Source organism: Triticum dicoccoides, chromosome 6A (genome assembly GCF_002162155.2).
Source record: "Triticum dicoccoides isolate Atlit2015 ecotype Zavitan chromosome 6A, WEW_v2.0, whole genome shotgun sequence".
Lineage (NCBI taxonomy): Eukaryota > Viridiplantae > Streptophyta > Magnoliopsida > Poales > Poaceae > Triticum > Triticum dicoccoides.
In genome coordinates, this window is record NC_041390.1 from 102,527,190 (window position 1) to 102,599,278 (window position 72,089).

A 72,089-nucleotide genomic window follows, 5' to 3' on the forward strand; every position below is an offset into this window, starting at 1 on the left:
AGGGAAGAACATTTACCCAGAAGCAACAGGAATGTCCATCTTGATTCTAGGCAAGGTCTTCCGAGCCTTCGAAGGATTGATCTTGGGCTGCTTGGTGATCTTCTCAGCCAATTCTGGAGTCGAAGACCGAGCGCTTTTTTGAGATGGAGCACTCGGCACCACAGTTTGGCCGCGCCTGCCCGCGGGATCATGGTGCTGCTTTGATCGATGTTCAGAACGAGGCGGTGAGTCGGCTACCTCCTCATCGCCTGACTCATCGCTCTCATCTTCGTCATCGTCGGTTGGTGACTCCCACTCGCCACTCTCCTCCGCACTGTCCTCGCCTTCTTGGTCTTGCTCCAGAGCTTGTTCACCATTAGGCATTGAGTACATCTCCATGTAAATCTACAAAATAAGGAGCCGAACACAAGTCAGTCGGATCAATAAACAGTCGGAAAACACGTCTAAGAACTCAGTCGTTATGGCCAAACCTTGTCTGGCTGATTGCTATCGCTGAAAGGGTCGACTCTCCTGGCGCCCTAGGGTTGTCCTTGTTCCCGGTGATACCCCTCAGCCACTGGGCCACTGTTTTGGCCGCCACCTCCTCCGGATGAACCCGAGCAGTGTCACCAGCCCCGGAGTACATCCACATGGAGAGATCATGAGCTTGGAGTGGTCGGATGTGCCGACTGAGGAACACCTCTAGCAGATCCATGCCAGTGACACCTTGGTTGATCAATTGAACTACTTGACTAGCATACCTGTCTCCGCCTTCTTCGCGGCAGTCACTTTCAACGAAGTTGGAGTTTGAACACGATCAAAAGAGAAAGGGGGAAGTCCAGTTGACTGGCCTGGCGTCATGATATCCTGGCAGTAGAACCAGGTCGACTGCCAGCCCCTGACCGACTCCGGAACAGTCATCGAAAGAAAAGAACTTCTCTTCCTCTTCTGAATACCTAGACCCCCACACATCTGGATAACATGGGTTTTCTCGTCGTTCAAGTTCACTTTCTTCACTATTTGGGAGCAGATGGTAAAGATGTGCTTGAAAAGACCCTAGTGCGGTCGACACCCCAGGAAATTCTCGCAAATGGATATGAACGCAGCAAGATACGTGATAGTGTTGGGAGTAAAATGATGGAGTTGGGCCCCAAAGAAATTCAGGAAACCTTGAAAGAAGGGAAGCGAGAAGCTGCGGTCGACATGAGTGGTGAGCAGAATGCACTCACCCGCTCGCGGCTGCAGCTCCGTTTCCCCCTCCGGCAGCTGCGCAGACTCATGGACGATCAGCCCTAGCTCAGCCATATCGTCCAAGTCTTCCTGTCGAAGCAAAGATTTGATCCAATCTCCCTGGATCCAACCCGACGGCAGCCCCGAGCGCGATGAAGACCCCCGATTCGTCTTCTAGCTTTTCACCGCCCCTGTCGCCTTCTTCGTGCGTTCTAGCGCCGCTGTTTTCTCCTTCCCCATGGCGATGGAGCAGTGGCGTCGAGAGTGGAGAAGCCGGATGGGGTGAAGGAGCAAGAGGAAGAAGAAGGAGAATGGGCACACACAGTGCGGACGCCTCGGCCTCGCCGCTTTTAAAGGACCACTTCCAAGTGGCTGACGCGTGGGTCCGGGCGATCCTGTCAAATCCCTCAACAATCGCACATGGGATACGTGGCAAAAAAGGTGGCGCGGAAATCGAAATGTCCTGTCTGTCCACTCCGCTTACCACGGCGCGCTCTGTCTCGCGCTTCTACCGAAATTTCGAATCCCGCAAAATCCGGGATCCTCTGTAACTGATCACGCCAAAGAATTTGCATCAAAGATGACACTCGACAGGCGATGTTACAAAAACCAATCAGTAATTTCTGAATCAATCAAGGCGACTAAAACAAGGCCGAAAGTTCCAACACCAGCCTCTATTCAGAGATGAATTCTTGAGAAAGGCAAGAGTCAAGGCAAGATCAACTTCAACCTTCTTTTCACTCGGACCTCAATCCATTCGGGGGCTAATGATGAGGACATAGACCTGGGGTAGGGTAATAGGCTGACCTATACGTCCTACCTATGGTCCTTGTCTTAGAAGCGAAGAAGTTCAAGAGTGAACAGGGAGGACCCAATAAAGGTGTCGAGTGAAATCCACTCGACATACCATTCACTCGGAGATGTCTTCTTCTTCAAGTCACTCGACTAGTCAACCATTCGACCATGTAAAAGACCACTCGACGTACAAAAAGACCTAAAGCCGCTCTGCGCAGCAATGGTCGAGCATTTACTCGTATATTTAATGATCATTTGTAGCACTTTATTACAGGCGTTACCTGTAACACTGTCGATTTATGAGTATTGAACTCAGTGTAACGGAGGGGAGCTGAGGTCTTGGCGCACTCTATATAAGCCACCCCTCCTTTGAGACAAGGGTTCACACTCTTTGTAACACACACGCATATAATCCAGTCGACCACCTCAGGGCTCCGAGACATAGGGCTATTACTTCCTCCGAGAAGGGCCTGAACTCGTAAAACTCGCGTGTACAACTCCTCCATAGCTAGGATCTTGCCTCTACATCCCTACCCCCCATTCTACTGTCAGACTTAGAACCACGACACCGGGCCCCGAGCCGGACATATGCACCGACATCATCAAGACAGCTCACTGTGCGAGACCCGCCCGAGTTCGGCCAGCCATGAGTCATGCCTTCGTGGGATTTATCCATGGAGTGGAATCGGAGGACATGCCAGCATATGGTGATGAGATCGTCGTCAACTCTGATGGCGAGTCATCCACTGGTGAGACCGAGTCACTGTATCAATTGCAAGAGGGCCGACTTGGGGGCTGTTCCGGTGAAGACAGTATTCCGGACCCCTGTGAGCCACCGAATCGAGTTGCAATTTTCATGGCTGGTACCCAGGCCATGCAACACTCAACAACTACGGCGGAGCTGGTTTCCGGGTCAGGGGCGGCAGTGGCTGCCGGGGCAGGAGGCCCTGAGCACCCGTCGGCTCAGGCTTTAACTGATTTACTGGATAAATTGATGACGCTCTTAATAGCAGTGGTTAACCCGGCGGATCAAGATCAACATAACGCGGCAATCACAAGATTGCGTGATGAGATAGCGCATGCTAAGGAGGAGCTAAATGCGGAAGGCGCTAAGATGGCTGAAGAAAGGGCTGTTTGGACGCCCAGTCACAACGGATACAGGCAGAGTCTTACCGGCTCATGTTGGATCAAAATGCTTCAAACGATGTCATGAGGAGGAGGCATCAGACCCATCTGCCGTTGGTCTAAGAACCTCGAAATCTTTTTAACATGCCAGGAGCAGGAACCAGTAACCCGGCAGGGGCAAACCGAGTTGAAGCTCCTAGGACGGGTGCGCCGGTTCAACCGCGTGTAGTGGATCCACCTCGCCAGAACAACAACCCGCCACAGCATGTGCCGATGCCACCGGGTCATTACTCCAACCCTTTGGATAACATGATTGCTGCAGCATCTCGATTAGCAGCTATCCCGGTTGAAGGTGAATCGCAGCGATGGTTGAGACACGGACGGCTGAACAGCTTCCCCGAACGGCATTAACTCAGCAACAGGCTTATTCATACACTCGGGATAGGATTCATTCCACCCCTCGTCCGAGCCGGAGTTATAACAGGCATCTCGATGAGCCAGCTGTGTCGAACAGTGGATGAAACCATAACCCGCCCGTGGGCATGACCCGATGGGTGGTGGTGTAAACGCCCAGGATGTGGTGGATCAGGGTAGAGCTCGTCGAGAGGCCGAGCTGGTGGCTCAGTATGCAGCTCGTCAACCGACTCTGGTTCGTCCGACCACCTCTGTGGAGCTATGTGTAACCTTTCGAAACTTGGGCGTGCCATTCTTAGTGCCGGATCTACGTAATGAGCGTCTGCCCAAAGATTTCAAAGAACCTCGCAAAGTGCCAAATTATACAGCTGATATAAGTCTTGAGGCATGGATCGAGAGTTATGAGATGGCCATAGAGTTGCTGGACGTCAGTGAGGCTGCGTGTGCTAAGTATTTTCCCCTGATGTTGGAAGGAACAACCCGCACCTGGTTGAAGGGGCTTCCTGCCAATTCCATCGGATCGTGGGCTGTAACGCCTCGAGACCGATGTGCCAGGTTTCCTCCAGTTTTTCGCTGTTGTTGCCTTGTCATTGCTTGCGTGTCATGCATTGCATTTCATGTCATCATGTGCATTTCATTTGCATACATGTTCGTCTCATGCATCCGAGCATTTTCCCCGTTGTCCGTTTTGCAATCCGGCGCTCCTATGTCCTCCGGTGTCCCTTTCTACATATTTTCGTGTGCGGGTGTTAAACGTTCTCGGATTGGACCGAGACTTGTCATGCGGCCTTGGTTTACCACCGGTAGACCGCCTTCCCCGACCTTAGGAGCCCCCTGCTTGATCGAGTCGTTGGCGTTGTTGAGTCTAGAAAAATGTTTTGAGTCATTTAGGATTATATATATCGGAGAGTAGGATTCTTTTTACTTCTCAGTCCCTTCGTCGCCCTGGTGAGGCATCCTGACATAGAGTTTTGACTCTTCTCTTCTCAAATTTTCACTATTTTTTTAGGATCACGCGGGTATCTTGGAATCGTTCCGATGGTTTTGTGACGAGAACATGGTTCTTTGTGCCTCCTAACATTTAGGGGTTGTGGCAGTGTCCCGGGGAGTTGAGCTCCGAGGTGTTGTCGTCACAATTGTATCGTTGCAGTTCTGGAATACCTGAGTTCGCCGACATTGAAAATATCTTTTATGCAGTTGTTGGTGAGATAACCTCGACGCCACCCAATACTTGGGCGGGAGTTCGGGAGTATTGCCATAACTCGTATAACGGATGCTTTTTCGAAGGTTGAGGTAAATGATTTCCGAAGGTTTCTTGGTTATGTGTTGAAGGATGGATACAGCTGGATGTAGGATTTGTTAGTTTTGGGTGAGATATTATGCTTCCCCTGTATCCCCAACACTTGATTGCATAACCGGAAAGTTTCGGGAGTTTATAAGTGGGAATTCAAGTAGCTCCTAGGATATCTTTCTCACACATGTATGATATGAAATTGGGGTTCGACGTCTAGTGATCCGCCTATCCACGGTTGGTTTTACAGTGGTCTCATTGTGTCTTAAAGAGTCCTTAGCTATGCCGGGACGCTTCGTATGTCATGTGCACTGCCTTGTACATGATGGTGCTGTACGATCGAGCCCGTGTAGGCCCCACCACGAAAACTTCGGACGAAATCTCTATCATATGTTGTTCTGGCTTATTCTGCAAGCCAATCCTTGTTTGGTTTTGAGTTGTGGTATTCGAGTTGCTTCGAAGTCAAATGTTGATTCCATACCTTTCCTAAGCGGTGTTTTCATACTCCTATGCGAATACTAATCCTTCTTGATAATCAAGATTGTCATGTCAATCCTTTTCACCGGTGTGTTTTTCTTCAAGTGGATCCGATCATCTCAACATCCACTAGATCAATTACCAGTTCCTCTCAATGGTGTTTGTTTCATTCGTCCCAAGCTGCCTTTGTTTTTCCCGCCCGCCCACCCTTTTTCCTCAAGGACTCAGATGTCTTATTCAAGTATCCATTTTATGGATACGAAGTTTCTTCGTTCTTTCCGTCAATGTTCTTATCCGGTGATTCTCATGAAGATTCTAACGGAACCTCAAGTTCATCATTATTCATTCTTTTCTTCTTCGTTGGATTCAATTCTAGCTTTGTCGATCATATCATTTCCTCGTTTCAAATGCTTTCTTATGCCGGTGCACTTCTTAATTATTCACCTCTCATTTTCCATTTATTCCGTTGTGCGGAAGATATCTCGGAGGATTGGTGCTTCTATTCTTGATCAATCCAAGCTATTTTCGAGGTCTTACCTTATTCAAGCCATTTAATTCAACAAGTGCATTCTCTCTTTTAAATCGTTCTACGGTGCTTATTTTGAGTGGGCCCTAACCCACAGGTCTCTTTCCAGGATCTTACCTGACCCTTCTAATTTTTCCGGAGTTACTCCTAATTTTTTTTGAAGTTTGATGTAAGAATGATTATCATGAGTCTTATGTTTTTCTCCAAGCTGTTTCAAATTCTTTTCATCGTTGACTCAACTTTTCCATTCTTCATTCCGGTGTGCCTCAATAATTCATGGTGGTGTTTCTCGTCGTCATTCTCAGATTGGAAGACCGAAGAAGAGTTTCTCTTTAATCTTGCTCCATTCTCTTCAAGATTCGTGATTCTAGCTTGTTGCCATCCTCTCATAATTATTTTCAATTGTGGGAATTCTTTTCTCCTATCCGGAGCAATTCAAGAGTCTTCTCAGTTTGTTATCCGGAGTCCATCAATTCAGGTTTATTCATTCTCAACTATCAGTTATCATTCTCCAATCTTACCGGCGCATCGTCCAAGTGATCTCTAATCAGTCATGATCCCTTCGTTCTCATGTATCTAGATTGTCTCAAGTATCGTCATTCATTTCACAATTCTTACCCGGTGATTCATCCCTTTTACTTCGCTCTTTTTCAATTCTTACGGTGGTTCGTTCAAGACATTCTCAAGTTTATGTTATATCTCTCTTAATCCTTTCTACGAGAATAAGTAGTATGCCAATTCCATTGCTTGTCATCAATTTTAATTGGTAAAGGATAAGCATAATGTAATTCTTATTTTTGTTTCATCAAGTAAATTCAATTCCTTGTTCCGGAGGTTCTTCAAATTCTCTATTTTAATTGTTTCATCTTTTTTTTCCGGAGTTCCGAGGTTTTTCGTTTTATCTCATCGCGAAGACCCATCTAAATCATTACAAGTTTTCACCTTGCGTTTTCAACTAATCTTTCCTTCCATTTGATCATCCTTTTGTTACCGGAGTTCTTCATGGAGGCTCTACATGATGGTTTTCATCAAGGATTTAATTTCCTTCTCGAAGTGTTCATCACCATTCTTTTCAAAGGGCTCAAGCATTCTTTATCTTGCAATCCATAGTGGAATTGTGTCTCCCTTATCTTTTGAGGTGGTAATATACCATTCTTCAAGAATGAGAGATTTAAACCCATCAATCTCTTCGTTGGAGTTGTCTTGTGTCATGTTTCACCTAAAGCCTTCCCTAAGGATTGATGCTATTTGTGGTGCTTATAAATGATCCAAGTTCTTCATCTGTCCTCCCAGCGAAATAAGTTCTTGTCTCCTTGTTCACATCAATCGAATCTATCGTTTCCGTTAGGGCAAGAATTTTACCTCATAGCTTTGAGATGTTTTCTATAAGTCCACTACAACTTTGTTCTTTTCGTTGTTGGTTTTCCAACAACTCCGTTCGACCCTTCTCTTAAGGATGCCTTTTCAAGTTCTTTGTGACAGAAGTTGACATTTTCTTCTCCATTCTTTTATTTCAATTATCTATCTTCTATTTCTTCCTTCCGGAGGCATTGTGATGTTGCTCTCTTCAACCCATCTTTTGGTCTTGTCAGGATCGTGTTTGATTCGTGCTTATCCTTTCAACCGGAGTGTTACCTAAATCGGTTCTTTCTTATTCCTCTTTCTTAACAGAGTGTTTTCAACTCTGTTCATCTCCGTTGCATTCTTTCTTTCAATTTGTTCAAACTCTCAAGGTTCTTTGGTTTCACTCATTGGTCAGAGAAGCAACTTTCTTTTACCTCTTCTCTTTCTCTTCCGTTTTCCCTCCGGTGCCATTCTAGATCTCGGGACGAGATCCTCTCGTAGTGGTGGAGTGTTGTAACGCCCCGAGACCGATGTGCCAGGTGTCCTCCAGTTATTCGCTGTTGTTGCCTTGTCATTGCTTGTGTGTCATGCATTGCATATCATGTCATCATGTGCATTTCATTTGCATACATGTTCGTCTCATGCATCCGAGCATTTTCCCCGTTGTCCGTTTTGTAATCCGGCGCTCCTATGTCCTCCGGTGTCCCTTTCTACCTCTTTTCGTGTGCGGGTGTTAAACATTCTCGGATTGGACCGAGACTTGTTATGTGGCCTTGGTTTACCACCGGTAGACCGCCTGTCAAGTTTCATGCCATTTGGACTTCGTTTGATACTCCAACGGTTAACCGAGTGACCGAAAAGGCCTCATGTGTGTTGCAGCCCAACACCCCTCCAAATTGGCCCAAAACCCATCTAAACCCCCTCCATCATCTCGGTCGTTCGATCACGATCGCGTGGCCGAAAACCGCACCTCATTTGGAGCTTCCTAGCTCCCTCTACCTATAAATATGTGATCCCCTTCCCTAATTTCGCGGATGAAACCCTAGCCATCTTCCTCCTCCCGCAGCCGGACATGTCCGTCCCGCCGCCAGACGTGTCCACCGCCACCGCCACGTTGCCCGGACCAATCAAGGGTCGACACCTCACCACCGCGCCGCCGTCGTCCACTCCCCTCGCGCCACGTGGCCGCCGGCTCCTCCCTGCCGCGCCGCGGCCCGCAGAGCCCACGACCGGGCCGCGCCGGGCCCGACCGCGCCTAGCCGCCGCCCGGCCGAGCTCGCGTCTCGCGCACCTCCCTCTGCCTCCGCCGGATCTCGCATGCCGCCCCGCTGCACCTTCGCCAGCGTGCCTCGCCGCTGCCCCACCTGCCGGAGCTCCGCCCCGCCGCCTCGGCCGCCGTGCGCCGCCTCCACCGCCTGCCGCCTTCGTGCCTCGCCGGGCGCGAGCTCACCGCCGCCGTCCGCCGTTGCCAGGCCGGTCGAGCGTCTCCGGCCTCCTCCCTCGTCGCCGGCGTCCTCCCCGGCCTCCCCCTCGCCTCCCCCTCACCGGAGCGAGCCCCTGCTCGCCGGAGCCGCGTCCTTACGTCGGAGCACCTCGGGAGACGAACCGCTACAGTGCCAGATCTCAGATCCGAAATCTCGGGGTTGACTTTTCGTCCCTAACCCTAATATTTTTTGCATACTTTGACATGCCATAACTTCCTCATCGTAGCTCCGATTCGTGCGTGTAGCATATCAAAATGTTCGCCTCGACGAGTACATCATTTCATCTCATTGCATCATTTTCATTTGAGCTCATCTTGATGCCCGAAATGCTGTTGGAAGGGGGGCTAGTGAGGAAAGTTGCAGATCTGTTTCAGCAAATGGCCTTTTGTCATTTTTGCCATGATTAATGTGTGCATGCTATGATCCTGAGCTCTACATGTATTTTGATGTATGCCATGCCATATTTACAGGGGTGTATGCCATGTATTTTTGTGATCTTTGTGTTGACTAGCACAAGCATGCAAAGTAGCTTACTCAATGATGCTGATTTTAGGGACTTAGAATTTCACTAAGTCCTTGCTCTGTCTTTATTTTTATGCCATATGTTCATGTTGTTTCCTAGTGATCCGTGCCTCTTTTGAGGATGATCCGTAAGGATGTTTTGTTAATATTGTGGTGCTATATCCATCCATGTCTTCGTTTGCAATTATGGAGCACCCTAGCTTGAGTCAATCGAGCTCTACTTTTGCTATAAAATGTTCCTGGCAGATTGTTAACATGTTTAGCAATTTTGCTGAGCTTGTTGTTGTTGATCCGTGCATGCTATGTTGTTGTTCTTGCCATGTCTAACTTCTATGCCATGTCATCTTGATGGGTGTATGTTTAGTTTGTCATGCCATGCTCTGTAGTGAGTGCATCGAGCTCGTAAACATGCCTACTCGTTATGAGTTTTGCCATGCTCTAGTTTATCACTAAGTTTGAATCTGTTTATGTTTTTGCTATGTTCACATGCTTGCAATTGTATTTTCTGATCCCTTTTGGCTTATGGTCAGTAAGGTACTTTTGTTATATGCTTAGAGTAACTTCATGACATGCCTTGCTTTGCCATGTTATGTTCCTGTAGCTTGTAGTTATCGCGCTCTAAACATTGCTTCATGATAATTTATTCCTGACATGCTGTTAATTTCACTAAGTCTGAAACCTGTTATCTTTTGCACTTTTGCCATGCTTGTTTGAACCTGTTATTGAGTGAATTAGCCGTAGCTCAGTGTTCATCTTTTGTCAAGCATCATGAGTGGATCCCTGTCATGTATTTTGTTGTCATGTTGGAGTGCTGTAGCATGTTGTTCTTGATGCATTTAGAAGGCTACTTGCTGATTATTGCACACCGGTGCCATATTTGTTTTGCTTGCCATTTCCAAACCGTGCATCCGATTACAGTGATCTTTATATCGATTTCAACCGAAATCAACTCACCTTTTCAGTGGCACTCTTGGATTTCCAAGTTGAGGGCCAGGTTCAATCATTCCTTTCCAATTGATGCATATGCATCACATACCGCATCCCGCATATCATGCCATGTTCATGTGTTGGTTGTTTACTATGTTGTGTGCTTCTTTCTGGTGTTGCTTCTTCGGGTTGGTTCCGATAACGTCTCGTTTGTGAGGAACCGTTCGACTATGTCCATTTGTCTTCTTCATGGACTCGTTCTTCTTCCTTGCGGGATTTCAGGCAAGATGACCATACCCTCAAAATCACTTCTATCTTTGCTTGCTAGTTGCTCGCTCGTTTGCTATGCCTATGCCACGATACCTACCACTTGCTTATCATGCCTCCCATATTGTTGAGCCAAGCCTCTAACCCACCCTATCCTAGCAAACCGTTGTTTGGCTATGTTACCGCTTTGCTCAGCCCCTCTTATAGCGTTGTTAGTTGCAGGTGAAGATTGGAGTTCGTTCCATCTTGGAACATGGATATTTTGTTGGGATATCACAATATCTCTTATTTAATTAATGCATCTGTATACTTGGTAAAGGGTGGAAGGCTCAGCCTTATGCCTGGTGTTCTGTTCCACTCTTGCCGCCCTAGTTTCCGTCATATCGGTGTTATGTTCCCGGATTTTGCCCTTACACGGTTGGGTTATAATGGGAACCCCTTGACAGTTCGCCTTGAATAAAACTCCTCCAGCAAGGCCCAACATTGGTTTTACCATTTGCACTAACAACCTACCACCTTCCCTTGGGTTCTGCAGACTCAAGGGTCATCTTTATTTTAACCCCCCCGGGCCAGTGCTTCTCTAAGTGTTGGTCCGAAATGGGCAGCCTGCGGGGCCACCTCGGGGAAACTCGAGGGCTGGTTTTACTCATAGCTTGACCTATCCGGTGTGCCTTGAGAACGAGGTATGTGCAGCTCCTATCGGGATTTGTCGGCACATCCGGGTGGCTTTGCTGGACTTGTTTTATCATTGTCGAGGATGTCTTGTAACCGGGATGCCGAGTCTGATCGGAATGTCTTGGGAGAAGGAATATCCTTCATTGACCGTGAGAGCTTGTGATGGGCTAAGTTGGGATGCCCCTGCAGGGTTTGAACTTTCGAAAGCCGTGCCCGTGGTTATGGGCAGATGGGAATTTGTTAATGTCCGGTTGTAGAAATTTTGAAACTTAACTTAATTAAAAATGCATCAACCGCGTGTGTAGCCGTGATGGTCTCTTCTCGGCGGGGTCCGGGAAGTGAACACAGTGTTGGAGTAATACTGGATGTAGGTTGTTCTAGGATCACTTCTTGATCATAGTTGTTCGACCATGCTTTTGCCTTCTCTTCTCGCTCTCATTTGCGTTGTTAGCCACCAAATATGCTAGTCGCTTGCTGCAGCTCCACCTCATACCTTTTACCTTTTTTTTTGAGGAATTGGACAGTGGGAGAGGCTCCCACTGTGTTTGTATTACTCAAAAGCAGGGTACAATGTACATGGCGTTTTTACCTGGCGCCTTACCTCCACCTGTGGAGGCTAGGGCTACTACTACTTTACCTATAAGCTTTTACCTTACCTATAAGCTTAAATAGTCTTGATCGTGAGGGTGTGAGATTGCTGAGTCCCCATGACTCACAGATACTTTCAAAACCAGCTTGCAGGTGCCGAGGATACCGTGCAGATGACGCAACCAAGCTTAAAGAGGAACTCTATGAAGATCTTGTCCTTTGTGTTGTTTCGTTCTAGTCGATCAGTAGTGGAGCCCAGTTGGGGTCGATCAGGGATCTGTGTAGCATTTGGGGTAGTCTTCTTTTATTTTGGTTCCGTAGTCGGACCTTGAGTGTATCTGGATGATGTAATGCTTTATTCATGTAATTGTGTGAAGTGGCGATTGTAAGCCAACTATGTATCTCTTTCCCTTATGTATTACATGGGTTGTGTGAAGATTACCTCACTTGCGACATTGCTTTCAATGCGGTTATGCCTCTAAGTCGTGCTTCGACACGTGGCAGATATAGCCGCATCGAGGGTGTTACATGGGCCGAGTTGAAAACCCGGTTCATCCAGAACTTCAAAGATACGTGTAAGCAGCCCATGTCGATTGTGGATCTGGCCGCTTGTGTTCAGGAAGAAAGTGAATCAACAACCCATTGGGTCCACCGGGTCTCAACAATCTTACACTCATCGGATCACATCAATGCTGACTCAGCGGTGCTGATGTTGGAGAACAACTGCCGTTTCACGCCCTTGAAGCGGAAGTTAGGGCGGCTTAAGCGCCACTGCAATGACATGGGGATGCTCATGGCGACTCTGGTTAAATATGCTTACTCTGATAGTACCAAAGACCCCGAGTATGATGACGGTAAGGCGGGGAAGGGGAAGAGGAGAAGCAACGCTAAGGCGCAACAGTATAACCCAGGAGGCAACGGTAAGCGCAAAGCTGATAATATATTTGACTTTGTGGCTAACACAAATGTGCAGACTTATGGTCAGCGTCATAAGGGTAAGCCGCCCCCACAAGCCGGAGGATCTGGTATCAATCTGGAACGTATGTTGAATCAACCATGCCCACGACATGGTATGAAGGAAAGGCCATCCGAGCATCTATGGACAGATTGTCACATCATGAAGGAGTACAAAAATTCAAATCTTTTCCATGAAGGCCACGGGCCAGGCAGCGTTTCTGGGCCCGGCTCTCACGGTCCGGGTTATGGCGGTCGCGGTTCTAACTCTACTTTTCACGGAAATCAAGGTAATCACAACAACCAGGGTGGTTACAACCAGCAGAGTAATCAAGGGGGTCAGCAACAACAACTGTCTGGTTACCTGAGTAACCCGAAGCAGTTGAATAGTGGGCAATATCATGTGTTTACCACTAGCTTGTGTAAGCGTGACCAGAAGCTTCATAAGAGATTAGTCAATGCTGTTGAGCCGGTAGTTCCTTGTTAACTGCGTTGGTCTAAGAAGCCTAGTGTATGGAGTCGGGAGGATCACCCACCCCGGGTTGATAATACGGGTCATTTGTCTTTGGTGGTTGCGCCGCAGGTCGGAGGGTATAAGTTCACCAAGGTACTCATGGACGGTGGAAGCAGCATCAATATACTTTATTATGAGACTTTTCGGTGCATGGGGTTGACTGATAAAAACCTTAAGCCGTTAAAAACTGTTTTCCATGGCGTGGTGCCTGGTAAGTTGGCATATCCAGTCGGTAAGATAGCTCTGGAAGTTGTTTTTGGAGATGATCATGACTCTAGGTCAGAAACATTGACCTTTGAAGTGGTCAAGATCCGCAGCACATATCATGCTCTGTTTGGACGGCCGGCTTATGCCAAGTTCATGGCGCTTCCGTGTTACGTGTATCTGCAGCTCAAGATGACGGGTCATAAAGGAACCATTACAGTACAGGGAGTCGTAAGATAGCTCTGGAGTGTGAAGAGGGGGATGCGGCTTATGCTGAGTCAGTTTGTGCGACGGAGGAGCTGAAATTCTACAAGGATAATGTTGACCCGACAGATGTGATGTCTTTGAAAAGGCCAACCACAGAGCATGATCCGGTTCTCAAGTTTAAGTCGGCATATGATACCAAGATGGTTGATTTTGTCCCTGGTGACTCATCTAAGTAGTTCAGCATCAGTGCTAATCTGGATCTAAAATAGGAAAGCGCGCTCATCGAGTTCATCCTGAGAACCAGGACATCTTTGCATTGAAGCCTTCAGACATGCCGGGTGTACCTAGAGAACTTGCTGAGAACACTTTTAATATTGATCCAATGATAGACACGAGGGTCCCGATCTTTCAATGAGATGATAACGATCAATTTGGTGGAGACGACTTTGACGATCCGACTACAAACGTGCACGATGTTGCGCCTTAGCAATCTCTAAACCAATCTCTTCAGGCTACTGACAATGCTGGAAGCACGGTCAGCCTGACCACGAAGGTTTATTCCTGCAAGCAATAGAAGAACGAGCAAAAATATGATAAAGCAATCTGAATATTACGAATATATATGAAGTATTGATAATGGTGGGGATCAGTAGGCGGTCTTGCTCTGGTCGTTGGACACAAACGAAGTACACGAAGTTGCAATGGCTAACTTTTAATTAAACAAATCCCCAGGAAAAAGCTACTAGATGGATCTACTTATATAGGAGCAAGGGGTGGCGGCCAAGGAGGTGGAAGGACGTCCCAAGGCAGCCTAAAACTAACCCTAGGTCGTACAAGGCTCATGGGCCCAAGTGGAGGTGGTGCATCAGATTGTTTCGTCGATATCTCAATACCCCGGACGAATTTGAAGGTGATTCCAAATTGGTTGGAAAGATCACGAAATCTACTTTCCAACAAAAAAAGAATCACCCAATTCGGAGTCCGTATAAGAAAGTTGTTGACGTTTTGAGTCAGGTATGTCTGTGCAGTCCGAATCTGAATCCAGAACGTGAGAGACTTGGACTCTATCTTCTCTTGGACCAAAAGTGACATGAGAGGACTTTTTGAACAGAACCTAAACTTCTCCTTTTCCCTTATCTTCATATGTGAATTGTACAAATGTCCCATACACCTGCAATTAGACAAAACACAAAAGTGTGTGAAGTATTTTTGTTCTGGATAACATAAATAGATTATTGAATAGTTTGCACTAGAAATCACCTGACAAATATGCATGCATGCAATATTTTTGGTCGTATCCAAGGTAGTCATGTCCTCTTCATCCTCCCTTTCTTGAAAACAAAGCCGTCCTCGGTGTTGCTTAATTTGAAATGTGGCTAACAAAAGAGACAAGGTGTACATGTTGTATATGTATATGTCATCTATTTTTACTTCCCTTGATTTTTGCATATATGACACATGTATACATGAGTAACTTTCATAGTTCATAAAATCTAAAGCCAAAAAATTATCACAAGAAGTAGAAGGCATGAAAATATTGCAACTTAGTTTGCACATATAAGTGAAGCTCTTATTTATTTCAAAAGATTGACAATGTTCATCATTAAACCATCCCAACATTGATGAATAAACCTTACTTGCATCAAATTTACATGCTACAACATGCTTAAATAAGCAAACATGCAATAAGATTAGAGGTCATATCAAAATGATTAAACATTGGTTTTTTTGCACCAATAGTTACTTCAATGGGTGCACTCAAAATTGTTGGTATTTCAGTTATTTGATCACATGACGCATTCATGACAATAACAACATTCTCTAAAATAGGTGGTGTGCTCAAATCAATAGGTAACTCAACACATGATGCATTCAAGTTAACTAGGCATGAATCATTCTCATGTGAAGTTATATCATCAATACCTTTATTGTTACCTTGTCGCAAAGACGTAGCTGATGTAGGTACGGACATTGACAATGTACTATACTTTTGAGATGATGTCGCGCTCACAATCCGAGGTGGGGCTCCTCTACTAGGTGCAACGGTGGAGGAACCAACCGACAGTGGTGAGCATGAACTGGAATAGTAGTTGTTGTCACCCAATGCATCCTCCTGTATCTGTCTCTCAAAGGTACAAGCACGAACATACATACCAGTAATGCAACGAGGAATATACTAAAATCTTGCACGGATATCATGGTTCAAACCACCAAAAAATCTATTCATTGTATCATCCTCAGATTCTTCCATGTCACAATGATGCATATAAGATTTGAACTCTTGGTAGTAAGCATGAACAGTGTTACTGCCTTGTTTTAATTGTTCCATTTTGCGAAGCAATTCACTACGATAGTAAGGAGGAAAAAATTGTTGTCTCATTACCGCTTTCAAAACTTCTCAAGTTTTGGGTTGGTTATCAATGTTTTTCTTACAATGTACACTCCACCAAATAGAAGCAAAACCAGTAAATGCTCTAGTGGTAGCTCGTACTCTCTCAAGTTCAGAAAAATCATGGTGAGTGAAAACTTGTTCTACTTCAAGCTCCCAAGCTAGATAAATAGCAGGATTAAATCTACCCTCAAATGACGGTAAAGAGATAACCTGACCATGTGCATGTGTGTGTTGTCCCAACTCTCATGATGGTGAAGATATGTCCGTCGTCCAAAAACTTCTATCTCCGGAACCTGTCATGATTGGTAGAAACAAGAAACAAAATTCGAGAATAAAGTTCCTATGAACTACTAGGATGTGGTTGTAAAGTGCTCACAGTAAAGCAAATATCAATATCTTACAAGTTCTTACCATGCGGCAGGTGGTGACAGGCAACCAGCAGTGTCAAATAACTCCGAATATTGTGTAAAGCGATTGCCAGGGGAACATACGTATACACGGTGTAAAAATATGTAGAGCTGGGTTGGCTATATTTGGTAGCAAAAGATTAGCAATAATCAATTCAGAGATGCAATGTTGAATAAGCGCTCAATGATGGTACTGTGCTAGTCCTAGGCTAGACCGGACTAGAGACGCGAGCCTAGAACACTAATGAGGTCACGCCGTAGCACAACTAGCTTCAATAAAGGATATGAAGTAGCTTTGGACAACAAAAAATAAGTGAAGATCACCATAGCCGTAAAGATAATGATGTGAAACAACAGCCAAGCAGGATATATCAACAACTTTCTCTCCAACTTTGCTTTGAAAAAGTTTGTGCCAATTTTTTGATAATTTTTTTCAAGAATGGTATTGACTCAAGCTTTCAAACGCAAAAGGAATCACTCAATTCCAAGTTGATACGAGGAGTCAAAAAATTCTAAAACTGACCTGAAAATTGGAATAAGCTATATTAGTGAACTTCCGAGGGCAAAAAGACCTATTTAGAAGCCGATTTTGAGGTGTCAAATATTGAACTAGCTTCTACAACTATTTAGGTGCAGCTCGTCGCTAGCTTTCATTTGAGTACTCACGGAGCCAAAATGGACTTTGTATGAGGAAGTTATGCCTGTTTTACTGAACAGTGCACAAAACAGATTCCAATCCAAATTCAACTACGAGATTGAGTCTAGATAGATTCGAATTTTGTTTTTTTTCTCCTCTTTTTTCCTCACACTTTTTTCTTTCTTTTTTTCTCTGACTTTTTTTTACTTTTTTCTCTCGTTTTTTTTCTCTGTCTTTTTTTCTCTCTCCCTCTTTCCAAAACAAACAAGATAAGATGTAGATTGGATCAAGCGAAGATGGGAACGATCTCAACTATGATTATGACAATGAATGGTGGGTAGCACGTGGAGGAAATTGATGGATGGGTGGTGGACAGCGGAAGGGATAACAATGCAGCATCGGCGTGACTAATGTGAACAGAACTCGAAACTCCAAACGACCTAGACACTAAGACCAGCAACTCGACATGACGATGCAACCAATAATTCAACTATGCAAGCAATGAAAAGAAAATTGCAAAGGCTCAGACTGGCTTGGACAAAGGATGAATAGATCTAACTTATTTTTGTGGCTTTTTCTTGGACAATAGGTAAGAAAATAAATCTAATCTAGGAAAAACTAGAAATTCTCACCGAGCAACCTGAAAACTGATACCACTTGATAGAGGCGAGGGTCCCGATCTTTCGATGAGATGATAACTATCAATTTGGTGGAGACGACTTTGACGATCCGACTACAAACATGCACGACGTTGCGCCTTAGAAATCGCTAAACCAATCTCTTGAGGTTACTGACGATGCCGAAAGCACGGTCAGCCTGACCACGAAGGTCTATTCCTACAAGCAATCAAAGAACGAGCAAGAATATGATAAAGCAATCTGAATATTGCGAATATATATGAAGTATTGATAATGGTGGGGATCTGTAAGCGGTCTTGGTCTGGTCGTTGGACACAAATGAAGTACACGAAGTTGCAATGGCTAACTTTTAACTAAACAAATCCCAAGGAAAAAGCTACTAGATGGATCTACTTATATAGGAGCAAGGGGTGGTGGCCAAGGAGGTGGAAGGACGTCCCAAGGCAGCCTAAAACTAACCCTAGGTCTTACAAGGCCCATGGGCCCAAGTGAAGGTGGTGCAACACCTTTGGACTTGTTGTTTGACTCGGATTCTGCTGCAGCGTTAGATTCTTTTGTCGATATCTCAATACTCCGGACGAATTTTAAGGTGATTCCAAATGGGTTGGAAAGAGTACGAAATCTACTTTCCAACAAAAAAAGAATCACCCAATTCGGAGTCTGTATAAGAAAGTTGTTGATGTTTTGAGTCAGGTATGTCTGTGCAGTCCGAATCTGAATCCAGAACGTGAGAGACTTGGACTCTATCTTCTCTTGGCCCAAAAGTGACGTGAGATGACTTTTTGAATAGAAGCTAAACTTCTCCTTTTTCCCTTATCTTCATATGTGGATTGTATAAATGTCCCATACACCTGCAATTAGACAAAACACAAAAGTGTGTGAAGTATTTTTGTTCTGGATAACATAAATAGATTATTGAATAGTTTGCACTAGAAATCACCTGACAAATATGCATGTATGCAATATTTTTGGTCGTATCCAAGGTAGTCATGTCCTCATCATCCAAAGTTTAAACCGGCCAAACAGTTTCTTCACCGGTTCAATGAGGAGAGACGAAAGGGCATAGGAGAAGAAGTAGCCCGGCTCTTGGCAGCTGGGTTTATCATTGAAGTTTTTCATCCTGAGTGGTTGGCTAACCCGGTGCTAGTACTTTGATGGGTCCAGGCAATTGGAAGGCTCGGGGTTGGAGTTATTCTTGCTTCCCCTCGAGGTGATAAGTTTTGTTATGTTCTCCATTTGATGTTTCCTTGTACTAACAATGTAGCTGAGTATGAGCCCTTACTCCATGGTCTTTGGATGGCTAAGGAAATGAACTTAAGCCGGGTTAGATGCTTCAGCGACTCAGATTTGGTGGCTCAGCAAGTCTCCGGTACTTGGGATTATAATAATCCACTCATGGCGACTTATCAGCGAGAGGTGGATGTTATCGCTTGTCACTTCAAAGGTTATCAAGTTGAGCATGTTAATCGAAGGAAAAATGAAGCGGCGGATGCTTTAAGCCAGTTGGGCTCTCAACGTAAGCCGGTGCCGCCTAACATCTTTCTTGACGTCTTACATAACCCGTCAGTTAAGATTCCTACAGAGGAGGATTTGGCTATTCCTGACCCAGAGGCTCAGTTGGTGGTGGCTCTTCATGTAATCCTAGATTGGACAATGCCTTACTTGGCTTATATGACCCAGGGGGAGTTACTTGAGGATGAAACCTTAGCCAGGCAGATACCCCGGAGGTCTAAGTCAATGACGATTGTTAATGGAGACTTACATCACCGCAGTGTCACAGGGGCGTTTGAACGTTGTGTTTCTCCAGAAGAGGGTTGTGAGATTTTACAAGAAATTCATGAATGAGATTGTGGTCATCATGCCGGTTCAAAGTTCCTTGTGGCTAAAGCTTTTCGTCATGGGTTCTATTGGCTAACAGCTCATGCTAATGCAGAGGACCGCGTCAGCAGGTGTGATGGATGTCAGAAATTTGCACGTCGAGCTCATGTGTCGGCTCAAGAATTAAGGATGATTCCAATTACTTGGCCGTTCGTAGTTTGGGGGCTTGATATGGTTGGGACTTTCAAAAGATCTAAAGATAAGAAGACCCACCTTTTGGTGGCGGTTGATAAGTTCACTAAGTGGGTAGAGGCAGAGCCGGTCAGCAAGTGTGATGCAGCAACGACGGTTCAATTCATGAAGAAGGTGATTTTCCATTTTGGCTTTTCATACAACATTATAATAGACAACGACACTAATCTCCCTAAGGGTGCTATGGAAGAATTTTGTCAACATGAGCATATCTGGCTTGATGTGTCATCAGTGGTTCACCCCCAATCCAATGGTCAAGCTGAGAGAGCAAATTAAGAAATCTTGAAGGGCAACAAACCCTGGCTTATGGTTCCCCTGCAGAGGACGCCGGGTTGTTGGGTGGAGGAGTTACCTTCTGTATTATGGAGCATTAATACCACCCCAAACAGATCTATGGGTTACACACCTTTTTTCATGGTTTACAGAGCAGAGGCAGTTCTCCCTGGTGACATGCGTCATGATTCGCCGCGCGTGGTGGCTTATGTTGAAGCTGACAATGAAAGAGCATGACAAGAAGCACTTGATCTGTTGGATGAGGAGCATGACATAGCAGCAGCCCGATTAGCGATTTATTAGCAAGATCTGCACCGTTATCATAGCCGCCGGGTCAGAACCAGAACTTTTCAAGAAGGCGACCTGGTGCTCCGGCTTATTCAGGATTAGACGGATATGCACAAGTTGTCCCCACCTTGGTAAGGACCCTTTGTGGTTAGCAAGAATCTAAACAACGGGTCATATTACCTTAGCGATGTTCGAGACCACAAGGACTCACGCACGTCGGAGGAGGAGACCCACGGCCCCTGGAATATTGCTTAGCTTAGGCCATACTACACCTGACCCACCGGCTCATCCAATGTACATATTTTGACGATGTAGATATTATGATTACAATAATAAAGCCGGCATCCCTGCTAAAGCAGGGCCTCTGCTGTTGTTTTTCTCTCAATTGATGAGTTTTGATTACTTGGGGGCTTCTGCTTTATACAGCAAAGTTATAATTACCCGTTGATCCGGCTTATAGGCCAAATACAAAAAATTGGGACCAAAGAGAGTTTGTGGCAAAAGCACGGCTCAAACATAGGTAACTCCTAAGCACAGCTCAAAGTGTCACTTGGGGGCTCTTTTGTTCTAAAGAGCGAAGAGTTCATAACTTTGTGATAGGCTATAAAAGCCAGGCTTGGAAGCCAGTTGTATGCACCAAAAACCCCGGGTTATCCTGCCTGTATGCCAGATGCTCCTCCATCAGGTAATCCTGATTGACCCGTCGAACTCTTAACAGTCAATCTTTTAAATAAGACCCTGATCTCATTAAGGTTAAAACACCGGTTTGTCATGAGAGGGCACAGTTTTACGGATAGCAAGGAGAAGCTCAGGCTGTAAAGCCGCCTTCCTTGAAACTTGGATAAATCGGCCTGTGATGCATGATGCTGCTCTAACCCCTCGTACTCCTGATAAATCTATCTTTAAATAAGAACTGGACTTATCCGGGTTAAAATGTCGATTGGGTCAATGAGGGCCGGCTCACGGAAAGCGCATGACTTCCAGTGGCTAATGCTAGTTTCATTGAAGAATATATTTTGGCTTGGCGGCCTATGAAGGCCTCGGATTTTTTCTGTTGTTTTGATTTGAATGTCTTTTTGAGATTTTTTTCTTTTGTGACATAGTAACACGAGGTTGAGAAACAATAAGGCTTATAATGCCTTCTGAGTCATATATGATATAAACCAGTGTTTAATAACCCGGCCTCGTTTTTGACTACAAGTCGCCAGTATAACATAAAGGTAAATAGCCGGTTTTTATTAACCGATCCGGTTTTTGTTCATAAGCCGGCAATCTCTGATAACTACCAACATCCAAAGTCTTGGGTTATCACCCTTACTACATTGGCTTGGTACAATCAACAAATGTGATCAAATATCACAGGTATGATATATTTTCATATACGATTATTATTTTGACCAGCTCTGGTTATGAATCATGATAAGTTCATGTTGGGGCATTGTAACCCATCCAGCAGTAAACCGCCATGACACTTTTAAATGTTGTATGCAGGAACAAATTCAAACTTGTTGAAGTCATCAAGGGCATATAGCATATCTTCATATTAAGGATAGATAAGTGTTATAAGCAGCACAATATGCACGACGGCATAGCAGAGCAAGAAGTTTTCAGCTAGCCTATTACAAGGCGTTTAGAGCCCAAAATGATATTGTTTTTCAGTCTCACATAAAGCAGATGATAAACCAGAACCGATTCATGATTCTTGGCCCGGCTGACTTGATGGTTGCACCTCATCCCTTGCCGGTTCATCCTCCTTCACCGTCTGGAAGTTGGGTTTGGACCAGTCAAAGCCAGGAAGGGCGATGAATTCAGCCTCATCATTAACCAGACCAGACGGGTCAATCTCAGGGGCGAAAGTGTGCTTACGAATCGGCGAGATTAAGTCCATCACTTTATATGAAGGAGGCGACATCTTCTTATTATCTGCATCAAAACCCGACTGATACTTGGTGAAGTTGGTTTCCTCACCAATGATGCTAGCATGAGGGCGAATTTCCTTGACGCAAGCGGCAAAATCTTCTTGATTGAAAGGTGTTCCATATTCTTTAAAGTTGGGATATCCACTGGCCATGTCTGCCGGGTCTAATTCTGGTACCCAAGCTTTCACACGGCTTAAATCCGTTACAGCTCCGACTCTAGCACATGATCGCTTGATTTCTTGGAACCGAGCGGGCAAGATGGATAGTTTCTTCAAGATATCACTTAATAGAGTCTGCCCTTGGTTCACAGGGGAGATAGTGGCAAGGGTCCGTTGAGCTCCAGTATACAACTGTTCAACCAGCGTGTAAACCACCTTCAGCTTTACCACGGTATCCCGGCTCGGATTGCTGCTCCTGGGACTTGTAAATATTACACAATGAGTTAAGTGGCGGCTTATCAATGAAATACTTACTTTAAGTATGTAACAAGGTGACTCATAGAAGATAGCAGAAACCATCTGAGACACACGGTTCTTTAAACCGGTGAGTTCAGCGGTGACTTCTCTGAGAGCCGCCTCAGCCTTCTCCGCTCGCTGTGTCAAAGCAATTTTCTCATTGGCCCAAGCCTATTTTTCCGTAGTGAAGCTGGTCTTCAGTTTCTCTGCCTCAGATATACTCAACTGGAGTTTAGATTCAGTTGTCTTTGTTTCAGTCTCTTGAGTCGCCAGCCGGGTCTTGGCTTCAGACAATTGTGATTCTAGTTCTGCGGTCGCAGCCTGCATACATCATAAGGTTGGTCAGTTTCCGGGCAGATTATAATAAAACAAAGTCCCAAGTGCTTTGCAAGCAATAACACTTGGCACTTGGGGGCTAATGTCTATCAGCGCAAATTTTTAAACATGAAATGGCTCTTTCTAAAAGTCCCAAGTGTATGCAAGCAATAACACTTGGCACTTGGGGGCTAATGCATATTGCTTGACTTTTTTCTACCAATGAGCCGGATAAGCTGTCAACAATCTCAGCCGGCTCATGAGGGATATACGGTTCAGTTCTATACAATGACTAGTAGGACCGGCTCATTCATACTGATTAAACTGGCCCTTGGGGGCTACACATGCAAAGTGAAGTACTATCAGCATCCAGTTTAGTTATAAACCGGACTTGGAGGGAGTCTAAGGCAGAGGCTTATAAGTCTTGTAAGTCTACAGATCATTTAATTTTATCATAATTCGAAGACTTGGAGGCTGGCAGGGTATTATGACTTATATAAATCGGAAAACGTACCTCATATTTTTGATGCATCTGTTTGACCATCTCAATCTCCGAGTCACGACTGGAGTGCACCTAACTGAGATAACCAGATAGTACTTCACTAATACTCAAATGAGCATAATGGGAGACATCAAACCTCATATTCTGCCTTTCCATAACTTCTTGTTTGTTAGAGTGTCTTGCCAAGACAGTTGGGTTCCCCGGTTCAACAAATCTAGTGCCAGTAATTAAAACATCTTCACTATGCCGCTCTGGCTAGTTAGCTGAGCTTGACGGCACAATACTGGATGGGTCAATAGCAGTTTCGTCTACAAACGGCTCAGTTAAATCCGGTTGAACGTTGAAAGCAGGGTCTTCTGGTTGTTCAGCGCGTTCCCGCACAAAGGTTGACTGCTCTGGTTCTTCAGGATGTTCCGGTATAAGTGTTGGTTGCTCCGGATCAGTGGATTTTGGATCCTCAGCCGACTTTGTCACCCTTGCCTTCTTGGGTTTTGCTTGACCACTAAAAAAGGATTTAGACAAGTCAGTATAATGATGCATATATATAAAGAATATAAGAAGGGCAGTTATCTTTACCCGGGGGCGGTCTTGAAGGCCGGCAATTGAGTTTGTGATGAATAGCCAGAAGAGGAACGAGAAATCTCTTGTCAAGATGGAATCAAAAGTGAGTAATGAAGGTAAATCATTGAATAAATACAAGGGTTGAAAGTCAAAGAGAACCTCATTCTGGCGTTTCCGAGGAGTTCTTGGTAAGCCGGAAGGTAAATCGTCATCTCCAGCGATCTGGGTCTGCCGGCAGCTCTCATTTTGTTGTCATTTCAAAAGAAAATGAGGATCTAAATAAGCCAAGAGGTGTGAATACCTTACTTTCCGGGTTACCCGCCGAAGTTTCTGCCTTGGTAAAGGTTCTGAGTCGGAGGAAATAATATTTACCTCTGCTTCAACTGCCTGGTTGTCCCCCATGTCATCCTGGCAATAGCCAATGTCAATAAGGTGGTTAAAAAGCATACCAAGAGAGTCAAGGGCTACCTCCGACTCAGAGGTGTCATCCATCTTGAGTAACTCAGAGGCGGTTTGCTTCTTCTTCGATTTTCTGAAGGTTTTCTTGGCCGCTATCGCGGCATCTCTAGCTTTTTTGGCAGCCTCATGATCATACTTGACTTTCCAAAAGTCAGATTTAGCCTGTGGAGGGGTAACATGTTGAAATTCATGCAAATATTTAAAACTGCTGAAGAAAAAGGAGTTAAAGGATTTACCTCTGGCACCGGGTTAAGCTTGCAGAAAGGATTCAACCCTAATATGTTGCAGTCTTCATACTTTCTATCGATAAGAGTGGTTGCCATTTCCACAATGGCTTCTTCGGTCAGGCGCAAGGAACTATGATGTAATGGATCATTTGTTCCTCCGGTGTAGTTACACATCAAACCGGATCGGCGGCTCAGAGGGATGACCCGCCATGTGACCCAACAGCAGATCAAATCAACTCCAGTTAAGCCATTTCCAAAAGCTTGGACTTTTCTGATTTTTGGGACAAGTTTCTTGCGTTCGGTGACATTAAGTTTGTCAGGGAGTGGGTGCTTTGCGTCAAGATGATCAACTCGATAACCTGGCATCGAATTTTCATCAGACGGCGAGGTATCTTTGCAATAAAACCATGTTTGGTTCTAGTCTTTGGGATGGCTTGGCAGAACTGCTAGAGGGAAGACGGTGTCTTGTCTGCGTTGAATCGAAATCCCGCCAAGTTCTAAGCTGGGACCATTGGTGTATTCATTCTGGCGGTTCGAGTAGAAATATTCTCTGAAAATCTCCACAGTAGGTTCTTCTTGACGATAAACCTCGCAGAAAACTTGGAAGTTGCAGATATTTGACACGGAATTGGGTCCGGTATCTTATGGATGAAGCTTGAAAAAATGCAGAACATCTCTCAAGAATTTTGAGCCGGGAGGTGAGAAGCCCCGGTTCATGTGGTCAGTGAAAACAATAATTTCACCATCCTTCGGCTTAGGTTTAACTTCAGCCGGGTCAGGAGCACGGTAAGACATGACACTTTTTTCCGGTAAGTATCCAATAATGACAAGTCTTTCAAAGTACTTTCAGTGACTATGGAAGGAACTCAATTGCAAGTTGTCATCGTCTTCGGCGGCATGATGAAAGGACAGTCTAAAAAGTAAATAATTGGCCGGTTCAAGTCAGTTGATGGATTGCAAGTTAAACAATTACAATGTATAATGGCGGCTTAAGCAAGGGCTAATGATATATATAGGAAAGATAAGCCGACAGGGTAAGCCGCCATGACTAAGATATTCAAGAGTTGCCAAAAAACGAAATTTGCTAAGTATTGGGACAAACAGATTCTACAGATTGAGGTTATAAATTTGGATCTACCGCTGTTCCAAAAAGGGGGATAAATTCATCTACAAAAAAGTGACAGAGGAAGAACAAGGGAGCCCTAGAGAAGATCTGTCGCAATGAGGGTATGATCTAGTATCAAAACAAGTACTGAAACTGCTACCGCACAAGACTCCTATAGCTTTTTGGATCTAATCTATGGATATAAACAAAGAAAAAGGAAGCGTATTGATGAACGCTAATGAACACCAAGGAGCACTAACAAACCCTAATGGCGGATCCATGATGAAGAAAGGAAAGCGTACCAATGTTGTTCGGACAGCGGGGTGGTTCTATGGTTTTTTGATCTACTCAGGGCGATGCAGCGGCCAGAGTTGAAAACAATGACAGAGGTCGATGGTGGTAGGGTTCGTGCGGGACGGTGCGTTGTGAGGAAGGAAGGAGAAGGAGAAGAATGGAGGACAGTTTTCGGGTCCTATTTATAAGGAGATAGGAGACAAGCAGGCGCAACAAACGAGGAGGCCAAATGATGCCTTGATTTTTGGGAAGACATTAAGGTAAAGATCCGTTGAAGATGATGTCGTGGCAACTTTCCAAAATTCCTGAAGATGACGTCATGGCGGTTTACAAGGTTTTTTACAACGGAGGTGGAAGGATTTTTCTAAGTCTTGAAGGTTGACATGAACAAAGTCCAAATCAACCTGGGGCCTAATGTTGGGGATATAACTATTAGGTATGACCAGCCTAGGAGGGGCCGGGTCATCCCTATGAAGATTCATCACAATGAAGCCCAAGGTCACGTGGCGATTCATAGATAGGCTCAGTAGAGGGCCCAGACCCGAAGGCGGCTTAAGGCCCATGAGAGTAAACCGCCATGTATGTAAACTTGTATAGTCAGGCATATGTAAAAGGTCACCGAGCTAGATATGTTGTATAAGCCGGCCGGGACTCTGAGGGCCGCAGGGCGTCAACCCGTGTATATAAGGGGACGACCGAGCGGCGGCTTAGGACAAGAAACAAGAGATCGAGAGCCAGGTCAAGCGTATTCGCTCCCCATGCATTGAAACCCTAGCAATACCAACTGGAAACTGGACTAGGCTTTTACTTTCATCGTAAGGGGCCGAACCAGTATAAACTCCCCATGTCCTTTTCCTGATTAACCCCTTTAAGCTAACCTCAACGCGCTGGATCCATGACTAAGTCCTCACACTAGGACATCTGCCGTGACGTTTCCATGACAACATTCGAGCTAGGTCTATGCGTAGATGTTATATGCACGAGTAGAACACAAAGAGTTGTGGGTGATAATAGTCATATTGCTAACCACCAATGTCTTACTTTGATTCGGCGGTATTGTTGGATGAAGCGGACCGGACCAATATTACATGACCGCGTTCATGAGACTGGTTCTACCGGCGTGCTTCGCACACAGGTGGCTAGCGGGTGTCTGTTTCTCCAACTTTAGTTGAATCGAGTATGACTACGACCGGTCCTTGTTGAAGGTTAAAACACCACACTTGATGAAAAATCGTTGTGGTTCTGATGCGTAGGTAAGAGTGGTTCTTGCTAGAAACCCATAGAAGCCACGTAAAACTTGCAACAACAAAGTAGAGGACGTCTATCTTGTTTTTGCAGGGCATGTTGTGATGTGATATGGTCAAAACGTGATGAGATATAAATTGCTGTATGAGATGATCATGTTTTGTAAAAGTTATCGGCAACTAGCAGGAGCCTTATGGTTGTCGCATTACTGTATGAAATGCAATCACCATGTAATTGCTTTACTTTATCACTAAGCGGTAGCGATAGTCATAGAAGCAATAGTTGGCGAGACGACAAGGATGCTACTATGGAGATCAAGGTGTCAAGCCGGTGATGATGGAGATCATGACGGTGCTTTGGAGATGGAGATCAAGGTGTCAAGCCGGTGATGATGGAGATCATGACGGTGCTTTGGAGATGGAGATCAAAGGCACAAGATGATGATGGCCATATCATGTCACATATTTTGATTGCATGTGATGTTTATGCATTGTGCATCTTATTTTGCTTAGTATGACGGTAGCATTATAAGATGATCCCTCACGAAATTTAAAGGTACAAGTGTTCTCCCTAAGTATGCACCGCTATATTTCCTCATGCCGAGACACCACATGATGATCGGGTGTCATAAGCTCGTTCACATACAACGGGTGCAAGCCAGTTTTGCACGTGCAGTATACTCGGGGTTAAACTTGACGAGCCTAGCATATGTAGATATGGCCTCGGAACACTGAGGCCGAAAGGTCGAACGTGAATCATATAGTAGATATGATCAACATAGTGATGTTCACGATTGAAAACTAGTCCATCTCACGTGATGATCGGACATGGTTTAGTTGATATGGATCACGTGATCATTTAGATGACTAGATGGATGTATATCTAAGTGGGAGTTCTTAAGTAATATGATTAATTGAACTTTAATTTATCATGAACTTAGTACCTGATAGTATTTGCATGTCTATGTTATTGTAGATCAATGGCTCGTGCTACTGTTCCCTTGAATTTTAATGCGTTCCTAGAGAAAGCTAAGTTGAAAGATGATGGTAGCAACTACACGGAATGGGTCCATAACTTGAGGATTATCCTCATTGCTGCACAGAAGAATTGCGCCCTGGAAGCACCGCTAGGTGCAAGACCCGCTTGAGGAGCAACTCCGGACGTTATGAACGTCTGGCAGAGCAAAGCTGACGACTACTCGATATTTCTGTGTGCCGTGCTTTACGGCTTAGAATCGGGACTTCAAAGACGTTTTCAATGTCATGGAGCATATGAGATGTTCCAGGAGTTGAAGTTAATATTTCAAGCAAATGCCCGAGTTGAGAGATATGAAGTCCCCAACAAGTTCTATAGCTGCAAAATGGAGGAGCATAGTTCTGTTAGTGAACACATACTCGGAATGTGTGGGTACCACAACCACTTGACTCGACTGGGAGTTAATCTTCCTGATGATAGTGTCATTGACAGAGTTTTTCAATCACTGTCACCAAGCTATAAAGGCTTCATGATGAACTATAATTTGCAAGGGATGGAGAAGACTATTCCCTAGCTCTTCGCGATGCTAAAGGTTGTGGAGGTAGAAATCAAGAAGGAGCATCAAGTGTTGATGGTTAACAAGACCACTAGTTTCAAGAAAAGGGGCAAAGGGAAGAAGGGGAACTTCAAGAAGAACAACAAGCCAGTTGCTGCTCAAGGGAAGAAGCCCAAGTCTGGACCAAAGACTGAGACTGAGTGCTTTTACTGCAAAGGGATTGGTCACTGGAAGCGGAACTGCCCCAAGTATTTGGCGGATAAGAAAGATGGCAAAGTGAAAGGTATATTTGATATACATGTTATTGATGTGTACCTTACTAATGCTTGTAGTAGCGCCTGGGTATTTGATACTGGTTCTGTTTCTGTTATTCGCAACTCGAAACAGGGGCTACGAAATAAAAGAAGATTGGCTAAGGACGAGGTGACGATGTGCGTGGGAAATGGTTCCAAAGTCGATGTGATCGCCGTCGGCACACTACCTCTACATATACCATCGGTATTAGTTTTAGACCTACATAATTGTTATTTGGTGCCAGCGTTGAGCATGAACATTATATCTGGACCTTGTTTAATGCGAGATGCTTATTCATTTAAATTAGAGAATAATGGTTGTTCTGTTTATATGAGTAATATCTTTTATGGTCATGCACCCTTGATGAGTGGTCTATTTTTTTGAATATTGATTGTAGTGATACACATATTCATAATATTGAAGCCAAAAGATGCAAAGTTAATAATGATAGTGCAACTTATTTGTGGCACTGCCATTTAGGTCATATTGGTATAAAGCGCATGAAGAAACTCCATGCTGATGGGCTTTTGGAATCACTTGATGCTTGCGAACCATGCCTCATGGGCAAGATGACTAAGACTCCGTTCTCCGGAACAATGGAGCAAGCAACTGACTTATTGGAAATAATACATACTGATGTATGCAGTCCGATGAGTGTTGAGGCTCGCGGCAGGTATCATTATGTTCTGACCTTCATAGATGATTTGAGAAGATATTGGTATATCTACTTGATGAAACATAATTCTGAAACATTTGAAAAGTTCAAAGAATTTCAGAGTGAAGTTGAAAATCATCGTAACAAGAAAATAAAGTTTCTATGACCTGATCGTGGAGGTGAATATTTGAGTTATGAGTTTGGTCTTCATTTGAAACAATGTGGAATAGTTTCACAACTCACGCCACCTAGAACACCACAGCATAATTCTCATGGAATTGTCACGGCAGATGTCCTAGTGAAAGGACTTAGTCGTGGAGCCATCGCGATGGGTTAGCTTAAAGGGGTTAAAGTGGACAAGGGACGCAAGGAATTATACTGGTTCGGCCCCTTACGATGAAGGTAAAAGCCTACTCCAGTTGTGATGGAATTGCTAGGGTTTCGATGACCAAGGAGCGAATCCTCTTTGCCTGGCTCTCGAATTATTGTTGTCTGTCTCTAAACTGCCGTTGAGTCCTCCCTTTATGTACACAGGTTGACGCCCGACGGTTGAAAGAATCCCGAGGCAGGTTCATAAACGCGCCCGGCTCGGTTTCTACCTTTCCTTGCCTTATGACATAAGTTACATATCATATGGCGGTTTATGTCTATGGGCCCTAATCCGCCTTTGGGCCCTAGGCCTTTATGTTAGATCTCCTCTCTAAAGCGCCATACTTCTTGTCTTCATGGGCTTCAAACATGACTAACTCATTGTGGGCATAACCCGGCCCCTCATGGCCCCTTTATGGTGTTCTTACCCTTGTTCTTCATTAGATCCTATATGATGGACTTCAAACTTGATCTACTTCCATGCAGTAGCAATGACAATCCTTATTTTGCCTATCAAACCAAGCCTTTTGTGTATAAAAACTGATCTAGAACTTCGCGAACTGCTTAAGCACCAACTTTTAGGTCTAAATCCTTTTGTTTTCCTGACATGTGGTAGATCCAAATTTCCAATGTGAAACTGTGAAACTTGTTTTTCCTCACTTAGTCATCTTTTTTGCTTCAGATCTATACTTTCATTGTCTGCGTAGGCGGGTTATCCTTCAGAAAATAATCTGCCATATACCATTAGTCCCCTTGTAAACCGCCGACCGCTTTATCATTTATAATAGCATCAACCTCCAGTTTAACAATCTTGCATGCTTGAATACCTTTTCCTTAACTTTCTACGCTATATGCTTATCCGTCATAAACCTTAAACCGGCATTAATCTTTTTCCAGCTCTTCTTTTGAAATGGCCAAACAATTTTATGCTTGTAACTGGGTCTCTTGCCGGGTTACTGAAGAGCAACTAGATGGATGCGTCAGAATTGGCGCTTTACCAAAACAAAGCGAAATCCACTGACGAGTTCCCGGTCCAGAAAATCCTCCTACCCCCAAGGATGGCGAGGTGGTAGTATTTGTTGATCATATGAGCCGTGGTTTTAAACCGCCTAGATCCAGGTTTTTTCGTGATGTGCTTGCCAGCTTCCAGATCCACCCTCAAGATATTGGACCTAACCTTGTGTCCATTTGCCACTTTCAAGTGTTTTGTGAGGCCTATCTGCAAGAAGAGCCAACCGTTGAATTGTTCAGGGACTTTTTCTACTTGAACCGTCGTACTGAATTTGTAGACGGGCCCAACATTGAACTTGGCGGCGTTTCCATTCAAAAAAGGAAGGACGTCAGCTTTCCTCATGCCAAACTTCATAGTCATCCAAAAGATTGGAACCAGACTTGGTTCTACTGTAAGGATACTTCCCCTGATTATAAGAACCCTCTACCAGATTATCGTGCTCACCGGCTTACCAGCACACATCCTTTTCCACAATGGCTGACTGCCAAGGAACGGCCACATATGCGTGCTACCTCTTGAGCACTGCTTTGGATTTCCCCGAAGAGGAAGGGATGTTGCAGCAAAGTAGCGTAAGTATTTCCCTCAGTTTTTGAGAACCAAGGTATCAATCCAGTAGGAGGCTACGCTCGAGTCCCTCATACCTACACAAAAACAATAGCTCAACGCAACCAACGCGCTTAGGGGTTGTCAATCCCTTCACGGTCACTTACGAAGTGAGATCTGATAGAGATGATAAATAATATTTTTTTTGGTATTTTTGGTATAGAGATGCAAAGTAAATAAAGTAAAAGCAAAGTAAAAGCAAAGCAATAGTAAAGTGATGGAGATTGATATGACGAGAAAGAGACCCGGGGGCCATAGGTTTCACTAGTGGCTTCTCTCAAGAGCATAAGTATTCTATGGTGGGTGAACAAATTACTGTTGAGCAATTGACAGAATTGAGCCTAGTTATGAGAATATCTAGGTATGATCATATATATAGGCATCACGTCCGAGACAAGTAGACCGAAACGATTCTGCATCTACTACTATTACTCCACTCATCGACCGCTATCCAGCATGCATCTAGAGTATTAAGTTAAAAACAAAGTAACGCCTTAAGCAAGATGACATGATGTAGAGGGATAGTTTCATGCAATATGATAAAAAAACCCATCTTGTTATCCTCGATGGCAACAATACAATATGTGCCTTGCTGACCCTTCTGTCACTGGGAAAGGACACCGCAAGATTGAACCCAAAGCTAAGCACTTCTCCCATGGCAAGAACAACCAATCTAGTAGGCCAAACCAAACTGATAATTCGAAGAGACTTGCAAAGATAACCAATCATACATAAAAGAATTCAGAGAAGATTCAAATATTATTCATAGATAGACTTGATCATAAACCCACAATTCATCGATCTCAACAAACACACGCAAAAAGAAGATTACATCGAATAGATCTCCACGAGAGAGGGGGAGAACATTGTATTGAGATCCAAAAAGAGAGAAGAATCCATCTAGCTACTACCTATGGACCCGTAGGTCTGAAGTAAACTACTACACTTCATCGGAGGGGCTTGGATGATGATGTAGAAGCCCTCCGTGATCGATGCCTCCTCCGGCGGAGCTCCGGAATAGGCCCCAAGATGGGATCTCGTGGATATAGAAAGTTGCGTCGATGGAATTAGGTTTTTGGCTCCGTCCCCGATCGTTTGGGGGTACGTGGATATATATAGGAGGAAGAAGTACGTCGGTGGAGCTTCGAGGGGCCCACGAGGCAGGGGGCGCGCCCTGTCCAAGTCTCCTGGATCTTATCTGATGAGAAAATCACGTTTCCGAAGGTTTCATTCCGTTTGGACTCCGTTTGATATTCCTTTTCTTCGAAACCCGAAAACAGGCAAAAACAACAATTCTAGGCTGGGCCTCCGGTTAATAGGTTAGTCCCAAAAATATTATAAAAGTGGAAAATAAAGCCAAATAATGTCTAAAACAGTAGATAATATAGCATGGAGCAATCAAAAATTATAGATACGTTGGAGACGTATCAAGCATCCCCAAGCTTAATTCCTGCTCCTCCTCGAGTAGGTAAATGATAAAAACAGCATTTTTGATGCGGAGTGCTACTTGGCATAATTTCAATATAAATCTTCTTAATTGTGGTATGAATATTCAGATTCGAAAGATTCAAGACAAAAGTTCATATTGATATAAAAATAATAATACTTCAAGCACACTAACAAAGCAATTATGTCTTCTCAAAATATCATGGCCAAAGAAAGCTATCCCTACAAAATCATATAGTCTTGCTATGGTCTCTATCTTCACCACACAAAGTATTTAAATCATGCACAGCCCCGATGACAAGCCAAGCAATTGTTTCATACTTTTGACATTTTCAAAACTTTTTCGATCTTCACGCAATACATGAGCGTGAACCATGGATATAGCACTATAGGTGGAATAGAATGGTGGTTGTGGAGAAGACAAAAAGGGAGAAGATAGTGTCACATCAACTAGGCGTATCAATTGGCTATGGAGATGCCCATCAATTGATATCAACGTGAGTGAGTAGGGATTGCCATGCAACAGATGCACTAGAGCTATAAGTATATGAAAGCTCAAAATAAACTAAGTGGGTGTGCATCCAACTCGCTTGCTCACAAAGACCTAGGGCATTTTGAGGAAGCCCATCATTGGAATATACAAGCCAAGTTCTATAATGAAAATTTCCCACTACTATATGAAAGTGACATAATGAGAGACTCTCTATCATGAAGATCATGGTGCTACTTTGAAGCACAAGTTCTCTCTTTTTCTCTCATTTTTTTATTTGGGCCTTTCTCCTTTTTATGGCCTCTTTTTTTCCGTCCGGAGTCTCATCCCGACTTGTGGGGGAATCATAGTCCCCATCATCCTTTCCTCACTGGGACAATGCTCTAATAATGATGATCATCACACTTTTATTTACTTACAACTCATGAATTACAACTCGATTCTTAGAACAAAATATGACTCTATATGAATGCCTCCAGCGGTGTGCCGGGATGTGCAATGAATCAAGAGTGACATGTATGAAAGAATTATGAATGGTGGCTTTGCCACAAATACGATGTCAACTACATGATCATGCTAGCAATATGACAATGATGGAGCGTGTCATAATGAATGGAACGGTGGAAAGTTGCATGGCAATATATCTCGGAATAGCTATGGAAATTCCATGATAGGTAGGTATGGTGGCTGTTTTGAGGAAGGTATTTGGTGGGTGTATGATACCGGCGAAAAGTGTGTGGTATTAGAGAGGCTAGCAATGGTGGAAGGAGGGAAAGTGCGTATAATCCATGGACTCAACATTAGTCCTAAAGAACTCATATACTTATTGCAAAAATCTAAAAGTTATCAAAGCAAAGTATTACGCGCATTCTCCTAGAGGGATAGATTGGTAGGAAAAGACCATCGCTCGTCCCCGACCGCCACTCATAAGGAAGACAATCAATGAATAAATTATGCTTCGACTTCATCACATAACGGTTCACCATACGTGCATGCTACGGGAATCACAAACTTTAACACAAGCATTTCTCAATTTCACAACTACTCAACACACTCATACGAAAGTTTTATTATTAATCTTGCATACCAAGCAAATTAGGATTTTAAGCAAATTACCATGCTATTAAGACTTTCAAAATAATCTAAGTGAAGCATGAGAGATCAAAAGTTTCTATGAAACAAATCCACCACCATTCTCTAAAAGATATAAGTGAAGCACTAGAGCAAAACTGTAAAGCTCAAAAGATATAAGTGAAGTACATAGAGTATTCTATCAAATTCCAACTCATGTATGGCTCTCTCAAAAGGTGTGTACAGCAAGGATGATTGTGGTAAACTAATAAGCAAATACTCAAATCATAAAAGACGCTTGAATCAAAACACATATCATGTGGTGAATAAAAATATAGCTCCAAGTAAAGTTACCGATAGAAGTAGACGAAAGAGGGGATGCCTTCCGGGGCATCCCCAAGCTTTGGCTTTTAGGTGTCCTTAGATTATATTGGGGGTGCCATGGGCATCCCCAAGCTTAGGCTCTTTCCACTCCTTGTTCTATAATCCATCAAATCTTTACCCAAAACTTGAAAACTTCACAACACAAAACTTAAGGTAGAAAACTCGTGAGCTCCGTTAGTGAAAGAAAACAAAAGACCACTTCAAGGTACTGTAATGAACTCATTCTTTATTTATATGGGTGGTAAACCTACTTTATTCCAACTTCTCTATGGATTATAAACTATTTTACTAGCCATAGATTCATCAAAATAAGCAAACAACACACGAAAAACAGAATCTGTCAAAAACAGAAAAGTCTGTAGTAATATGTAGCTAGCGCAATATATGGAACCCCAAAAATTCTAAAATAAATTGCTGGACGTGAGGAATTTATCTATTAATCATATGCAATAAGAATTAACTAAATATCACTTTCCAAATAAAAATGACAGCAGTTCTCGTGAGTGCTAAAGTTTCTGTTTTTACAGCAAGTTCAACAAGACTTTCCCCAAGTCTTCCCAACGGTTCTACTTGGAACAAACACTAATTAAACACAAAATACACAACCAAAACAGAGGCTATATAATTTATTTATTACTAAACAGGAGAAAAAAGCAAGGAATAAAAATAAAATTGGGTTGCCTCCCAACAAGCGCTATCGTTTAACGCCCCTAGCTAGGCATAACAAGCAAGAATAGATCTAGGTATTGCCATCTTTGGTAGGCAATCCATAAGTGGCTCTCATGATAGATTCATATGGTAATTTTATTTTATTTCTAGGGAAGTGTTCCATGCCCTTTTTTAATGGAAATTGAAATTTAATATTCCCTTCCTTCATATCAATAATTGCACCAACCGTTCTAAGGAAAGGTCTACCAAGAATAATAGGGCAAGAAGGATTGCAATCTATATCAAGAACGGTAAAATCTACGGGCACATAATTCCTATTAGCAACAATAAGAACATCATTAATTCTTCCCATAGGTTTCTTAATAGTGGAATCCGCAAGATGCAAGTTTAGAGAGCAATCATCAAAATCACGGAAATCTAGTAAATCACACAAAGTTTTGTGAATAGTAGAGACACTAGCACCCAAATCACACAAAGCATAAAACTCATAATTTTTAATTTTAATTTTAATAGTTGGTTCCCACTCATCATAAATTTTTCTAGGGATAGAAACTTCCAATTCAAGTTTTTCTTCATAAGATTGCATCAAGGCATCAACGATATGTTTAGTAAACGCTTTATTTTGATTATAAGCGTGAGGAGATTTTAGCACGGATTGCAACAAGGAAATACAATCAATCAAAGAGCAATTTTCATAGTTAAATTCCTTGAAATCCATAATAGGAGGTTTAGCAACATCTAGGGTTTTAATTTCTTCAATCCCACTTTTATCAAATTTAGCATCAAGATCAACAAATTCCGAATTCTTGGAACGCCTTCTAGGTAAAGGTGGATCATATTCAGTCCCATCATTATCAAGATTCATATTGCAAAACAAAGATTTAATAGGGGACACATCAATAACTTTTAGATCTTCATCATTATTTTCATAGGAATTAGAAGAACACGCTTTTATAAAGGCATCTTTCTTAGCACGCATCCTAGCGGTTCTTGCTTTGCACTCGTCAATGGAAATTCTCATGGCTTTGAGAGACTCATTGATATCATGCTTTGGTGGAATAGATCTAAGTTTCAAAGAATCAACATCAAGAGCAATTCTATCAACGTTCCTAGCCAAATCATCAATCTTAAGTAATTTTTCTTCAATCATAGCATTAAAATTCTTTTGTGAAGAAATAAATTCTTTAATATTAGATTCAAAATCAGAGGGCATCTTATTATAATTTCCATAAGAATTGTTGTAGGAATTACCATAATTATTAGAGGGATTACTAGGGTAAGGCCTAGGATTGAAATTTCCTCTATACGCGTTGTTACCAAAATTGTTCCTACCAACAAAATTCACATCCATAGATTCATTATTATTCTCAATCAAAGTAGACAAGGGCACATCATTAGGATCAGAAGAAACACTCTTATTAGCAAATAATTTCATAAGTTCATCCATCTTTCCACTCAAAACATTAATTTCTTCTATCGCATGCACCTTTTTAGTAGATCTTTCAGTATGCCATTGAGAATAATTAACCATAATATTATCTAGGAGTTTAGTAGCTTCTCCTAAAGTGATTTCCATAAAAGTGCCTCCCGCGGCCGAATCTAAAAGATTTCTAGAAGCAAAATTCAATCCGGCATAAAAAATTTGTATAATCATCCACAAATTCAAACCATGAGTAGGGCAATTACGTATCATTAATTTCGTTCTCTCCAAAGATTGTGCAACATGTTCATGATCAAGTTGTTTAAAATTCATAATATCGTTTCTAAGAGAGATGATCTTAGCGGGAGGGAAATACTTAGAGATAAAAACATCTTTGCTCTTGTTCCATGAATCAATACTATTTTTAGGCAAAGATGAAAACCAAGCTTTAGCACGATCTCTAAGCGAAAAAGGAAATAGCTTCGATTTAACAGTATCATTATCGACATCTTTTTTCTTTTTCATGACACACAAATCAACGAAGCTATTAAGATGTGTAGCGGCATCTTCACTAGGAAGGCCGGAGAACGGATCTTTCATCACAAGATTCAACAAAGTAGTATTAATTTCACAAGATTCAGCATCGGTAAGAGGAGCAATCGGAGTGCTAGGGAAATCATTATTGTTGGTATTGGTGAAGTCACACAATTTAGTATTATCTTGAGCCATCGCGACAAACAAGCAATCCAACACACGAGCAAACAAGAGCAAATAGGCAAAAGAGTCAAATAGAGAGGGAGGATAGAGAGAGATAGGGCGAATAAAACAGAAAGGGTGAAGTGGGGGAGAGGAAAACAAGAGGCAAATGGCAAATAATGTAATACGGAAGATAGGGATTGTGATGGGTACTTGGTATGTTGACTTTTGCGCAGACTCCCTGGCAACGGCACCAGAAATTCTTCTTGCTACCTCTTGAGAACTGCGCAGGATTTCCCCGAAGAGGAAGGGATGATGCAGCAAAGTAGCGTAAGTATTTCCCTTAGTTTTTGAGAACCAAGGTATCAATCCAGTAGGAGGCTACGCTCGAGTCCCTCGTACCTATACAAAAACAATAGCTCAACGCAACCAACGCGCTTAGGGGTTGTCAATCCCTTCACGGTCACTTACGAAAGTGAGATATGATAGAGATGATAAATAATATTTTTTTGGTATTTTTGGTATAGAGATGCAAAGTAAATAAAGTAAAAGCAAAGTAAAAGCAAAGCAATAGTAAAGTGATGGAGATTGATATGACGAGAAAGAGACCCGGGGGCCATAGGTTTCACTAGTGGCTTCTCTCAAGAGCATAAGTATTCTACGGTGGGTGAACAAATTACTGTTGAGCAATTGACAGAATTGAGCATAGTTATGAGAATATCTAGCTATGATCATGTATATAGGCATCACGTCCGAGACAAGTAGACCAAAACGATTCTGCATCTACTACTATTACTCCACTCTTCGACCGCTATCCAGCATGCATCTAGAGTATTAAGTTAAAAACAAAGTAACGCCTTAAGCAAGATGACATGATGTAGAGGGATATTTCATGCAATATAATAAAAAACCATCTTGTTATCCTCGATGGAAACAATACAATACGTGCCTTGCTGCCCCTTCTGTCATAGGGAAAGGATACCACAAGATTGAACCCAAAGCTAAGCACTTCTCCCATGGCAAGAACAACCAATCTAGTAGGCCAAACCAAACTGATAATTCGAAGAGACTTCCAAAGATAACCAATCATACATAAAAGAATTCAGAGAAGATTCAAATATTATTCATAGATAGACTTGATCATAAACCCACAATTCATCGGTCTCAACAAACACACCACAAAAAGAAGATTACATCGAATAGATCTCCACGAGAGAGGGGGAGAACATTGTATTGAGATCCAAAAAGAGAGAAGAAGCCATCTAGCTACTACCTATGGACCCGTAGGTCTGAAGTAAACTACTCACACTTCATCAAAGGAGCTTGGATGATGATGTAGAAGCCCTCCGTGATCGATGCCTCCTCCGGCGGAGCTCCGAAACAGGCCCCAAGATGGGATCTCGTGGATACAGAAAGTTGCGGAAGTGGAATTAGGTTTTTGGCTCCGTCCCCGATCGTTTGGGGGTATGTGGATATACATAGGAGGAAGAAGTATGTCGGTGGAGCTTCGAGGGGCCCACGAGGTAGGGGGCGCGCCCTAGGGGGCCTCCCCTACCCTCGTGAGCACCTCGTGGCTTTCTTGACGGAGGGTCCAAGTCTCCTGGATCTTATCTGATGAGAAAATCACGTTTCCGAAGGTTTCATTCCGTTTGGACTCTGTTTGATATTCCTTTTCTTCGAAACCCTAAAACAGCCAAAAAAACAATTCTAGGTTGGGCCTCCGGTTAATAGGTTAGTCCCAAAAATAATATAAAAGTGGAAAATAAAGCCCAATAATGTCTAAAACAGTAGATAATATAGCATGGAGCAATCAAAAATTATAGATACGTTGGAGACGTATCAATGCGCCACAACTTGCCAAGCTCAGAGCTTTTATGGCTAACGGTTTGACAGGAGTTAACTTTGCTCGTTGCTAGATATCTTGGAGTGTTTTACCGTTAAGCCGTTGCCCCAGTTTAATGTGTGAGTACACAGGGGACTTAAAGGATCCTCAACGACATATTGATATTTAGCTAACAGAGGCTGAAGTGACTGAGTCTGTCAAGAAAATGCTGAATGAATCGGAGGCTGTGTGCAGTAGGACCGGGCTAAGTCCCTTCAATACTTTGAATAAACCGCCAGTTGTAAGAATTGCCTCACTCCTGCTTGTACTTGATATTCTTAACTGTGTAATCTTTTATATCCTCCGTCAATCCTTCAACAGGGTGACGACCCATTTTGGAAGACCTCAAGATAAACCGGCCAAGACCCCTCGACCTAAGACGAAGGTTGTTAAGAAACCTGCCAAGAAAAAGGCAGCTGAATCCACTGGGTTGAACCTTGATGATCCGGATGCAGAGGTAGCACTTGACTCTCTTGGTTCGTTTTTCATACACCTCACTGACAATGATTATTATCAGGATGACGCTAAAGGTAGCCAAGCCGATGACACAGAGGTAACTATCCTTTCCTTCGGTTCAGACCCTCTGCCAACACAAAAAATCCGTCAAGCAATCCGGAAAGTAAGATTTTCTCACCACCTAGCTCACTTGGACCCACACTTTCTTTTGAAGAAGCAGCAACACGAAGCTCGCCGCACAACTCGGCACAGCGGCCAAGTAGTCACTTCAGCCGGTTTACCGAACACTCCGGTTCGGAAACGTCAATCTGAGGTCTCACACACTTTCGATACTTCTTATCCCAAGGCAGGTTATTTCCGACAACCTCTTAATCCGTCCGATTCAAATTATCAGGGAACACCTCATTCATCATCTGGCGAGTCAACGGCCACACAGCTCCCTCCTCTTAAGATTATTCCTGGGTAAACACTTTAAACTTAATCCATTGACGCTTTATACTTGCGTTCTATACTAACCTTTCCTTTCGGAGCCAAGGCCAGACCCAGCAAGAAAGCTCGGGTGGATAAACCGTCTGATGACAATGTGTTTATTGAACCGGAGAGAACTTCTGAACCGGAAGGAACAAATGCTGACACAATGCTTGGTGATCTGCCACCTCAAGATCATGACTTTGTTGTTGAACAAGTAGAAGTTGATGCAACAAGCCATGCTGATAAACCGACAAGCTCGGTCTGAAATGATGATAAACCGTCCAGTCCAGCTAAGGCTGCTGATAAATTGTCAACTCCAGTAAAGGCTGCTGGTGACATAGAAGATGATGTTATAATTACTGGCATTGGCCACACCACCCCTGGCAATCCTTTTGTGTTATCAACGCATAGTGCCAAGGAGGAACTTTCTGCTATGGGCAAAGGCAAGTGGAGCACAGACTTGTCAAGCTACACCCACCTCAACGCCCAAGAACTTCATTCTGGTTTTTTAAACCGTCTGTACACAAACCGCGACTACGATTCCGGTTTAGTGAATCTGATGGAGTGATATGAGGTAACTACATAGATGTTTCTCTCTTATGTCCAATTTCAAGTACCAACTCCAATAGCCCCCAAGGGCAGATTTATGATGTCAATCTAAACCGGGACTTTGCAATATCTCAACTCTGCAAGCTTATCCTCCAAGGGTCGGTTTATCTTTTTAAGATGAACCGGTACTTTAGCATTGTAATCTTTCAACTTTCGCCTGTGTCGTCCCCAAGGGCCAGTTTATCTTTCCAAGCTGAACCGGGACTTTGACCAATGTTACTTTGAGCAAATGTACATTAGCCCCCAAGTGCCAAGAATAAATACTCGTATTGCGCTTGGGACTTGTAAAAAATTTCTGATAATCAAGCAAATAGGCATTAGCCCCCAAGTGCCAAGTGTATAACTTGTTATGTGCTTGGTACTTTAAATATGTACTGCCGACTCATGATATGTCCTTCTCTTATAGGCTGAGCTGAGCAAAAAGGAAGCCCAAACCGCTAATCTTCAAGAAAATATCAAATCCCAGCAAGCAAAAACCTCCAAAGCCAAAGAGGAACTAACCAGTGCCTTAGCAGCCATGGAGAAGCTGAAGGAAACTTTTAAGAAGGAATGGGCGGATTGGGGTGTAGAGAAAGCTGCATTGCAAAAGAGAGTTGAAGACAAAGAAGCAGCCCTTAAACCGGTGGCCGAAGAGCTGACCGGTTTAAAGTGGCAGATAAATGCCATGACCTCTGTTGTGTTTGGTAAGTATCCTCACCTGAAGATTTCAACATACATTATCTCATCAGTTACTGGTTTACTGATGCTCGCAATGATACAGGAACTCGCATTACCCATCTAGGCTCTGACATGCAGATGAAGCTGAAGGCTGCCTATACTCTTTTAGAGCAGTTATATTCCGGAGCCCAACGGGCCATTTGCACTGCTGCTCATAACAAACCGCCTCCAACTTTGCTAAAGGAAACCATTGAGAAACTATCAATGTTGCTTGCCCATTTGGACGAGTTAAAAAGATCAGCTGCAAGGTCAGGTGCGCTGACTGCCCTAATCCGGGCTAAGGCATGGATACCAGATCTTGAGTCAGGGGATATAGGTAGTGGCTACCCTAGCGTAAAGGAGGACGATTCAGAGTTTAACAATGACGATCTTCGAAGGTTGACAAGGGAAATGCGCCCCTTAGCGAGCAAATTGGCTGAGGAAACCGATCTCTCTCACTATCAGCTGGTTTATGATTCTGATTAGAAAAGATATCCTGCGCCAACACATGATGTAGAAGATCTTATTCCGCCAATCCGTAAGCACACCTATGCCCTTGATGTTGACTCCTCAAACCTTATAAGTGATGAAGTTGTGTTCCAATCCTTAACTGGAATCGATTGGGCAACCATTGACTTCCAGCCACTGGGTAGAGAGGAGGAAGATGCACCAGCGCAGGACGATCCACAACCTTCAACTCAGCCTGGTGACTAGTCAAGATCCGGAGGCCGGTTTAGCCTTCTGCGTACTACCACACTTGCTGAAAACAATTATTCTTTTGGGCATTAAAGTGCCTTGTAATAGGCTAGTTCAAAACACTTGGTCTGCTATGCCATCATGCATACTTATTTTGCCTGATACTGTGAATCCACCATGCTTTAGGATATATTATGTTTCATAATCCATAGCGGTGTTATTCAAATTGTTCCTGCATACAAGAACTTTGTAAGTGTCCTAGCGGTTTACCGCTGGACGGGTCATGATGCCCAAATATATAGCCGGGGTTTATAACCAAGGCTGTACTTTGAAAATAATCAAAGATGAAAGAGATGATACCTGTGATATTGAATCACACTGTTGGTTGACCAACCTTTGTATATTTAGGGTGATAACCCCAATATTGGTTATTGATAACTCCTTCCATGTTTTGCCGGTTTATGATAAAATCATACTGGGTTATAATAAACACCGGTGTACCCACATATAATACTGGTGACTTGTAGTCAAAACCAGACCGGATCAATAAACACCGGATTATAATTGATCATGTACTCACAACTTATCGTTGAAAGACAACCCGGTCAATGAACACCGGTTTATCATAAGATATTAAAAATCTCACCAAAGGAGAAAAAACTTGTCAATTAAATACACAAAAAGAATCATGCAAGGCTTTTCATGGGCTGCCAGGCCCTAAATCGAGGCTTTTCATGGGCTGCCAGGCCACAGAGTTAAACCATTTTTTGAAGCCTTTTAAGATGGACCTCACATTAACCAATCGTCGTTTTAACTTTGACAAGTTCATGGTCTATGAGATTGACTTGTCAAACGTTCGGCGAGTCATACTAGGATTACCTGGACGGAGTGGCTTACTTAAAAAAGGCAGGATAGCCCAGGGTTTTAGGTGAATACACCTGGCTTCCAAGCCTTGCTTGATAGCCTATTGCAAGGGTGTAAGCTCTTTGTTCTTTGAGAAGCAAAGAGCCCCCAAGCAACATTTGAGCTGTGCTCGGTGGGTTCCTATGTTTGAGTTGTGCTGTGGCAACACTCTCTTTGGCCCCACATGATGTCCTTTTGGCCTTAAGTCGATTAAGAGGTGTAGCTATGGTTCAAATACAACCAAGCCCCCAAGTGATTTCCCTGATGGTCTTATGCCAATCAAGAGGTGTAGCTATGATTCGAATACGACCAAGCCCCCTAGTGATTTCCTTTGATATATGTGGCTTTATAAGTCGGATCAATGGGAAATAGAACTCCACTTTATAAATAGAAGCCCCCATGTAACCACTCATGATGTAATAAAAACAACAAAGACCCCGCTTTAGCTGAGGCTCCGGTTTATTATATTGATCATAATATATACATTGTCATAAATATGTACATAAGAAGAGCCTGTGGCTCAAGTATAGTAAGGCCAAAGATGAGATATATTCCATGGCCGTTGGTCTCCTCCTCCAATTTACATGAGTCTTTGTGCTCTCGAACACCGATAAGGTAGTATGATCCATTGTGCAGATTTTTGCTGACCACAAAAGGTCATTCCCAAGGTAGGGACAACTTGTGCATATCAGTCTGATCCTGGATGAGCCGGAGCACCAGATCACCTTCTTGAAAAGTTCTGGTTTTGACCCGGCGGATGTCATAACATCACAGGTCTTGCTGGTAAATCGCTGAACGAGCTGCTATAATATCACGCTCCTCATCTAATAGGTCCAGTGAATCCTGACGTGCTTTCTCATTATCAGCTTCAACATAAGCCGCCACACAGGGCGAGTCATGACGGATGTCACTAGGGAGAACCGCCTCTCCTCCGTAAACCATGAAGAAAGGCGTGTAACCCATAGATCTATTCGGTGTGGTGTTGATACTCCATAATACAGAAGGTAACTCCTCCACCCAACAACCCGGCGTCTGCTTTAAAGGAACCATAAGCCGGGGCTTGATGCCTATCAAAATCTCTTGATTGGCTCTCTCTGCTTGACCATTAGATTGGGGGTGAGCCACTGATGACACGTCAAGCCGGATGTGCTCATGTTGACAAAATTCTTCCATAGCACCCTTGGACAGATTAGTATCATTATCAGTTATGATGCTATGTGGAAAACCAAAACGAAAGACCACCTTTTTGATGAATTGAACCATCGTGGCTGCATCACACTTACTGACTGGCTCTGCCTTTACCACTTAGTGAACTTATCAACCGCCACCAGCAGGTGGGTCTTCTTGTCCTTGGAACTCTTAAAGGGCCCAACCATATCCAGCCCCCAAGATGCAAACGGCCAAGTGATTGGAATCATCCTAAATTCTTGAGCTGGAACATGAGCGCGGCGTGCAAACTTCTAACAACCGTCACACCTCTTTACCAAATCCTCAGCATCAGCATGAGCCGTCAACCAATAGAAGCCATGACGAAAGGCCTTAGCTACCAAGGATTTTGAACCGGCATGGTGACCACAATCTCCTTCATGGATCTCACACAAAATCTCACAGCCTTCTTGAGGAGACACACAACGCTGAAACGCCCCTGCTACACTGCAATGATGTAACTCCCCATTGATAATGGTCATTGACTTGGATCGCCGGATTATCTGCCTGGCCAAGTCTTCATCCTTTCGTAACTCGCCCCAGTTCATGTACGCCAGGTATGGGACTGTCCAATCCGGGATAACGTGAAGAGCTGCCACCAATTGAGCCACCGGGTCAGGAACAGCCAAATCCTCCTCTGTAGGTATCTTGACCGACGAATTATGTAGCACATCCAGAAAGACATTGGGCGGCACCGGTTTACGTTGAGAGCCTAAGCGACTTAAAGCGTCCGCCGCTTCATTCTTGCGCCGGTCTATATGGTCAACCTGATAACCCTTGAAATGACCAGTCACTATGTCCACCTCTCGTCGATACGCCGTCATGAATGGATCCTTGGAATCCCAAGTGCCAGACACCTGTTGAGCTACCAGGTCCGAGTCACCAAAGCACTTAACCCGGCTTAAATTCATCTCCTTGGCCATCCGAAGACCATGGATCAAGGTCTCATATTCAGCTGCATTGTTAGTGCAAAGGAACATTAAACAGAGAACATAACAAAACATATCACCTTGTGGGGAAGTTAATATGACTCCAGTCCCGAGCCCTCCAATTGTCTGGACACATCAAAATGAATAGTCCAATAAGTGTTATCTGGCTCTTCGTCGGGTGCCTGCAACTCTGTCCACTCATTGATGAAGTCCATAAGTGCTTGGGATTTCATTGTTGTGCGAGGCGTATATTTTAACCCGTGAGGTCCAAGCTCAATAGCCCATTTGGCAATACGGCTAGTTGCTTCTCTGTTTTGGATGATATCCCCCAAGGGGGCAGAACTGACCACAGTGATAGGATGACCCTAAAAATAGTGCTTGAGCTTCCGGCTTGCCATGAAAACTCCATACACCAGCTTCTGCCAATGTGGGTACCTCTGCTTGGACTCAATAACCACCTCACTGATATAATAAACCGGCTGTTGAACCGGATACTCTTTTCCATCCTCCTTGCGCTCCACAACAATAGCCACACTAACAGCCCGGGCATTAGCAGCCACATATAACAACAATGGCTCTTTATCAACAGGAGCAGCAAGGACAGGCGGCTCAGCTAGATGCCGCTTGAGACTCTCAAACGCTTCATTGGCAGCATCACTCCAAAAAAAGTCATCCATCTTCTTCAGCATCTGATACAAAGGGATGGCCTTCTCCCCTAACCGACTGATAAATCGGCTTAAAGCTATAATCCGACCTGCCAAGCGTTGAACATCATTGACACACTTGGGCTTGGCTAGTGAAGTGATAGCTTTGATCTTCTCCGGATTAGCTTCAATGCCCCTGTTAGATACCAGAAAACCCAAGAGCTCGCCTGCCGGTACACCAAACACACATTTAGCCGGATTAAGCATCATATAAACCCGGAGGTTGTCAAAAGTATCCTTCAAGTCATCTATCAATGTTTCCTCCTTTCTGGACTTCACCACAATATCATCCACATAAGCATGAACATTGCGCCAGATTTGATTGTGAAGAAAATTCTGTACACATCGCTGATAAGTCGCCTGGGCACTCTTAAGCCCAAAAGGCATTGATACATAGCAGAAGGCTCCAAAGGGAGTTATGAAAGTTGTCTTCTCCTGGTCCTTAACCTCCATTTTGATCTAATGATAACCAGAATAAGCGTCCAAAAAACACAAACGGTCACAACCCACCGTAGCATCAATGATTTGATCAATACGAGGGAGAGCAAAGGGATCAGCTAGACAAGCCTTGTTCAAATATGTGTAGTCCACACACATACGCCAAGTGCCGTTCTTCTTAAGCACTAGCACCAGATTAGCTAGCCACTCAGGGTGAAAGACCTCCACAATAAACCCTGTTGCCAAAAGCCGGGCTACCTCCTCACCAAAAGCCTTGCGCCTTTCTTCATTGAAGCTGCGGAGAAACTGCCTCACCGGTTTAAACTTAGAATCTATATTAAGAGTGTGCTCAGCGAGTTCCCTCGGTACACCTAGCATGTCAGAAGGTTTCCATGCAAAGATGTCCCGGTTCTCACGGATGAACTCGATGAGCGCGCTTTCCTATTTTGGATCCAGGTTAGTGCTGATGTTGAACTGCCTGGATGAATCACCAGGAACAAAGTCAACCAGCTTAGTCTCCTCGGCTGATTTAAACTTCAAAGCCGGATCATGCTCTGTAGTTGGTTTCTTCAGAGAAGTCATATCTGCCGGATCAACATTGTCTTTGTAAAACATCAACTCCTCTGTTGCACAAACCGACTCAGCATAGGCCGCATCACCTTCTTCACATTCCAAAGCAATCTTCCGGCTCCCGTGCACTGTGATGGTCCCCTTATGACCCGGCATCTTAAGCTGCAAATAAACATAACAGGGCCTTGCCATGAACTTAGCATAAGCCGGTCCTCCAAACAGGGCATGATATGGGCTCTTGATTTTCACCACTTTAAAAGTCGATGTTTCTGATCTTGAATCATGATCATCTCCAAAAGCAACCTCTAGAGCTATCTTACCAACTGGGTACGCCGATTTACCAGGCACCACAACATGAAAGATGGTGTTCGACGGTTTAAGATTCTTATCTGTCCACCCCATGTGACGCAAGGTTTCGTAATAAAGGATATTGATACTGCTCCCTCCATCCATGAGTACCTTGGTGAACTTGTACCCCCCAACCTGAGGTGCCACCACCAATGCCAGGTGACCCGGATTATTAACCCGGGGTGGATGATCCTCTCGACTCCATATAATGGGTTGTTCAGACCAGCGCAGATAATGGGGCACTACCGGTTCAATGGAGTTTACTGCCCTTTTATGAAGCTTCTGATCGCGCTTACACAAACTAGTGGTGAAGACATGGTACTTACCACTATTCAACTGCTTCAGATTACCCTGATAACCCGTTTGTTGCTGCCGCTGACTCCCCTGATGATTATATCCTCCCTGGTTGCCCTGATTGCCTTGATTGCCATGTCCAGTTTGGTTTCCTTGGAATCTTGAACCGGAGCTGCCTCCACCATAACCCGGCTCATGAAAACCACTTCCTGAACCGCTGGGCGGTCCGTGGTTGTATTGAAAGAGATTTGAATTCTTGAACTCCTGCATAATGAAGCAATCTTTCCAAAGATGCGTAGCTGGCCTTTCCTTCGACCCGTGCTTTGGGCAGGGCTGATTTAACAGGCACTCAAGCTTGGGACCTGATCCTCCACCCTGCTGGGGCGGTTTACCCTTACGGCGCTGACCTTTATCCTGGGTGTTGGTGTTCACCACAAAGTCCAAGCTAGTATCCGCCTTGCGCTTACCGTTGTTCGCATGACCCGCCGGGTTATGCTGCTTCCCCTTGGCACCGCCATTCTTCTTTCCCTTCTCCGGCTTTTCATTCTCAGACTCAGGGTCCTTGGTACTATCTGAATCGGCATACTTAACCAGAGCTGCCATGAGCGTTGCCATGTCATTGCAATGACGCTTGAGCCTTCCCAACTTCAGTTTCAAAGGCGTAAACCGACAATTGCCTTCCAACGTCAAAACTGTCGTATCAGCATTGATGTGGTCTAATGAATGCAAAATAGCTGAGACTCGCTTTACCCAATGGGTTGTAGACTCCCCTTCCTCTTGAACACAGGAGGCTAAGTCCACAATTGACATGGGTTGCTTGCACGTATCTTTGAAATTCTAGATAAACCGACTTTTTAACTCAGCCCATGACCCAATGGAGTCAGCTGGTAAACTTTTCAGCCAAGTACGAGTTGTCCCCTCTAGCATCATGGTGAAGTACTTAGAACATGACGCATCATCCACGTCTAGCATCTCCATTGCCATCTCATAGCTCTCGACCCATGATTCAGGGGGTAAATTGACAGTGTAATTGGGCAGCTTACGAGGACCCTTGAAATCCTTGGGCAGCCGCACATTACGCAAGGCCGGGGTGAGACACGACACCCCTAAAGAACTAAAAACCACACCTAGTTCCACTCAAGTGGTTGAACGAACTGGAATAAGCTGACGAGCCGCATATTGCGCCGCTAACTCGGCTTCTCGACGTGCTCGACCATGATCCACCACATCCTGGGCATTAGCACCGCCACCCGTCGGGTTATGCCCTCGCGGTGGGTTATGGTTTTGCGCACTACTTGATACAGCCGGTTCATCAATATGCCTGCTGTAGCTCCGACTTGGGCGAGGGGGGTGGAATGAATCCTCTCACGACTGTGGGAATAAGCCTGCTGTTGGGTCAAAGCCGTCTGAAGGAGCTCTCTAGCCCATCGTGTTTCAACTGCTACTGGAGACTCCCCTCCGATTAGGAGAGCTGCCAATCATGAAGCGGCGGCGACGATGTTATCCAACGGGTTAGAGTAATGACCTAGAGGTGTTGAGACGTGCTATGATAGGATATTGTTCTGACGAGGCAGATCCGCCGCGCGCGGCTGAACCGGCGCCCCTGTTCCAGGTGCCTCCACCCGATTTACCACTGGCTGGTTGGTGGTTCCTGCTCCTGGCGTGTTAAAGAGATTCCTTCCCTCGTAAACCAGAGTCAGTTGAGACCGGTGCCTTCTCCTCATGACATCATTTGATGCGCTCTGATCCAGCATAAGCCGATAAGCCTGTGCATCTAACTCGGCCTGCTCTGCGGCCATCCCGGAGTTCTCCGCTGCCAGATCTACCTTAGCTTGAGCTATCTGATCCTTCACCTTTGCAATTTCTGCGTTATGTTGATCCTGATTCGCCGTGTTAACCTCAGCCGCTAAGAACGTTGCCAAAGTGTCGAATAAATCGGACAAAACCTGAACCGGCGCTGGCACGGGGCCTCCTGCCCCAGCGGGTGTTGCAGCTACTGAACCGGAAATCATCGCTACTGCGGTAGAAGAATGCTGCACCGACTGCGTACCAGCCATGAAAATCGCAACTTGGCTCGGCGGATGAGAGAGGTCCGGAATACTGTCGCCATCGGAACCACCACTAATACGGCCATCATGCAGCTGATACAGCGACTCGGTCTCTCCGGTTGAAGACTCGTCATCAGAGCAAATGACAGATTCACGACCAGATACCGATCTATCCTCAGAGTTCGCTCTGTGGATGACTCCCACGAAGGCACGCTTTATGGCAGGCTGAACTCGGGTAGGTCTTGCACGCTGAGCTATCTCGACGATGTCGGTGCAGATGTCAGGCTCAGGGCCCGGTTCGCCGATCTTGCCAATGAAAACATGTATTCCGCCAAAGGGGACCCGGTACCCATACTCAATCGAGCCGGCCTCGGGACCCCAGCCTGCATCATCGATGTAGAGCTTGCCGCGACGAATCTTGGTCATCCGGCCCATAGCGTATCCCTTGAGTCCTTCAAAGCTGCCCTTCAAGAACTCGAAACCATCGTGCGACAGCCCCACGGTGGGTGCCAACTGTCGTGGAATTGTCACGGCAGATGTCATAGTGAAAGGACTTAGTCGTGGAGCCATCGCGATAGGTTAGCTTAAAGGGGTTAGAGCGGACAATGGACGCAAGGAATTATACTGGTTCGGCCCCTTACGATGAAGGTAAAAGCCTACTCCAGTGTGAATTGAGTCAGACTCAATGCCCGATGAGGGAGTCCTGGATTAGGGGGTCTTCGGACAGCCGGACTATATCCTTTGGCCGGACTATTGGACTATGAAGATACGAGATTGAAGACTTCGTCCCGTGTCCGGATGGGACACTACTTGGTGTGGAAGGCAAGCTAGGCAATACGGACATGCATACCTCCTCCTTTGTAACCGACCTTGTGTAACCCTAGCCTCCTCCGGTGTCTATATAAACCGGAGGGTTTTAGTCCGTAGGACAACATACAATCATACCATAGGCTAGCTTCTAGGGTTTAACCTCTCTGATCTCGTGGTAGACCAATTCTTGTACTACTCATATTATCAAGAATAAATCAAGCAGGACGTAGGGTTTTACCTCCATCAAGAGGGCCCGAACCTGGGTAAAACATCGTGTCCCCTGCCTCCTGTTACCATCCGCCTTAGACGCACAGTTCGGGACCCCCTACCCGAGATCTGCTGGTTTTGACACCGACATTGGTGCTTTCATTGAGAGTTCCTCTGTGTCGTCATCATTAGGCTTGATGGCTCCTTCAATCATCGATAGTGATGCAGTCCAGGGTGAGACTTTTCTCCCCAGACAGATCTTTGTATTCGGCGGCTTCGCACTGCGGGCCAACTTGCTTGGCCATCTGGAGCAGATCGAGAGTTACGCCCCTGGCCACCAGGTCAGGTTTGGAAGCTTAAACTACACGGCCGATATCCGCGGAGACTTGATCTTCGACGGATTCGAGCCCCTTCCTAGTGCGCCACACAGTCACGATGAGCATGATTTAGCTCTACCATCGGACAGTGTTCAGGAGATCGCACCGGCAACCGCTCCGACCCTCAATTCAGAACCAGTTGCGCCATCCATGGACGGGTGGATAGACCCCGCCACGGAGGCCGTATCCTCAGCGGCGATCGAGCCGAGTATCGACCTTACCCTTCACGAGAGCCGTGATGCCAAGCTGCTGGATCCTTCCCCGGCCATGGACTCCGAACCGCTTGCGCCCGTGCCTATCGAATCCGACTGGGCGCCGATCATGGAGTTTACCTCCGCGGATATTTTTCAGCACTCGCCCTTCGGCGACAAACTGAACTCATTAGGGTCTCTCTCCTTGTCAGGAGAGTCCTGGCAGAACTATGTCTGGCAGGATTGGGATGCGGATGACGAAGAAATTTGCTGCCCACCCATCACCCACTTAGTAGCCACTATCGACGATTTGACCGACATGCTCGACTTCGACTCCGAAGACATCGGCGGCATGGACGACGATGCAGGAGGCGAACAAGAACCACTGCCCACAGGGCACTGGATAGCCACCTCGTCATATGACATATATATGGTGGACACACCCAAAGAAGGCAATGGCGACGGGACAGCGGAGGATGACCCCTCCAAGAAGCAACCCAAGCGCCGATGTCAGCGGCGCCGCTCTAAGTCTCGCCAAGGCAAAAGCGGTGATACCAGCACAGGAGATAAAAGCACTCCAGATAGTGCCGAAGATGACAACAATCCCCTCCGGCAAGATTTAGAACAGGAGGATGGAGAAGCCAGCCCTCCCGAGAGAGCGGCAGATGCAGAGGCGGAGGATGATAATTACATGCCTCCCCTCGAAGACGAGGCAAGCCTAGACGATGACGAATTCGTCATGCCTGAGGATCCCGTCAAACAAGAGCGCTTCAAGCGTCAGCTTATAGCCACGGCAAATAGCCTTAAGAAAAAGCAACAGCAGCTTCAAGCTGATCAAGATTTGCTAGTTGACAGATGGACTGAAGTCCTTGCGGCCGAGGAATATAAACTCGAACGCCCCTCCAAGAGTTACCCAAAGCGTAGGTTGCTACCCCGACTGGAGGAGGAAGCACCAAAACCTACATCTCCAGCGTATGACGCGGCTGATCGGCCACCGCGTGGCCGCAACAAAGAGGCATTCCAGCCAAAAGCTCAGCCCGCACCCCGACGCCACACAAATAAAAATGTCAAGGCATGGGGAAATACGCTAGACCCGCGAGACGTATTGGAGGACAAAGCAAAACACGCAAGATCGATCTACGGATCACGAGGGTGCACCACTATGCGAGACGATAACCGTCACGCCGGATACAGTAAAAGTAAATCCGACTGGGCCGAACTCAGCGGACAAGACTCATTTGAGCTGCGTCGCGATATGGCCCAGTACAGAGGCGCTGCACACCCCCTATGCTACACAGACGAAGTAATGGATCACCAAATCCCAGAGGGTTTCAAACCCGTAAATATCGAATCATACGACGGCACAACAGATCTTGTGGTATGGATCGAGGACTTCCTCCTGCACATCCAAATGGCCCGCGGTGACGATATATACGCCATCAAATACCTCCCACTCAAACTCAAAGGACCAGCTCAGCATTGGCTCAACAGCCTGCCAGCAAAATCCATTGGCTGTTGGGAAGATCTAGAAGCCGCATTCCTCGACAACTTCCAGGGCATTTATGTGCGACCACCAGATGCCGATGACTTGAGCCACATAATTCCGCAGCCAGAGGAATCGGCCAGGCAATTCTGGACACGGTTCCTGACAAAGAAAAAATCAAATCGTCGACTGTCCGGATGCAGAGGCCCTAGCAGCTTTTAAGCACAACATCCGCGACGAGTGGCTCGCCCGGCACCTTGGCCAGGAAAAGCCGAAATCTATGGCAGCCCTCACGACACTCAGGACCCACTTTTGCGCGGGAGAAGACAGCTGGCTGGCTCGCAGCAATAATATATCAAAGAACCATGGTACTTCGGATACCAAGGATGGCAATGGCAGGTCACGTCGCAACAAACACAAGCGCCACATCAATAGTGATAATACCAAGGATATGGTGGTCAATGCCGGATTCAAAGGCTCTAAACCGGTCAGTGGAAAAAGGCATTCAAAAGAAGCACTCCAGGACAGTCCAGTTTGGACCGTATACTCGATCGCTCGTGTCAAATACACGGCACCCCCGACAAGCCAGCCAACCACACCAACAGGGATTGTTGGGTGTTCAAGCAGGCCGGCAAGTTAAATGCCGAAAACAAAGATAAGGAGTTGCATAGCGATGACGAGGAGGACCCTCGGCCGCCGAACACCGGAGGACAGAAGAGGTTCCCCCCACAAGTGCAGATGGTGAACATGATATACCCAACCCACATCCCCAAGAGGGAGTGGAAGCGTGCGCTAAGGGACGTATATGCGTTGGAGCCAGTCACCCCAAAGTTCAACCCATGGTCCTCCTATCCGATCACCTTCGATCGCAGGGACCACCCCACTAGTATCCGTCATGGCAGATTCGCCGCACTGGTCCTAGACCCAATCATTGACAGATTTCACCTCACTCGAGTCCTTATAGACGGCGGCAGCAGCCTGAACCTGCTTTATCAGGACACAGTGCGCAAAATGGGTATAGACCCCTCAAGGATCAAACCCACAAAAACGACCTTCAAAGGCGTCATACCAGGTATAGAGGCCCATTGCACAGGCTCAGTCACACTGGAAGTGGTCTTCGGATCCCCGGATAACTTCTGAAGCGAGGAGTTAATCTTTGATATAGTCCCGTTCCGTAGTGGCTATCATGCACTGCTCGGGCGAACCGCATTTGCGAGATTCAATGCGGTACCGCATTATGCATACCTCAAGCTCAAGATGCTAGGACCTCGGGGGGTCATCACAGTTAATGGAAACACAGAGCGCTCTCTCCGCATGGAGGAGCACACTGCGGCCCTCGCAGTAGAAGCGCAAAGAAGCCTCTTAAGGCAATCCACCAGTTCGGCGATTAAAGACCCAGACACCTTCAAGCGCGCCCGGAGTAATCGGCAACAAGAGCACCTGGCACGTTCCGAGCTCGCATAGCAATGCGGCCCCCGCCCCAGTCCCAGCCAAACGGTGAAATCTGTGCCACGCGTACATAATTACGCATTGAAAATACCATGGGCACAGGTGGGGAGGGGGCACGACTACGGCACGCCCCAAGACGCGGCTCAACCGCACTAGGGGCTTCCCGCTTTGTTATTTCTCTCTCTTTCAGGACTTTAATCTCTGGAAACCCTGTCCGACAGTATGATTGCCGGACACACGATGCAACAACCAAGGAGGTAGAAAGCTATGTCGCACCACGGAACTCCCAGGTGGCTTCTGATAACGAGTGAAATACCTGCTTTAAATACCATTCCTCGGCTTGCCCTTGGAGGGGACATGTCAAATAGTCCTATTTTTTGCTTATCGCACTACTTGTATCATTCTGCTTCGACGCACCTTATTGAATAAACAATGCATAGCACTAGACTATTATCGCATTATCTATTCTTCTTTTTATATATATATATATGTTCATTCATGACATTCAGCACCCGTACACTCTGGTACGGCCATTACGCCAGGGGCTTAAGCATACCCCAGAATACGGCGTGAGAAGTCCGAACACTTTCGATAGTGCGGCACCCCGAACTTATAGCATTATATGCATCAGCTCCGAATCATGTCTTGGGTCAATAGTTGGGTTTGCCCGGCTCCCATGCTTTGGTACCTTACGCTCCGCTATATCGGCTAAGGTAGCATTGGGAGAACTACTGCGATTGTGCCCCAGTTCATCTGGGCTAAGCACCTCAGTAGAGAAACTAAAACTGACTGTCATGATAAGGCAAGAGTTGGTCGCTGTTCGAGAGGTCTCGAGTCCCTAAAGACTTATGCCGCTTAGAGAAAGGAGTCAGCTTTGTCCGGCTTAAGGCATGTATAGCGCCCCGAATTCGGCCTTCTGAATACTAGGGGCTTCGCCAGAATTTAAAATTGTAGACTTCTATGGCTAAGTGAGAGTGATAAAGCATTATAGTCCGATTGCCTTGTTCGTTGGGCTGAGCACCTCCCTCGAAGGACCCAACAATGGGAAAAAGAGTGCTCAGATTTATCCAGAACACCCCAACACTCGTGGCATGGGGCAGAAGCCGACCACTGTCCATCTCTCAGATTTGATAAACAGCCGCACAGAAGGTAATATTTTAAATTCAAACAAGCATTGCATAGCGCATATGAACAAGTTTTCATAATATAGGATCACACGAGCAAGTTCATTCAAAAATTACATCCTTCGCACACTCGTCCGCCACAAGACGGGCACCCTTCAGGACACCCTCATAATACATCTCGGGGTGGCGATGATCCTTGCCCTACGCCGGCCCCTCCTTCACTAGCTTCTCGGCGTCCATCTTGGCCCAGTGCACCTTTGCACAGGCAAAAGCCCGGCGGGCACCTTCGATACAGACGGACCGCTTGATGACTTCCAGCCGTGGGCAGGCATCCATAAGCCGCCTCACTAGGCCGAAGTAGCTGTTGGGAAGGGAGTCGTCAGCCCACATCCGGACTATAAAGCCCTTTATGGCCTGTTCGGCCACCTTGTGCAGCTCGACCAGTTGCTTCAGTTGGTCGCTCATAGGCATCGGGTGTTCGGTCCCAGTATACTCAGACCAGAACAACTTCTCCGTCGGGCTTCCCTCCTCGGCCTGGTAATACTTTGCGGCATCCAACACGCTGCGGGGCAAATCTACGAATGCTCCTGGAGAGCTCCGGACTCGGGTAAGTAACAAGTAATTTACTTTCACATGCTTGCTTTGCATATTGAATGCCTTACCCGCCGCTATCTTCCTCATCGCCTCAATTTCCTGGAGGGCCTTTTGGGCTTCAGCCTTGGCATGCTTTGTTCTCTCGAGGGCCGCGGCAAGCTCGGACTCTCGCGTCTTCGAGTCAAGCTCCAAAGCCTCGTGCTTGTTCACGAGAGCCTGGAGCTCTTGCTGCAGCTCGCCCACCCGTGCCTCTTGTTTTTCCCGCTCGGTGCGCTCCTCGGCCGCTTTGGTTTTGGCCTCAGACAGCGCTTGCTTTAGGGTCGCCACTTCGGTCGTGGCCCCTGGCACATTCATGATGATCCTGTCATTTAGCAACCACATTTTCTTTTTTATATAGACAAGGTATTACTTACCTTTGTTCTCCTCGAGCTGCCTCTTGGCAAGGCCGACTCTTTCTCGGACCGCTCGAGGTCCTGCTTCAGTGTGGCGACCTCCGTAGTCTGTGCGGCAGAGGTCAGCAGCGAAGCCTGCATACGCATACAGACATACTTATATTAGACTCTTGCAGATATTATTTGATCCTCTATTCAGCTTTTCTTTGTGAACAACAAACAGAGCATCAGGGGCTACTATCTATGCGGTAATATTTTCCTATATTTTAAATACTTACCTCAAAGCCTGTTAGAAGGCTGGCACAGGCTTCAGTCAATCTGCTCTTGGCGGACCGAACCTTCTTGATCACCGCACTCATAATAGTGCGGTGCTCTTCGTTGATGGAAGCGCCGCGAAGCGCTCCCAGCAGGTCGTTCGGTGCCTCTGGATGGACAGAGGTCACCGGCATGGATGGCTTCCCCCTTTTGGAAGGGGGCCGCCTGCCTGAGTCCGGAACCTCTGGAGGTTCCGGCGCGGTGTTCGGCTGAGGGCCGAACTTGGAGCCCCCGAGAGCCTTGCTCCCTTTGCTCATGGAGTCCGGAAGGTCGACTTGAGGCGCCTCTGGGACTGTCTCCCCCCAGCTCGGTGCCCATTGAGACAATACCTCGGCATTGTCCACAGGGCAAGGAGAGGAGGCGGTTGGAAGTGTATCACTATTCATGTCCGACGAGTCCAAGGAACCGTCCGACGATGATATGTCAATACGAGCTTGGGGCGGACTGCATAATCATATTCAACTTTAGGAGAAGCAGTGCGACAAAGGTATGCTATGAGTTACTCTGGTATCCGAATACTTACGACTTCACCAGGGGCTTGGCCCTGAGCAGCCACTCGTCTTCGCCGTCGGCGGCGGTGGTGGAGCAGTCCGGAAGGAGAGTCCTTTCCTTCTTGGACCCTTCGGCCTACCAGGTTGGGGCGGCCTTCCTTTTCTTGTCTCCCCCGGCTGGAGGGGGAGAATCTTCATCTTCCTTCTCCTTGTTTTCACGGGAGGAGTGCGTCTCGGTATTATCGAACGATGAGTCCGATACCACCTGGCGCCGGGAACTCTTTCGGGTTCCCTTGGCCTTCTTCTTAGTCTTCTCCGGCACATCATAAGGAGCCGGAGTCTGCATCTCCATCGGGAGAGCGTCCGCAGGGTCTTCGGGCATAGGGGCCGGACATTTAATCTACTCCGATGTCTCCACCCAGTCCTGTCAAAGGCATGGGAGCTCAGACCCCGCACATGGTTAAGCTATGGGAAATAAATATCCTACCAGATGTACAGAACTTACCGAATTCGCAGGGCGCTTCACGCTTAGCCCGCGGTCCTCGGTAAGAGAAGGAGGGACCTCGGCGCCCTTTAACAACACCCTCCAGACGTCCTTATGTGTTGTGTCGAAGAGCTCGTGTAGAGTCTGGTGCTGGGCCGGGTCGAACTCCCATAACTTGAAATCCCGTTGTTGACACGGGAGGATCCGGCGGAAGAGCATGACCTAGACTATGTTGACAAGCTTAAGTTTCTTGCTTATCATGTTCCGGATACACTTCTGGAGTCCGTCCAGCTCCACCGATGAACCCTAGGACAGGCCCTTCTCCTTCCAGGAAGTGAGCCGCGTGGGGATTCTAGATCAAAACTCGGGGGCCGCCACCCAGTTGGTGTCGCGCGGCTCGATGATGTAGAACCACCCCGATTGCCACCCCTTTATGGTCTCCACGAAGGAGCCCTCGAGCCATATAACATTGGGCATTTTGCCCACCATGGCTCAGCCGAATTCTGCTTGTTGGCCGCCCACCACCTTCCGCTTGATATTAAAGGTCTTCAGCCACAAGCCGAAGTGGGGTCGGATGCGGAGGAAAGCCTCGCACACGACGATGAATGCCAAGATGTTGAGGATGAAAATTGGGGCCAGATCATGAAAGTCCAGCCCATAATAGAACATGAGGCCGCGGACGAATGGATGGAGGGGAAACCCCAGTCCACGAATGAAGTGGGGGAGGAAAACCACCCTTTCGTGAGGTTCCGGGGTAGGGACGACTGCCCCGTGGCTGGCAGCCGGTGCGCGATATCCGCGGCTAAGTATCCATCTCCACGTAGCTTTTTGATGGGTCCCTCCGTGACGGAGGAGGCCATCCACTTGCCTTCCGCTCTGGACATGTTTGGAGAGAGTTGAGGAGAAGGATGTGGACTTGGGCGTTGGAGCTCGAGTGCGCGAGAATGGATGAGCAAGTAGGAAGAAGGCGTGGGTAGAAAAAGGTGAAACATTATCCCTTTATAAGGGCGGACGAAACTATGCGCCCCCCACCAGCCTGGTAAAACTCGCTTATCCCCCAAGCGCCGTAATTTGTGGCGCGGTTGGGTTACCCATGCCCGTATTGATGGGAATCCCGTAATAAGGGGAACACGACCTCTGCTTTGACAAGATGTGTCAAGAAACCGCCTCACGTTATGTGTGGGGCTGGTTAAAGAAAAACGGTTCAAATAATTACCGGGCCATGGCGTGATGTCATGCTGCCAAAACGTGTCAGCAGATTGGATTTGTGGAAATATTATTCTCTCTATGGTGGTATGTGGAACTTATTTTGCAGGGTCGGACACTATCCTTGTATTCAAACTCTTCTGTGGTGTATTCGGAGGAGGAACCCGCCTTGCAATGCCGAAGACAACACCGCGCACCGGACTCATCGTCATTGAAGCCTGGTTTAGGGGCTACTGACGGAGTCCTGGATTAGGGGGTCTCCGGACAGCCGGACTATATCCTTTGGCTGGACTGTTGGACTATGAAGATACGGGATTGAAGACTTTGTCCCGTGTCCGGATGGGACTCTACTTGGCGTGGAAGGCAAGCTAGGCAACACGAATATGCATACCTCCTCCTTTGTAACCGACCTTGTGTAACCCTAGCCTCCTCCGGTGTCTATATAAACCGGAGGGTTTTAGTCCGTAGGACAACATACAATCATACCGTAGGCTAGCTTCTAGGGTTTAGCTTCTCTGATCTCAGGTAGATCAACTCTTGTACTACTCATATTATCAAGAATAAATCAAGTAGGACATAGGGTTTTACCTCCATCAAGAGGGCCCAAACCTGGGTAAAACATCGTGTCCCCTGCCTCCTGTTACCATCCTCCTTAGACGCACAGTTCGTGACCCCCTACCCGAGATCTGCCGGTTTTGACACCGACACCCGACCACTGCAGAAGATAGAGAGAAAATGAAGGTCATTCCCTATGCCTTAGCCATAAGTTCTATCATGTATGCAATGCTGTGTACCAGACCTGATGTGTGCCTTGCTACAAGTTTAGCAGGGAGGTACCAAAGTAATCCAGGAGTGGATCACTAGACAACGGTCAAGAACATCCTGAAATACCTGAAAAGGACTAAGGATATGTTTCTCATTTATGGAGGTGACAAAGAACTCATCGTAAATGGTTACGTCGATGCAAGCTTTGACACTGATCCGGATGACTCTAAGTCACAAACCGGATATGTATTTATATTGAATGGTGCAGCTGTCAGTTGGTGCAGTTCCAAGCAGAGGGTCGTGACGGGATCTACGTGTGAAGCGGATTACATAGCTGCTTCAGAAGCAGCAAAAGAAGGAGTCTGGATGAAGGAGTTCATATTCGATCTAGGTGTAATACCTAGTGCATTGGGTCTAATGAAAATCTTGTGTGACAATACTGGAGCAATTGCCTTGGCGAAGGAATCCAGATTTCACAAGAGAACCAAACACATCAAGAAAAGCTTCAATTCCATGTGCGATCAAGTGAAGAAGGGAGGCATAGAGATTTGCAAGATACGTACGGATCTGAATGTTGCAGACCCATTGACTAAGCCTCTCTCACGAGCAAAATATGATCAGCACCTAGACTCCATGGGTGTTAGAATCATTACTATGTAATCTTGATTATTGACTTTAGTGCAAGTGGAAGACTAAAGGAAATATGCCCTAGTGGAAATAATAAAGTTGTTATTTATATTTCCTTATATCATGATAAATGTTTATTACTCATATTAGAATTGTATTAATCGGAAACTTAGTACATGTGTGAATACATATACAAACAGGGTGTCCCTAGTATGCCTCTACTTGACTAGCTCGTTAATCAAAGATGGTTAAGTTTCCTGACCATAGACATGTGTTGTCATTTGATGAACGGGGTCACATCATTAGAGAATGATGTGATGGACAAGACCCATCCGTTAGCTTATCATAATGATCGTTTAGTTTTATTGCTATTGATTTCTTCATGACTTATACATGTTCCTCTGACTATGAGATTATGCAACTCTTGAATACCGGAGGAACACCTTGTGTTCTATCAAACATCACAATGTAAGTGGGTGATTATAAAGATATTCTACAGGTGTATCCGATGGTGATTGTTGAGTTGACATAGATCGAGATTAGGATTTGTCACTCCGTGTACCGGAGAGGTATCTCTGGGCCCTCTCGGTAATGCACATCACTATGAGCCTTGCAAGCAATGTGACTAATGAGTTAGCTACGGGATGATGCATTATGGAATGAGTAAAGAGACTTGCCGGTAACGAGATTGAACTAGGTATGATGATACCGATGATCGAATCTCGGGCAAGTAACATACCGATGACAAAGGGAATGACGTATGTTGTTATGCGGTTTGACCGATAAAGATCTTCATAGAATATGTAGGAGCTAATATGAGGATCTAGGTTCCGCTATTCGTTATTGACTGGAGATGTGTCTTGGTCATGTATAAATAGTTCGCGAACCTGTAGGGTCCGCATGCTTAACGTTCGATGGCAATTTGTATTATGAGTTATGTGATTTGATGGATGAAGTTTGTTCGGAGTCCCGGATGAGATAACGGACATGACAAGGAGTCTCGAAATGGTCGAGAGGTAAATATTCATATATTGGAAGGTTATATTTGGACATCGGAATGGTTCCGAGTGATTCGGATATTTTACCGTAGTACCGAGGGGTTACCGGAACCCCCCGGGGGAAGTATTGGGCCTATTGGGTCATATTGGAGGAGAGGAGAAAGGCCTCGTGAGGAGGGCGCGCCCCCCTTGCCCAAACCGAATTGGACCAAGGAAGGGGGGCGGCTGTCGGTGTCAAAACCGGCGGATCTCGGGTAGGGGGTCCCGAACTGTGCGTCTAAGGCGGATGGTAACAGGAGGCGGGGGACACAATCTTTACCCAGGTTCGGGCCCTCTCGATGGAGGTAATACCCTACTTCCTGCTTGATTGATCTTGATGATATGAGCATTACAAGAGTTGATCTACCACGAGATCGGAGAGGCTAAACCCTAGAAGCTAGCCTATGGTATGATTGTCGTTGTCCTACTGACTAAACCCTACGGTTTATATAGACACCGGAGGGGGCTAGGGTTACACAGAGTCGGTTACAAGGGAGGAGATATACATATCCGAATTGCCAAGCTTGCCTTCCACGCAAAGGAGAGTCCCACCCGGACATGGGACGAAGTCTTCAATCGTGTATCTTCATAGTCCAACAGTCTGGCCAAGGGATATAGTCCGGCTGTTCGAGGACCCCCTAATCCAGGACTCCCTCAGTAGCCCCTGAACCAGGCTTCAATGACGACGAGTTCGGCGCGCAGATTGCCTTCGGCATTGCAAGGCGGGTTCCTCCTCCGAATACTCCATAGAGGATTTTGAACACAAGGATAGTGTCCGGCTCTGCAAAACAAATTCCACATACCACCGTAGAGTGTACAATATTTCCACAAATCTAATCTACTGACAACTTTTCATAATGTGACATCACGCCATGGCCTTGGTCATTATTCGAACCATTTTTCCTTGCCCGCCATGGCACGTGTTGCGAGGCGGTTTTATTGGCACGTCTTGTCGAAGCAGAGATCGTGTCCCCTTATCACGGGATTCTCATCAATATGGGTGTGGGTAACCCAATCGTGCTCGTTAGTACAACTCCTCGATTTTAGGCAAGTTCCAAACGGCCACGCGGAGGACGCTTGATATTCGCCCTCTTTATAAAGGGGCCAAAGCCTATCCCTTTCTTCTCACGCTCAATCCCTCCCTTACCCCACCCCGAGTTCCAACACCCAAGGCTCAGGCGAAGCGCTTCGGACCTTCAATCATGTCCGTATCTAACCTTCAGGGCCGGTGGATGGCTTCCTCTGTCACAGAGGAGGACATCAAGAAGCTAAGGGAGGCCAGGTATCTGACCGCCGAAATCTCGCACAGGCTGCCTGCCAGAGGGCAGGTCATGCCCACTCCCGAACCCAATGGGAGTGTCGTATTTGTTTCCCACTTCCTCGGAGGGCTAGACTTTAGTCTTGATCCCTTTGTCAGAGGGCTCATGTTCTATTATGGGCTCGACTTCCACGATCTAGCTCCGGATTCCATTCTTCACATCTCGTCGTTTATCGTCGTATGTGAGGCCTTCCTCCGCATCACCCCACACTTCGGCTTATGGCTCAAGACCTTCAATTTGAAGCCGGAGATAATCGATGGGCGACACGTAGAATGCGGAGGTGCCACAATAAGCAAAGGCATCGATGCCCCATGGCCAGATGGTTCCTTCCCGGAGACATCCAACTTATGGTAGCGGGAGTGGTTTTACATCACAGCTCCCCGAAGTACTAAGTGGGTGGCTGCCCCCGCCTTCCGTTCGGGCGCCCCACCACAACTGGCGTAATGGGTCAACAAGGGGCTAGACTGGGGGCCGGTTAATGATGTGCCAACATTGCAAAGTCGCATCCGAGATCTCCTCAAGAGGGATGTCGGTCTTGTCAAAGTAATGCAAGTTATGCTAGTTTGTCCGGTCCTGCCATGCCAATGTTGATCTCTCCGTGTGTGGGAGTTCAACCCGGAAGGACCGCGAACTATTCAGCAGTTCTTCGGCGCGATGCTCGAAGAGATGTATGGGTTGTTCTTCGGATCACGAATAAAGTGTCCGGACACCACCAAGGATGCGGGTCTGAACTGTAATCGTCCAGATACCAAGGTAAGTATTTCCACGACCGAACACACTGTCTTTTCATTTGTCATAGCATAATTCTGAAAGAATTGCTCTTGTCCAGGACTGGGTAAGAAAGGCAAAGATGATCAGGTGTTCGGCCCCCCTTCCCGAGGGCTCGCCGGATCCTGTACTAGCCAGGATGCTGGAGTATGCACATTATCAAGTGCCCTCGGGGGAAGATAAAGGGAGAGACGAGGAAGCCGAAAGCGAGCTTCACGCATTACTCATCCAAACCGGGGGAATTAGTACCTCCACGAAGGAGGATAATCGGGAAGAAGAATCAGAAATTCCCTCTCCCCAAGGAAGTAAACGGACCGCTCCTGAAGACTTGGAAACAAGGGTTTCCAAATGAGAGAAGAAACCCCCGCCGGGGGGGCCCTGGCCTGGAGGGCATTCCTTCCACATAGTATTCTATGGTGGGTGAACAAATTACTGTTGAGCAATTGACAGAATTGAGCATAGTTATGAGAATATCTAGGTATGATCATGTATATAGGTATCACGTCCGAGACAAGTAGACCGACTCCTGCCTACATCTACTACTATTACTCCACTCATCGACCGCTATCCAGCATGCTTCTAGAGTATTAAGTTAAAAACAGAGTAACACCTTAAGCAAGATGACATGATGTAGAGGGATAGACTCATGCAATATGAAGAAAATCCCATCTTGTTATCCTCAATGGCAACAATACAATGCGTGCCTTGCTGCCCCTAATGTCACTGGGAAAGGACACTGCAAGATTGAACCCAAAGCTAAGAACTTCTCCCATTGCAAAAAGATCAATCTAGTAGGCCAAACCAAACTGATAATTCGAAGAGACTTGCAAAGATAACCAATCATACATAAAATAATTCAGAGAAGATTCAAATATTATTCATAGATAGACTTGATCATAAACCCACAATTCATCGATCTCGACAAACACACCGCAAAAAGAAAATTACATCGAATAGATCTCCACAAGAGAGGGGGAGAACATTGTATTGAGATCCAAAAAGAGAGAAGAAGCCATCTAGCTACTAACTATGGACCCGTAGGTCTGAGGTAAACTACTCACACTTCATCGGAGGGGCTATGGTGTTGATGTAGAAGCCCTCTGTGATCGATGCCCCCTCCAGCGGAGCTCCGGAACAGGCCCCAAGATGGGATCTCGTGGATACAAAAAGTTGCGGTGGTGGAATTAGGGTTTTGGCTCCGTATCTGATCGTTTGGGGGTACGTAGGTGTATATAGGAGGAAGGAGTATGTCGGTAGAGCAACAGGGGGCCCACGAGGGTGGAGGGCGCGCCTGGGGTAGGCAGGCGCGCCCCCCTACCTCATGGCCTCCTCGTTTCTTTCTTGACGTAGGGTCCAAGTCTCCCGGATCATAATCTTCCTAAAAATCATGTTCCCGAAGGTTTCATTTCGTTTGGACTCCGTTTGATATTCCTTTTCTTCGAAACCCTAAAACAGGCAAAAACAGCAATTCTGGGCTGGCCTCCGGTTAAAAGGTTAGTCCCAAAAATAATATAAAAGTGGATAATAAAGCCCAATAATGTCCAAAATAGTAGATAATATAGCATGGAGCAATCAAAAATTGTAGATACGTTGGAGACGTATCATAATGCCCCGGACAATAACTGAGACGCATGTCTTGCAGTCCGGATCATAGCTCTTCCCGACAGAGTTTGTCTTCAGGGGATCTTCTTCCAGAGATGATGGAGAGCGAAACGCCTCCCCTTGTCTCCCCGGCTCCTGGGGCAGATGACCCTGAGGTGTCATCACAGAGGATTTCTCCTAATCCGCCAAGGCCAGAAGGTAACCCTTCGGCCACCCGAAGTCCGGAGTATTCAGCTCCTAAGGGGAGTAACAGAAAGAGTCCGGGATTGTCCGGTGCGCAACCGGACGTACTGACGGGTCTTTTGGAGCAAGCGGCTATCTCAGAGGAGCATCGTACTTTAATGGGTATGGTAGTTGAGAGGATCTCATCCGCCAAAAGTGGGTTGCATGAAGCTTTTACGAGCTTGCTAAAAGGCTTTGAGGTACGCAAAAAAATTTTGACGATACCGCACACGCTAGGTGTGCTCTATACGGATAGTAGCCCCTGAGACTCTGGTTGTTGTCCTGAGGTGGCAAACAAAGGATCATAGTCCCAGGTAATGATCACGCTGCTTTCATGTGCAGGCAGCGGACGGCCCGGTGGCTGGCCGGACTGCTGAGTTTGCCGGATTAAGCCGGCAGCTAGACGCGGCAGATGCCGACATTGCGCTTGTGAACAAGCGCCTTGACGAGGCACAGGGCATGTATTTTTGGGTGATCAGCAAGTATTAAGAGGAGCATGATGCTAGTATCTATAATACGTTTTGACTGCAGATGGAGCTGCCGCCGTGGAGACCCTTCGGGCGGAACTTGCCCGAGCCAAGGAACAAGCCAGGAGAAGTGATGCGGTCGCCCTAAAGGCGGCCGAAGACTTAAGAGCCGAATAGGCTGCTCATCGCAAGAGCGAAGATGAAATAGCCAAGATGGCTGTTGAGCTAAAACGTGCCGCCGACCGATATGAGCTTCTTGAAAAGGAAAGCCAAGTGAGAGCGGCTGACCTGAAGAGAGATGTGGAGGCAGCCAAGGAAACCCATTCTAAAATCAGAGCGGCAGAGGACGAGCTCCGTCAAGCCGGAGATATCACGGCTGGGAAGCCCTTTTTGTTGCGGACGAAGTTTGGAGATCCGAAGTATGCCCCTCTGGATCGATTATGGAGTGTTGCAGACGCGTATGCAGACTTGGCAATGAGTGCTGCTGATGCGACCGCGTTTTTCAAAGATCAAGAAGATCACGAAGTAGATAAGTTGTTCTGGTCGCAGTTCAGTGCTCCGATGCGTCCGCTGCTGTTAAATGAGCGAATGGCCGAGTGGGCTGAGCTCCATAGGTTGTCCGGGCTTGCCATGAGGTCTGTCGTGGATCATCTTTGGCCGGAAGGACCAAAGCCAAATAGTTATTTTGGTTTAGTGCAACGATTCCTTGGTGTTGTACAGCATATCGATGCCGTAAAGAGGTCGGCGTGCATAGAGGATGTGTGTATGGCTCTTGCCTGTGTTAGGACATACTGGGCAGAGATGGATGCCACCGCTATTGCAACCCAGGGTCCGGCCGTAGGCCAGGTCTCGGCCGAGCACTATTTAGAAGAAGTCCTAGAAGGCGCTCGTTTTATAGAGGCTCAGTGCTCGAAGAGTATCATGTTCGAGTGACATGTATCCCCATTGTTAAAATAGTATTATTTGAATTATACAGGATGTTTTTATTGCCTGAAGGTATTATGATGCCTCCTGTGCGGCTGTTTATGTAAGTATATAACCTAAAAGTTTGTAGTCGTTGGCTTCAGTCCCCACGCAAATAATGCGGGGGTGTTCGGAAAAGCACGTATTCACACTTGATCCAACGTCTTGGTCCATGAAGGAGGTCATGGCGCGGAGAACAAGGCAATCAGACTATATTGCTTTAACACTTTCACTTAGCCATAGGAGTTTGTCAATGGGGCTACTATATAGCCCCTGGTACTTCCGCGCCTATCCAAATACGGTGCGTGTACATACATGACCGGGAAACCGGTCCTTCGTTAATGCGGAGGTATCGCGAAGATTCCGCTGAGTCCTCGAGTGGTTGACCAGTCTCGCGCTTTATCATGACAGTCAGTTTTCGGCTTTCTCTACTGAGGTGCTCATCCAGATGAACCAGAGCACAATCGCAGTAGTTCTCCCGGTGCCACCTTAGCCGATAGAGCAGAACGTAAGGTAGCAAAACATGGGAGCCAGGCAAACCCAACATTTGACCAAAGACATGATTCGGAGCTGATCCATGTAAGGCCAAACTCGCGACGCCGAACACTCCCTAAGGTATTCAGACTTTACAACATATACCGAGCTGAGCAAAGCCCTTGATAACGAACCCTGAATTTCCAGGTACATGCATCAGTCTGACGTGGCGAAAATGCCAATAACGTCAGCATCCCTCTCGGTTGTGCTAAGTATCCGGAGGGCGTGGAGCAATAAGAGACAGTGAGAAAAGTTTACACAGGGTCTTAATCTAGAAAGAAACCTTTGAGCGGGGCCCTGCTGCACGTCTACGCCTGTGTCTCCGTTGTGCCGTGTCCTGGAAGGGTGTAGCACGATTGTCATATGTAAGAGAGAGAAAACCCAGGTGAAAGTCTACGTGTGGAAAGTTGGTTATTTTTAATAGACCGTTGAAATTCAATCTAAGTAAGGTCAAACCGAACTATAGTCCTTTTTACATGCGGGAAGCCCCTAGCGCCTCCTATGGGGGTATATCCATCGACCCAATCTCGGGTTTATCTGAGCTGTTACAGCGAGGGGTGCGACGGGCTCGTCTAGCCGTGTCCGCGGTCTTGACGACCGATCATTTATTCTGGTTGGAGGGGCCGTTCAGTGTTCGGCTGCGAAAACCGCCGTACATTCCACCGCATGTAACACTCTGAGTTTCTGCTAACTATGACGATGCCACGTGGACCGGACATCTTGAGCTCAAGATAATCGTAATGCGGTATTGCATTAAAACGAGCGAAGGTTGTTCTTCCGAGTAGTGCTTGATAGACGCTTCGGAATGGAGCGATGTCGAAGGTTAATTCTTCACTTCGGAAGTTGTCGGCAGAACCGAATACAACCTCTAGCACTATAGAGCCCGTGCAGTGGGCCTCTAGGCCTGGTACTACTCCTTTAAAGGTACTATTGCTTTGGTTGATTCTTGTTGGGTCTATCCCCATTTTGTGGACTATGTCTTGATATATCCATCAATTATTGGGTCTAGTACCAAGGCAGCCGATCCTCCGTGCCAGATACTAGTCGGGTGATCCCGGCGATCAAAAGTGATTGGGCAGGCCGACCAAGGGTTGAACTTGGGGGTAACGGGCTCTACGGTGTATATGTCTCGGAGTGCGCGTGTGCTCCTCCTCTTTGTTACGTGAATCATGTTCACTGTTTTGACTTCTGGTGGGAATTTTTTCTGTCCCCCAGTGTTTTGTTGGTGAGGCTCATCCTCATCTTCACTTGGTGTCTCCCTCCCCTTGTGTTCGGCATTTAGCTTGCCAGCCTGCTTAAAGACCCAGCATTCTCTATTGGTGTGATTTGCAGGTTTATCGGAGGTGTCGTGAATCTCACATAATCTGTCCAGAATCTTGTTTAGGCTGGACGGTCCATCTTTGTTGCCTTTGAATGGCTTTTTCTGTTGACCGGGTCGAGAGCCCCTGAATCTGGAGTTTACCGCCGTGTTGTCTGGGCTGTCTTCGTTGCTTCGACGCTTGCTTCTATTGCATCACGGTTTTCCATTGCCATCACTGACTTCGGATGTGCTTGGGTCGCTGGTGCCGCTACGGGCCAGCCAACTATCCTCGCCCGCGCAAAAGCGGGTCATAATGCTTGTTAGGTCTGCCATTGTCCTTGGTTTTTCCTGGCCGAGGTGTCTGGCAAGCCATTCGTCCCAGACACTATGTTTGAAAGCCGCTAAGGCTTCGACGTCCGGGCAATCGACAATTTGATTCTTCTTAGTGAGGAATCTGTTCCAAAGCTTTCGGACTGACTGTCCGGGTTGTTGGATTATGTGACTTAAATCGTCTGCATCCGGAGGTCGGACATAGGTCCCTTGAAAATTAGCCCTGAAAGCATCCTCGATCTCTTCCCAACTTCCAATTGAGTTTTTGGGGAGGCTTTTCAACCAGTGCCTAGCTGATCCTTTCAACTTTAAGGGCAAGTATTTGATGGCGTGGAGATCATCTCCATGAGCCATGTGGATGTGAAGGATAAAGTCCTCAATCCAGACCCCAGTGCATGTTGTTCCGTCGTATGACTCTATGTTCACGGGTTTGAATCCTTTTGGGAATTCATGATCCAGTACCTTGTCGATGAAGCATAGGGGGTGCGCGGCACCCTTGTATTTGGGTGTATCTGATGGTTGTAGTGTTCAGTATAGTCGCTTGGGCGGCAACGATTCTGTGCCGGAACGCGCTTCCTAGGTCCGTAAATGGATCTGGTCAAACCGGCTTTTTTGTGTAGGTCCTCACGTAGGTCGTGTGCTGACTTGTGTACGTCATCGTTGGTCGCCCTGTCGTGACCACGGGGTGGCCGGGCCGGTTGATCGGTCATTTTATTTTCCGGCGGAGTGGGCTCTAAGGCCTCGTCGTCGAATTCAGGCAACAGCTTGCGCTTTGGATAGCTTTTTGTGTGGCGATTACCGCCGTACTTTTCTTCCGTGTCAAGCACTTTACTCCATCTGCTGTTGAGCGTATTCCGCGCGGTCTTAAGCCTTTGCTTCTGCTTCTTCAGGCTCTGCGCGGTTTCAATGAGCCTTTTATGAAGGTTCTCTTGTTCCAAGTGCCTTTCAGGGATGATGTGTGCATCGTCGTTCGGACTATTCATGTCTCCGGAGACAGGTTGATGAGTTTTACCCTCGGGGACGTCTTGACCGGACAGCGGCTCCGTACTATGTTCGCCGTCCGCTGGTTCACCCTACTCCACCGATGGGTTCATGTGATCGTTGTCTCCTTTGGGGTCGACTGGGGTGTTACTCTTTCTTGCGCTGTTATCGCTGTTTTTGCTGTGGCGGGATTTGGAGCGGCGCTTACGCCGTCGCTTTGGTTGCTTCTCGGGGGAATTGTCCTTCGCTGCTTCCTCCCGTTCCTCGTCATCATTTTATTTGGGTGTATCCACCATGTATATATCATGTGATGAAGTGGGAGTCTAGCGCCCTGCGGGCGGTGGTTCCTGTTTGTCTCCCGCGTCGTCGTCCATACCGTCGATGTCTACGGAGCCAAAATCAAGCATTTCGGTTAAGTCGTCGAATGTGTCTATTAAGTGGGTGGTGGGTGGGGAACGAATTTCTTCGTCGTTCGCTTCCCACTTGAGCCGAACACAGTTCGGCCAAGGGCCTCCTGACAAGGAGAGAGGCCTTAATGAATTTAGCACATTGCCCACGGGCGAGTGCTGAAATATATCGGCAGAGGAAAACTCCGTGATTGGCGCCCTATCAGATTTGATGGGTACAGACGCAGGCGGTTCGGAGACCGTGGCCGGGGACGAATCCAAAGGTTCAGAAACACGGGTCTCGTAGGAGGTGAAGTCAGTATTCGGCTCTATCGCCGCTGAGTGTGCGGCCTCTGGGGCGGGGTCCATCCACCCGTCCTTGGACGGCGCGATTTGCTCTGGATCAAGGGCCGGAGTCGCCATAGGTGTGATCTCCCGAACACTGTCCGATGGTAGAGCTAAGTCATACCCGTCGTGACTGTGCGGCGCACCTGACGCGGGCTCGAATCCGTCGAAGATCAAGTCTCAGCGGATGTCGGCAGTATAGTTCAAACTTCCAAACCTGACCTGATGGCCAGGGGCGTAGCTCTCGATCTACTCCAGATGCCAAGTGAGTTGGCCCGCAGTGCGAAGCCGCTGGATATGAAGATCTGTCCGAGGAGAAAAACCTCACCCTGGAATGCATCGTTGCCGATGATCGTTCGAGAAAAACCTAATCCGGTGACGACACAGTGGAACTCTCAATGAAAGCACCAATGTCGGTGTCAAAACCGGTGGATCTCGGGTAGGGGGTCCCGAACTGTGCGTCTAAGGCGGATGGTAACAGGAGGCGGGGGACATAATGTTTACCCAGGTTCGGGCCCTCTTGATGGAGGTAATACCCTACTTCCTGCTTGATTGATCTTGATGACATGAGCATTACAAGAGTTGATCTACCACGAGATCGGAGAGGCTAAACCCTAGAAGCTAGCCTATGGTATGATTGTCGTTGTCCTACGGACTAAACCCTCTGCTTTATATAGACACCAGAGGGGGCTAGGGTTACACAGAGTCGCTTACAAGGGAGGAGATATAAATATCCGAATTGCCAAGCTTGCCTTCCACGCAAAGAGAGTCCCACCCGGACACGGGACGAAGTCTTCAATCTTGTATATTCATAGTCCAACAGTTCGGCCAAGGGATATAGTCTGGCTGTCCGAGGACCCCCTAATCCAGGACTCCCTCAGTGGCCCCCTCTTTCCTTTCCTTCTTCCTCTCTATCCCTTCCCCTTTTCCCTCTCCGGTGGAAGGAAGGCGGGAGGGGGTGGTGAATCCTACTTGGACTAGGAGTCCAAGTAGGACTCCCCCATGGCGCGGCCCCTTGGTCGGCCACCTCCTCCTCCCCCCTTTATATACGGAGGCGGGGGGCACCCCAAAGGCACAACATACAATCTCTTAGCCGTGTGCGGTGCCCCCCTCCACAGTT